General features: G+C 49.9%; 3 protein-coding genes across 3 annotated transcripts in view; 2 read left to right on the top strand and 1 right to left on the bottom strand.

The window, feature by feature from the left end:
• The first annotated feature begins 2,188 nt into the window (after window positions 1-2,188).
• Window positions 2,189-10,166, top strand: LOC134564016 (G-protein coupled receptor 83-like). Its single transcript, XM_063422593.1, has 4 exons — window positions 2,189-3,081; window positions 4,696-4,821; window positions 6,441-6,574; window positions 7,071-10,166. Exons 1-4 carry the CDS (start codon window positions 2,704-2,706, stop codon window positions 7,693-7,695), a joined length of 1,263 nt encoding a protein of 420 aa, XP_063278663.1. The 5' UTR covers window positions 2,189-2,703; the 3' UTR covers window positions 7,696-10,166.
• A 24,325-nt stretch (window positions 10,167-34,491) lies between these two features.
• Window positions 34,492-43,041, top strand: LOC134563918 (G-protein coupled receptor 83-like). The gene is made up of 6 exons (XM_063422347.1): window positions 34,492-34,836; window positions 35,008-35,645; window positions 36,442-36,567; window positions 37,232-37,365; window positions 40,575-41,631; window positions 42,276-43,041. The coding sequence occupies exons 2-5, from the start codon at window positions 35,262-35,264 to the stop codon at window positions 41,167-41,169; spliced, it is 1,239 nt and encodes a 412-aa protein (XP_063278417.1). The 5' UTR covers window positions 34,492-34,836; window positions 35,008-35,261; the 3' UTR covers window positions 41,170-41,631; window positions 42,276-43,041.
• Window positions 43,042-50,431: 7,390 nt separating this feature from the next.
• Window positions 50,432-60,948, bottom strand: part of EDA2R (ectodysplasin A2 receptor) — a 13,584-nt gene continuing 3,067 nt past the window's right edge. The window contains exons 2-9 of the mRNA XM_063421950.1: window positions 58,725-58,834; window positions 57,909-58,087; window positions 57,057-57,142; window positions 56,727-56,891; window positions 56,113-56,259; window positions 55,491-55,969; window positions 55,208-55,256; window positions 50,432-54,806 (exon numbers count right to left, since the gene is read on the bottom strand). Coding sequence (XP_063278020.1) covers window positions 54,511-54,806; window positions 55,208-55,256; window positions 55,491-55,969; window positions 56,113-56,259; window positions 56,727-56,891; window positions 57,057-57,142; window positions 57,909-58,087; window positions 58,725-58,811 — 1,488 coding nt within the window. The 5' untranslated portion in view covers window positions 58,812-58,834 and the 3' untranslated portion in view covers window positions 50,432-54,510. The remainder of the gene's footprint in view (window positions 54,807-55,207; window positions 55,257-55,490; window positions 55,970-56,112; window positions 56,260-56,726; window positions 56,892-57,056; window positions 57,143-57,908; window positions 58,088-58,724; window positions 58,835-60,948) is intronic.

Genomic DNA, 60,948 nt, shown 5'->3' with positions numbered 1-60,948 from the left:
TGAATGGCAGAAAGCTATTCTTCTCAATAGCTTTCTACTGACCCTTTCTTTTTCAATCCAGAAATCTCATTCTTGCACCAGCAGACCTTGGTATAGGCTTTGTGAGGATCCGTGTGCTCTCTGCTTCCTGTGGCACAGTTCCTAGCTGGTAGGAGAGGGGATTCTTTCGGAGGCTGGACACTTTCTTGCTAATTGCTCTGAGCATCAACTCTCTGTGTCCTGAGTGCAGATCTGAAGTGGACTTTATCTCCAGCAGCTCTCATCTCCTTTCCTGAGGACATGGGAAGCCTGCACTCAGCATCAGGAGTGGAGTGCAGGGAAGGACGGATGGAGAAGACCAAGACAAGAAGCCAAAAAATGCACAGTTGGAGCATGATAGGAATATCTGCATTAGGAGAAGTTTTAACAGAGTGGTCTTGGGTTCACAGGATTTCTTGTCTGCCCTCATATGAAGTCTTTACATATCTCATAAATATGAAATATAACAATCTGCAGGGACCTGTGGGGACAATTTAATTCAGTTTTTGAGCTCAGTACTCCAGTCATGAAAGCATTTTCTGTACATCTTTTTGTGAGCTGACAGGGACAAGCATTTGAATGCATGTACCCACTGAGCTTATAGTAACAGCCTGGGGAGAAAATCTCCATTGCTATTATGATTTGCCTCATTAAATTCTGTCCAGTAATGGAGATGAATCATGTCTTTAGAACTCATTTCCTTAAAATTAGCTTAAATTCAGGTGTAAGTGCAAGCTGCCTTGACCCTGGATGCTTTTACATGCTGTACAATGAGCGTGAATGTTGAATTATCCCACTTCTCTCTGTCAGGCAGGAAGAAGTCCCTGGAGGGAAGTACAGGGAAGATTCTGTGAACCCATTGAGCTCAGGGACTTGTTCCCAACAGCCCCCTTGACCTCCATGAGCAAAGTTGATGAACTCTGGCAATGACCTGTGAAAATGCTTGAAATCTGATGCTGTAGTGTTTCCAAGAATCTGAATTTTTATAGTATAGCTCTGCTTTTTCTGGCCCTCATCAACATTGATCTGTTGATGAGATTATGTTAGATCACAGTAGATCTGTTCAGAAGATGGATATGCATCTCAACTGACATTTCAGCAATCTGACAAAAGAGCACCAACAGGGAAAATGCTAACTAAACTCACAAAAATGAAAATTTACAAAAATTTGTCTCTCAGGTAGTGTCAACATGTGAAAGCCAAAAATCTTCTACAGAAACAAAGGGTGGCAGAATTCATCTGGATGGGTTGGCAGAAGTACATTTGTCCCTTGCTTTGTCTGTCTGAGAGGAGCTAGCACCAATGCATGATGAACCCCAAAGCCTGCTTTGAGCAGCTCAAAATATTTGCAAGTGACTAATAAGTGCAGCAAATCAGCATGTGATTGCTGAAGCGTTTGTACCTGCGACAGAATAAAACTGTTTTGCAGCAATATGGGATGAGAGTCACTCACTTCTGGCACCCAGGATATCTCACTGCTGTTGGGTTCATGTGTGTACAGCCAGTGCTGCTCTGCACCCTCACCCTCCTGATGCACAGCAGGGAATGTGGCAAAGGGGCCTGTCAGGGCCATACAGCAAAGGAGCCCAGGGATGGAGCCCTGTGTGTTCCTGCAGCCTCTGCCAGGCTGCTGCAGAGATACCGGCGGGTGCCTGAATGCCCTGGGGCTCAGCACAGGCACCAGCCCAGCCGGGATGCAGAGTGCAGCCAGCCATCCTGGGTGTCCCCCAGCATGCTGGGCTGCTGCTCTTATTGTCAGATTATGTTTCACTTTTCACTCTATCCTCTGCATCACATGAGAGCAGGAAGGGGCTGGGGCCAAGCACACGACCCTCAGATGTTCTCTGCTAAAAATCTGGGATGAAGAGAAAGGGAGATGCCACAAAGTAGTGAAGATGCTTCACCCCCACATAGCTGTTGTGCTTGGTGCCCAGAGAAGAGCAGAGAGCACGAGAGGGAGATCATAGCACATCCACCCTCCATCTGTGTTTTGCTGCTCTCTGGATCTGCACATATCAGGCTGTGTTGCTGCCGCCGACGTGTGGGTTGTGATACACCTCAGGAAAAAGTGGGAAGAGATCTGCCATTGGCTCCTTCCTGTGCAGTGTGTCATCTGGCAGCTGTGTATATCACAGGGAACACAGGGACCACTCTGCTGCTGAGCAAAGCTGCTTCACTGAGTAGTCAGAGATACTTGGAGAGGGAAAAGCAAAGCAAAAGGCAGCCCTTGCTTTTTTGTTTCTGCCAAGCTCTGAAAACTCTTGGGAAACAGAAACCTGATGGATTAAGGACTGTGTGGAGAACCAGTAAAGCAGATTTCCAAGGATAAGTTGCAGATTGAAGAAGAACAGTGCCCAAAAGGAAATATTCACTAAGATTTCTTCCTTGGTGCAGAGAAAGTGTTTGGGGATCTCTGATATTTCAACCTCTGAACCAGCTTCTCTGTAGGGGACATATGGGACTTAAGAAGGGCAGCCGACAGGGAGCCTCTGAGGTGAAGCAGGCGTGTCCTGGGCACAGGCAGAAGGACCCGTTTATCAACTCTTTTCTCTAGTTTGCAATCATGGTGAAGATTTTTAAAATGCAAGTGTGTGTGTTCCCTCCTGCAACCATTGGCTTTAGCAGCTGAACTGGCAGAAGGCACTGACGAGTGTGTGGCTGGACCAGGGCTCTGTTGCCCCAGCCATGAGACAGCACACCTGGTTCCCCTTGCAGTACATTCCCAAGCCCTTCTGGAGAGCGGAGAACCACAACACGACCAACTTCTTCTCTGCACTGTATGGCTTCCCTAACCAGTCCTTCTTCCACAGTGACTTGAACCTGGAGGACCTGGGGGACTTTGATAGTGGAGCAAAGTATGAGGGTGAGTCCCAGAGCAGGACGGTGAAGGCGCTGCTGATTGTCGCCTACTCTGTGATCATCTGCATCTCTCTCTTCGGCAACATCCTGGTGTGCCACGTGGTCGTCAAGAACAAGAGGATGCACTCTGCCACCAACCTCTTCATCGTAAATCTGGCCGTTGCTGACGTGATGATCACCACCCTGAACACCCCCTTCACCCTGGTGAGCCCCGTCCAGCCGTGCCTGCTGGTGTCTGTGTGTGCCTGTCAGCTGTGTGCACTAGGGTTGAACGGGCTGGGACCAGGCTGGTATCCAGACTTATTTTTGCCCCCCTTCTCCTTTTGCCTTCTGGAGAGGGTGCAGTCATGACCCCCATCCCAAACACCCTCTGAGCAAGTGGAGGTGGGAGCTCATGCCCCCACCCCGCAGTCCATTGCACGAGTCACTCTGCTTCAGCTTTCCAGCTTGCCTCTGGGCAAGGCACAGATCTGGGAACCCTTTTTGCCTGTAGATGGGGAAGGAAGTGGGGACAAGTTTGACATGAGACAATCCAACTAATGGTTCGTTTCCTATGGAAACAACATGAACCAGGTCAGTCTCTGTGCAATATCTCAGGGAAGTGCTCGGGCTGTACTGAACAGCGTCGGTGGCATGTCCCTCCCAGACAGTGCTTCCTGGAGCTAATCATCCTTTTTTTTATTTTCAGTGACTAAAAAATACATGATATAAAATAACATTAAATGAATGAGATGGGAAAAATTAAAGATTAATTTCTTGCCCCACTGTCACACAGAATATAAATGCCATGTAAACCGGACTCTGCTCCTGGATTTGACCCAGCATTCCTGTTCAAAATCCTCCTGCTTCATCCCTGCCCCGAGTGCATTTCTGCCTTCTAGAAGTAGATGTCGAATCAGCTATTTGAATTCATCCTTTCTTAAACTGATGCTGTTTCTGTGGTGGGATTTCCCTGCCTTGCTCTGATGGGATTTGCATCCTATAATTTGTTCAGGGAGAGCCTGGTGCCCACTTGTGTGTTTGCGTACCAATAGTCACACACACTAGGCACGTGTAATTAAATTCCTATCAGCTCTCGCAGGAGCGAGCTTTACATCAGCTTCAGAGAATCCAGCACACTGCTCCGGTTCAGGGACAGTCAGTGCTGCAAGAGTCGCCCCTGTAGGGAAATTAATTAGATAAACTGAAAACAGATTAGCTAGTGTTGACTAATTGTCTGTGGACAGATGCTTTGTAATAAATATACTTTACTTCAAATTAGCTTAATCTGCAGCAAAATGAGTGACATTAATTTGTAATTAATATTACACAGTCAGGAATAACAAGGGAATGAGGCAATTTGGCACACTCTCCTCTGCAGAGAAGCCATCATCAGTAACACCTCTCTGGGAACAGGTGAGATGGATTCCATGGATTTCTCTCACTAAGTCTGGAGACCATGCAGCTTTCAGCAGCCACATGTCCAAAATCAAAATGTTTTCTGGGAGTCACCTACTGTGCCCTGCAGAGCCTCGTTGAGCAGAGCTAAGATTTCTTTACATGTTCCAAAAGGGCAATGGTAAATGTATGAATGTACACATGTACACAACATACACAGAGCACTGCTCAAGCCACTGGTTTGCCCAGTGCAGTAAATCTCAACCTCAGTTTGAGATCCTCTTGCACAGTCACTGTTTCCCAAGGAAAAACTGAGGATATAGCACCTCCAAAGCCTCAGGAAACTGTACTAAAGCACTTCTTCTGTACTGTGCACCGGGGAAGCCAATTTGCTTCTCTTCAGTTACTGCTCCTCTTAATCTGATGTTGTCTGTTCTTCAGGTGAGGTTTGTGAGCAGCACCTGGCTTTTTGGAAAGCTGATGTGTCATATCAGCCGGTTTGTTCAGTACTGCTCTGTCCACGTGTCTGTGCTGACCCTTGCTGCCATTGCACTGGACCGGCACCAGGTATGTTGAAGACACTGCCCCTATGTTTGCTAGAAAATAATGTGCAAAATACATAGTTGTTTCCTCCTCAAATCCCAGTACCTGGAAACCTGCACTGTCTTGAGACTCAGGGAACAGAGGGGAGAACTCTAGCTTTCATAGCAGTGGACAAAATACCCATGATTTTTACACTGAGGGTGATGAAATACTGCAAGAGGCTGCCCAGAGAGGTTGTGGTTAGCGGGAGTGCTCTGTCCTTGGAGATACTGAAAACCTCAGGAAGCCAGTGCTAGACAGCCTGGTCCACCCCTGCTCTGCCTGGGCCACTGGGCTCATGGACTCCCTGCTCTCCCCAGCCCTGCCTCAGAGCACAGCCCCACCAGCAGGGTGGGGATAAGTGCGGAATTCAAACATCAGCCAGCCCACACGTTCTCTCCACACAGATTCATGAGTCTGTCAGTTCTGACACTTGTCCATTCCTTGCCTAAGACTAGGAACTAGTAAGAACTATGTTAACTCATCCAGTCTAAGGCAAGAAATTCTCTCCTCCTCCAGCCCTGATACTTACCAGCCAGGAAAACCTTTCAGGTCAAGCAATGAGTACAGGCTGAAGGGTTTCCTTAAGAGAGTTTGTAATTTGTTCTTTAGCTGATGAGTGCTGGGAGGCCAAATCCAGCAAAGTGAGCTCTCAGGCAGGCTGGATTTCTTGCAGTGCTGGAGTCACTGTAACAGTTGCTACTGAAAAGCAGCTTCACGTGATAAATGATGTGGCTGGATGAAATTCAAAACAAGAACTAGCTCCACCTGGTGTCAGAGAATCACAGGGACTGCCAGAGCACAGATCAGCCACTTCTGTCTTTTTTTTTTTGCCACAAAGAGTTTGACAGTCTGCCTATTTCATGTGCAATACTACAGCTCCTGAAATCAAAGAACTTCGACAGTGATTAATTTTAATCAGTAGATTATGGGTTGATTGAAAGGCATGGCCAGGTATCAAGAAGTGTTTTTTTTTCGTTAAGGGCAAAACATACATGCCCTCAAATTCAGTGGAGTGGGTTCCTCTGGGCTGGGATGAACTAATATGGCCCAAGGAGACAAAGACAGAAGTGAGGAGATGTCCTGGACAAAAGAGAAACCAACACTCGCCTCTAAAAATATTGTTAATCCTGAGAAGTATCACAGCAGAGATATACTCTGGGGCAGTTGTACAACTTGATTAAGTAGGTATTTATAATGGGACTAGAAACAACATGCATAAAATACCAAAGACTTCATCAGCCAAATGATCATCTGGATGACATGATAGATCTATTTTTAATTATTGTTTCATTGCCTAATGTAATCCTCCATGGTGCATGCAGCTCAGCTGAGATCTCACCACTGTGGTCTCTGGAGTCCTGCTGATGGGTCACATCGAATGTGTGCTCTTTCTCTGCCCAGGCTCTGGGCCAGCAGTAACACCCAATATGTGCACAGCTCCATGCACTTTCCAGCTCTTGTGCTCCCTGAAGTCCTGTAAAGTGAGTCTCTGCCTTTTAACACTGAGGAGATGTGGAGTTGCTGCTGCATGTCACATGCAACATAGGGCTCAAAGAGTGACCAAGATGCTGTAGATCCTCAAGAGTCATTGTTCTCTGCAGGTGATCATGCACCCTCTCAAGCCACGCATGTCCACAGTGAAAGGAGGGATTTGCATCCTCATCATCTGGGTTATGGCCAGCTGCTTCTCACTGCCTCACGCCATTTATCAGACTCTGACGAGGTTTTATATTGGGTAAGACATTTACATATTTTTTGTTGTATGACGTTTGAAAAGCCCCAGAGAAGTCAAGGCCACACCCCTCCATCCATGTCATTAGAGCAGAAAGGGTGGTGAAACAGAGAAGTTCCCTTCCCATGGGTGCTGTGTCTGTCACAAAGGCACAATGAGCATTGGTGGAATTGCTTTCAGGTTGTTTCATTACTTGTTTTGGACTCAGAGATTCAACCATGTAATTTGGTGCAGGTACAGGGGAGAGGGTCTCCTCATCACCAGATGTCAATATGGATGAGTTCTTTCTTTTCCTGGGCATATGTTTAAGATAACCTTAATTGGAGCCAAAGGTCAAACCTAGAGTAAAATTTTCCATTGAGGGTGGCACCTGGCCATGACACCAATTGAGTTCTGCTACCTGTACCTGTACTGAAACTTGTCTGAATGTCTGAGGTATTTGTCCTCAAACGTGTGCAGCTAGTAGTGGAATTGAGAGCTCTTTCTCTTTGACCTTCAGAAACAGAACCATCCGGATGGTCTGCCTCCCCAGCTTCCCTCCTCCTGCTGATCTTTTTTGGAAGTATTTGGACCTGACTACATTTGTTCTCTTGTATGTCCTGCCCTTGCTTGTGATCTCCATCACATACACCATAGTGGCCAAAAAGCTCTGGCTGAGGAATGCCATTGGGGACCTCACCATGGAGCAGTACTACGCCCATCAGCGGAAGAAGAAGATGACGCTGAAGATGCTGATGGTGGTGGTGGTTGTGTTTGCCGTGTGCTGGTTTCCCCTGAACTGCTACGTGGTGCTCATCTCCTGCAGGGCCATCCACAGCAGCAACGCTCTGTACTTCGCTTTTCACTGGTTCGCCATGAGCAGCACCTGCTACAACCCCTTCATCTACTGCTGGCTGAACGAGAGCTTCCGCACGGAGCTCCGGTCCCTGCTGTGCGTGTGCCGGCGCAGGAGCATGGCTCAGGGGCACGCTCTGCAGCCCATCTCCCCGCTGTTCCAGCACACCAAGGCTGAAAACTGCCAGTACAAAAGAAGCAGCACATGCCAGAAGGCACAGACACCCTCCAAGAGGCACTCCACAAAGACAGACATAACCAGCGTGCAGCCGATTGTGGCAGAAAGCTGAACCCTTCATCTGACAGCTGGGCAGCACCCCATAGGGGATCAAAATCATGGGGATCAGCAAAATCATGGGGAAAACGGGTTGGGAAAGGGCTCTGGAGACCATTAAGTCAACCTTCTGCCCAAACCATTTGACTGGGTCATTCTGGACCTTATTCTCTCAGGTATCAAAATTCTCTAGGGATGAATTGCCCACTTGTGCACTCCAGAATGAGGGGTATTGAGTGAATTTTTCATTGGAACAGCCAGCAAAAATGAAAGTAATTATTTAACAGCACACGAAGCCTTTCATGGTCTAAGCAAACATGAGGAAGGTGCACTGGTTATACACACACTAGCTACCCACTGTGGCTTGGTGTAAAGCTGTTAGGGCTTCAGCTTTGTGAATTGACATTTCTGTGGCACAAAATCTAAATTATTTTCACTTTCAATAGTATTTTATTTTTCACCAGTCCTCAAGAAGTGTGTCCTTTGTGGCTTCCCTGCCAGCCTGGCAGCCCTTCCCCATTGAGTCAGCCTGTCTCCCTGTCCTGTAGTTATCCTGTGGGCAGCAGCAACCTTTCAGCAGTTACGGAACTGGGGGTTCTGCCTTTGTCTGAGGTGGAACCAGCATTGTGTTGGTTCTGTCACAACGCAATAAACCAGGTTTTCAACCCAAAATGCAGGAGATGGAAGAAGTTTAACCTGTAACGTGTAAATGGTCATGTGTTCCCTGCTCAGTTAAACTGAGCATCTGACAATGTGCCACAGCACTCATCTCAAGCAGAGATCCTTGTGTTCCAGCTACATCGCTGATGGCAGGGTGCACTAGCAGTGCTGCTCCTAGCCCAAACAGTGCCTCTGGAATGCAAGAGATAGCTGGGATTCCTGGGGATGTGGGTGCCTGACAGCTGGCAGCAGCAGCTGCTGCTCTGGGGGCTCACAGTGGAGCCAGCCACTGTGTTACAGGGCTGGGTTTCGGTCACTAGGGAGAGATACCCAGTGGGAGCACATGGCCAACTTCAGCCTATGGCTATGAAAAGCCACCAAAGTTGTGTTTCCCTCTTTCTCAGAAAGAATAATCAGTTTCTTCATGTCCATTCTGCCTTTGTGATGGTAAAGGCCTGAGCTTCAAAAGACAGTGAAAATGAAATGAGCTTCAGTCTTCCCTTGCAAGGTACTCTAAATTACACCACAGTAGCTGAGCATTTCTACCCAGACTGGTAGCATGTCACAGCTGCAAACCTGTGTGAAAGGCTGCTTAAATCTGGAAATCAAGATGCTTTGATGGGTACAAAAATATGTGACCTGAGAATGTATTTGTATTTCAAAAAGAAGTGGTGAAGGGGATGAAAGAGTAAGAGCAACACTAATCTTGCTTTTTCCTAAGTTATTGTGGGAAGGAGGAGGACAACAGCAGCTGGGACAGGGACAGGGATGTGGCATTGCTTGGGACACTGCAAGTCCAGCTGGCAATGACAGTGCTAAGGCTTCAGGTCTGTGCCCCCATCTGAGGCACAGTGATCTCTTTTCCTTCACATCTGCAGGAATTACTCTGCAGAGGATGTGCTATGGGGAGGAAACGGAATTAGAAACATCTCTTCAGAGAGCAAATACCCAAGGCTCAGGTATTGGCTCCGACTAGGTGAGCCTTCAATTTGGTCCAACTGGAGTGGAGTCCTGCCTGGAGCTGGCACCACAGAGGCAGTACTAAAACCTTTAATTCTGTGTTACAAGTAAATTACTGCATAAACCAGACATTAGTCCTAAGCTGGGTGTTTTACTGTCTGGAAAACTGGGAATCCATGACACTGGAAATGGTATTTTCCTAAAATTACTGTCTGGAGGTTTCTATAAACAAGATGTCTCTTTTTAAAAAACCAATCCAATCAAAAATGCAAATAAACATTGTTACTGTAACTTAATAAAACTTATTCAAGTGCTCTTCTCTTCACGTTGGAAAAAATAATTGAGCTTAAATAATGCAGTTTACGTGTATATCCCAGCCCTCTCCCAGAGAACTGTCAAACTCCTTACTCTGGACTAAATCAATCAGATTCTGTTCTTGCCCCTCATTCTTCAGCATGCCGGCTCAGCATCCCTCAGCCTTGTGTGAATGGATGGGTGGTGCAGGCCTAGGTCAAACCCACAGGCTGCCCGTCTGACCATGGCAGTAGGCAGACATCTCTCACCTGGCAACAGCTCTCCAAGGGACCGTATGCTCCCAGATAAAAAGCTGACATTGTTTCCTCATAGCACATCCCATGCTGACCCTTGTGCAGCAGCGCTTTCCTCAGTAGGAGTCTGCAGTCTGGCAACGTTGAGCTACCTTAAAAAACAGTGATTGTTTCTGTAAAAGTCTGGCAAACTTCCCCCTGATTATGCACAACCTCCCACCGGATGCTCATGCTTTAATACATGCTCTGTTAAAATATCTGTGTCGTTGTAATACACAAGATTTGATCCACCAATGTTCTTTGGGGGCTAACAGTCAAATAAAATACTGGTCCAGCACCCTCTCTCTCCTCTGGGTTTTGTGTAACTTTTGAGTTATGAAAAGGAGATGATATTCCCTCTTACAAGAGGATTAGCAAGAAAGCATAGACTGCTGTTGTTGGCAGACATAAATCCATGACCAAAACTTTTGTCTCCGTGAGTTTTGACTTCTTTCAGTATGAAAAGCCCTTTGCACAAAGAAGCACTGTGGTTACCCAGGTGAGGAGTCAGCCATGGATGTGCCCTGACTGCAAATGCTGTTTCATTACCATGTGCTTCCCTGCAGCTCATGCAGTCAATGGCTGGTTGCAGCAGCACTTTTTGCCTGGCACCTCGGTCTAGGCAGGAGCATGGGACACTTTGAGGTCCCCTTGAATTTAATTGTTATTCTCCAATAAACACTCCCATGAAGAGAAGATCGATTCCATGTGCCTTTCTCCCCAGTGCTCCTGCTGGGGTGCTCAGCCATCCCCTGGCTCCCTTCCCCTTGCTGGGGAACTCACGCTCTCCCTCACCTGACTGCAAGCAAACAGGGCAGGAACCATACACAGCAAGCCTGCTACAGCTGTGCCACATGTGAAAACTGGCCATTGAAGTCAGATTTGTTTGGAAGGGCTGCTCGGTAACAACATGTGCACTGTGATTGTGCCAGACCTGGGCTCGTTGGGCAAAGCTACAAGTAGGGCAGCAAGAGCTCCAGTAGGTAACTGGTCACCAAAGATTCTACATCAGTTTCCAGCTACACATCCACTGAAAACCAGCAATATGGCAAATACAGAACCCTGCAGCTACATTAAAAGAACCCTTTAGCGTCCAAAGTGTTAAAATCAGGTGACTACACCAAAAGAAGAGACTATTTTATTGCCCTCTCTGACGAGCTGTTTCTTATATCTCCTTTTGAAGAAAGTTTCCAAGCAGAATAATTAACCTGCAGCTGTGGATCACTTAACAATCCCCGATGAGCTTTGTGTAGCCCCACAGAGGGCTCACAGGCTTTTTGAGTCACTTCTAAATGATTAAAATGGAAGCTGTCAACCTGGGTTCACTTCAACATCGCCCAAAGCACTGTGGCACCCTCCGAATGTCTTCAATTTGAAAAATGGGGAGATGTAGGAATAGGAATGTGTAAGTCAAAGGAATGAGAAAGACATCCCTCCATGGAGGGTTCCTCTCACTTTGGCTTTAACTGTGGTGAGAAGACACCTAAGGGTTTGCTAATAGGGTGCTTTGCCCTCCAACACACAGTGTTGAATACGCCAGAGAGGTCACCCGAACTGATACTCAGTTTGGGATTGTTGCTACTGCCAAAGAGTCCAGTGCTCACTGTGCAGGAGGTAAGCTTGACAGTGAAGTAATTATTAGCTAGCTGAATAACTATTAAGCTGGTAAAACCAAGTTACTTGGTCTGACAGTATACTGCTGCTGTGGACTTTGGCCATTTTTAAAAATTTTGATCCCTGACTCAGGTGCAGGAATTGCGTCTTTTTAATGGTTTTTCCTTACAAGAGAAGTGTTAACTCACACAGTGTTATTGTTTGCACAGAGCTTGGTACAGCAGGTGAAGAAGAATGGGCCTCGTCTCCTACACACCAAAATGAGAAGCCATCCTTTTTTTTCCCAGAAGGACAGAATTCAGCTTTCTCAGGTGGAAAATCCTCCTCTGTGGCATCTGCACTGACCTCTAAATGATCCTGAATTCATTTTTATTTTTAATATTCTTCTGTCACTATGTGGACAAGAGTAAGTGGGCTTTGTATTGACACTCACCTCACGGAGACCTGGTGAGAAGCATCTCTACAGGATGAGTGTGGGCAAGGGGCTGGGTGTGGGCACTGCCACAAAGGGACAGGAGAGAGACTTCAAGCACAGGGACACTGCAGGAGCAGAATGGAGCCCGGAGGGGACTGAGCTGCTGGCGGCTTTTGGGAATGCTGAGGACCTGGAGGGTGGCGTGTGACACAGGCTGCATCCCATCCCATCTCTCACCCACTGTAAATCCAAAGGCTGGGAAGAGCGGCGTCTATTTTTTCAGCTGAAATGTGTGACGCTGAAGGTCTTGTGATTCTTTATAAGAACTACATGGCAAATAGGACTTTATACACATACTTTATACACCTGTGCTGGCTCAGGTGTGTTTCACCTGAGTTTGTCTGTGAAATGCAGGGATCGATGTCTCCAGTGGTTTCTTAATTCCTGGAGGTTTGCTTTGCAATTTTCCAGACCGTGAGGTGTTGAACCGACTTCTCACATGAGAAAGTGCCTCGACCTCTGCCCACTCAAACACGCCATAACCGGGATTCATCCTGTGGGGTTTGCCCTGCAAATTCCAGCTCACTCGGCTGCTCCTGTGCCAGAGGAAGTTTTGAGTTCAATAAGCAGGAAAACACACACGGGTCTCATTGCCACAAGCCGGCCCGGGGAGCCCAGAGCTGAGGTGCCGAATATCTGATGACCGGTGCCGACCGAGAGCCACCGGGAAGCGCCACAACAGCGCCGTTAATTGAAGAAAGTGACAGGAGAGGGCACGGGGGGAGCGGAAACGGCGGCGGGAGCAGGGAGTGGGCACCGGGAGAGCGGGAACGGCGGCGGGAGCAGGGAGTGGGCACCGGGAGAGCGGGAACGGCGGCGGGAGCAGGGAGTGGGCACCGGGAGAGCGGGAACGGCGGCGGAGCCGGGAGTGGGCACCGGGAGACCGGGAACGGCGGAAGCCGCCAGGGGGCGCTGTGGCACCGCCCCGCCGTCAGGGAGGCCCCACAGCCCCACAGCGCCCCCTGGCGGCCCGCCGTTCCCGCCCTGCCCGGACGAGGCGCCCTGAGGGGCCCGAGGGGGAAAAGGCCCCGGGACTGCCGGGACCGGAGCGGGCAGGGCCCGCCAGGGGTCCTCCTGAGCCGGGGAGGGGCCGCCGGGTTCGTCCCCAACCTCTCACCCTGGCGACGGCACCCAGCCCTCACCGGCTGCCGAGCTCGGCAGAGCTCCGAGGGAACGGGGGGTTTCTCAGAGAATTTGAAAAATCGTATCAAAATGGGATTCAGGGTTTGGGAAACACCGTACAGACCTGGGCACCGATCTGAGCCTCACAATCACCTGTTACAGGTGAGAAGAACGTGATATGTGGTAGAACGTGTGTGCATATTCCTGCCTGTCCGTGGGAGTTCACCTGCTGTTCCAGAGGCCCCAGGTGACGATAAACCAGGCACATTTGGGAGGTGGCACAGTGACACTGCAGTGTGGGGCACAGTGACACTGCTCGTGCCGATGCCGGTGCTGGTGGTCTGGAGCTGCGCTGGTGCCTTGGCAGGGACATCTTAGGCCTTGGACACAACGATGGCCAAGGAGTTTGGAGTCTCAGTTGAGAGAATGCAGTCAAAGAAACGAGATAAAGCAGCCTGAGCTCAGGCTCCAGCCACTGCCCCGAGCCCTGGGCTCTCAAGAGTGGCAGCACAGGCCGGCCAGGGAAGGGCAGCGATTGTGTCCCCAACACCTCCCTGACAAACCCTTTCTGGCAGGGGGCTGGGGGGCTGCAGGGGGACTGTGCCAGGGCTGTGGCACTCGCAGCCACACAAAAATAAGTAGAAGGTGGAACTGCCCGGACGCTGGCTGAACCACAAGTATGCACAGACACGCCCCATGCCCCCAGCTGGAACCACTGCCACAGGGAGGCTGTGGGCAGAGGAGATGTAACTCACAGCACACACTGGGATGGAGAGCTCTGAGTAAATGAACAAATAAAACACTTGCAAACAAGCCTCTTTGGGTGCCACTGCCACATTCCTACTGAGACTCAGGGCATTTCAGGATCCACTCCAAAATCCTTCGTTATTCATGTGTCTAAAAATAGGTCTTGACGACTCGCAGTGGTCAGCCAGAACAGACTAGCCAAATACCACTGATACACTGAACTTAAATCTCCAGACTCTTCCAAAAAAGACCAGGGAGGTGACAGATTTCCGGTGAAGCTGAACCAGATGTTGGGGGTGTCAGTTTTCATCCTCTGACATAATGCCTCCCCTTTCCACCTTATGATTTGGGAGTAACAGTGTTGCACCTAATATACATGAAAGCCCACAACTGAATAACACTTGCCCTGGGAAACCTAAAACAAACAGATGAATCCCCCTGATACTTCTCCCAGTCATTAATGTCTGCCAGAATATCATCACTGCTCTGAAGGCTGGTTTGACCAACGTGTCATCTTTTTTCTCCTTTTCTGCTCGTGAGTCAGCATCCTATCTTTCCTTCACTCTTCTCCTGAGTCTCCTGCAGTAGCAGAATCAGACTGTCAATAAAGCATTACTTGTTTCTGTGGCTTTCAGGGAGGCAATAAAGCCTTTCCTTGGCTGTGTAACTAAGTTCATCGAGCCAGTGGTACTGCAGCCGAGCGCAGGTTTTCTCAAGATGCCCCAGAGCCTCAGACAGCAGGTCAGCCTGGTGGGATCATGCACCTGAGGAGCCAGACAGACCAGCAGATGCCACTCAGTCTGAGGCAGTTTTAACCTAATCCTGTAGAGCATCATGCGCTGAGTACCCGTGGCCGTGAGCTAAAGGTTATTTATTGACTGCGTTACTGCCTACAGCATGTTACCCCGACACTGCAAAGTGTCAGTCTGGGTACAACTGGCTAAGTGAAATTCAAGGACCATTTGCCTTTCCCCATGTCCTCAAGAACTGGGCCTGGCCATATTCTGGGAGCCTCTTCCTGGGATTAGGGACATACTTTGGTGTTTTGCTCCCAGCTGAGGAGAGCTGGCTGCCATCCCAGGGCCCACTGCTGGGGCTGGAACGTAACATGATAATTTTGCTTCAATTGTCAAATTGTTGTGCTTCTTTTGAGCAGAATCCCCCTTCAGTCTCGCCCCAGGATTTGTTTGTTATTTCCTGGGAGTTATTTTCAGCCTGTTTTAGCCTATGCTGTTCGAGTCCTGGCTGTGCCCTCAGTCACCCTTATGCTGAAACACAACTTTTCTTTAGTGGACCTATTGGGCAGAAATGCCCAAAGCCAGGTACCCAGAACATGCAGTTTGTGATATCTTCAGCGTAGGGAACTCCTCCGATGTGTTCATGTTCCTGGTAATTAGTGTGTATGTATAAATGTCAGCTCAATTTTCTTGGTGATCTAGGTGTTTTAGATGAACTAAATTACCTCATTCTTTCCTGTGATAACAAATGTCTATCTGTCTGTTAAAACGTTTTTTGCCCTCTTTTCCTTGGCAATTTTCACCCTGAACTGCTGGAGACTTCAAAAGTCTGGCATTCAAAATGCAGAGAGCTCTGGTTTTTGTTCCCTGTATGACAATTTTTTTATAAGGCTGAAAAGAAGGGAAATTAGAACTTGGCAGGTGTGTTTAAAGAAAGCAAAAATCCCTTCAAATCTGAAACGAAGAATTACTCTTTTTCTGAAAACAGGCAGTTTTCTTTAGCACCTCTTTCTGCTATTTCTGGAAATATTAAGTGGAACACATAAACTTTTGCCTCTGGATAAAGAAAGATTCTAACTATAAACTTTTTGTGAATTTTTTACCTGCCTGAAACCTGAGCAAACACACAACAGAGAAGAGCCCCCAGAGGCACTGGTTGAAAAGGAGAACCTGTTCTCTTCAGCAGGCTGTTATTTCAGATTGTCTTCTGGAGATGATCATGATCTAAAACCACTGCGTGGGGTGAAGGAAGGGATCCCAGGGGTTCTGCTGCTCCTCTGCTACGAGATTTTAACCAGTTTCCCAAAATCCCTGAGATCATTTAGACAAAAGGAGGGAGATGACAGGGTTGAAAGAAGAGAGTCTGTGATGCCAGTGTGACAGCTGTCAGTCACACAAGACTTCCAGAGTGTTTTATGGAAAAGGCTAGTTTCACAGGAGATCCAGCCAGCAAAAGGATTTGCCAACTGCCATGGGAAAATAAAAATGTTTTAGCTTAAAGTACAAGCTAGCAATATCAATCTGAAATTGGAAAAATCTTGGATGAAAATATTTTAGCAAATTAAGAAGTATACCTTTTGCAATATTTTCTTATTGGAGACAACTTTCTGTTTGCATGCTTTTGTATGGAAATCGGCTGTGGTTGGCACAGGGCTGGCTGGTGTATTTCTGTCACTGGGACATGGACATCAAAGCAAGGGAACAATAATGGAACAGTATTTTCTTTCTTGTTTCCATTCCAGCTGTGTGTGCTCAGGCTGCTGCCCATGGCTATGTGGTTTGGAACCACCTGCAGACTCACATCACCAACCCCACTTTAAACCTTGGTTTAAAGGTTTGCTCATTAAGCTGATGAGTTCCTGAAGAAAGACCCTTCTCCTTGCCTGGTACTGATCAGGTTGTGTTCCTGCTTAGCAGAGCTGTCTCCTGGGAAGCTGCTTCCCCCTGGGCTACCTGAGCACCCTGGCTGAGGCTTGCCCCATCATCTTCCCATAGCCTGGACAGTGTTAAAGGTGTTGAATGTAGCACAACGAGGATTAGCAGTTTTAAGACTTTCAAACTTGGTTTTAATGCCTTCACTAATGAGCCTGACAGTCTGTAAGAATATGGGCAAGTCTCCTTTTAATTCCTCAGGGACCACTTGGTATTACAGTGTAAGCCACAGAAAGGTCTGGAATGTGAAATATAGACACTATGGGAAGAAAGAATTGTAAAACTAATGGTGATATTTTGCTAGGCCTGTAAGTTCAATGGGAGGTCCCCATGGCCTTTTACTACCAAGTTCTATGTTTTATGGTTTTAAAGTCTATTGGAGCAAATTGAAATCAGCTCTGGGCTGATCAGGGCTTGCAGGTACCACCCTTTCATGGGGCTTTGCAAAGAAGAGTAAATATTCATGAACTGATGCTTCTTGGCATTTTTCCCTGCCCAGTCATACCCAGAGGCTCTTCTCTGGTGTCACTAACTTTGTGTTAAGAATAATTACAGATTCTCTCCGTTTCTAGAAACTGAGATGTGAAGTCCAAGCCATATGAAGGAAGGAAGGAAGTTGTTCCTCGGCAGCTTTGTTCCTCGGCAGCTTTGTCTATGGTCATGATCTGTTTAACTGGTGCTCAGTCTGGGTAAATCACAGCTGGTGGAGAACAGCACAGCAGAGGCACTGAAGTGAGGCACTTGCTGCAGCACTGCAGGGGTTAGGTGCTGGTGAGACAGCAGTGGTCATAGCGATAAGCACAGCTCATTGGAAACTGGGAGGGTGTGTGGCAGCCAGGGAGATCTGTCAGATGAGGTTACGGCAGCCTGTTCTGGCCCCAGCTCTGAACTGCTCATGTCTTGGCACAGGACTTTTTTTTTTTTTTTTCTTTTTTTTTTTTTTTTTTTTTTCTTTTTTTTTTTTCTTTTTTTTTTTCTTTTTTTCTGAAGCAAGCAACGGTTTAGTTGTTTTCTAATACTTTTTGGTCTGGAAGTCTTGTAAGTACTTGCATGCTGCTTCCCATCTATCCCATCCCTTGAAGTGACTTTCCTGTAGTGGCACCTACTTCCCCACGTCTTTGGTGGGACCAAATCTTCTTCAGCTCCTCTCCCTCTGTCTTCTTTTCTGATGATTCTGAACTAGTCATCCTGGGCATAAAGCCATTGGGGGAGGAGGTCACAATGTTCCTGTGCAGTGATTAATGGGAAGTGTTCTTGGAGCAAAGAAGTGAGCTGACTCTTTAAAATAACATGCATCAAAGGAAAGAGCTTGCTGGTTGCTAATTTTTGAGGGATAGGCAGTATCCTCCCTCTGTGGGCTGATAATCCGGAATTGACTCACTGGCTAAAGTTGTATAAACCATCATATTTCTAAAGTGTTGCATTTCAGACCAGGGCTTAAAGGGCCAGGAGCACGTCTGGCTGACACCCTTAGGTGTATGTCACCATCCAGCTTGAGGGAACATTACAACATTACAACATTACAACGTTATAACAGGAGCAATCTCTAAAAGCTCCAGCCATCAAAAGCTGCCTCCCCAATTGCCCCCAATAATCCCCTCTGTTTTCCTATAAAAGCCATGTGCTTTGGAAAGAGGCAGTGTGCTTGGGAAGCCAGTAACTGGATAGGACACAGAAAAGAGATTCTCCTACCAGCGTGCTTGAAGGACTTGGTCAGGCAGACTCTCAGAGGGATGACAGTCACAGAATTGGAATGATCCTCACAGCTATGCGTAACCATGCAATTAAATCCTTGCCCAGCAAGTGGAAGGCTTCCTCCTTGGTGGGAAAAGCTCCTCCTGAGCTGAGGGGCTTTGGTCAGTGTACCTCCCTACTCTAAGGATACCCTTGCCTCCAGCAGTCACCTACATGGAAAGACTGTTTGAAGCCCCAGCCCTTCCTGTGGAAACTGTTCTACTTCAATGGTGTGTGTAAGTTAAAAATCATATAAAACAATAATTAGTTCCTCTGCAGTAAAGTAGGGAACTGCTCAGCTCTCTTCACCACCATCACCAAAGTCAGGGAAGATGCATCAGCTGCAAGTGGGGCTGAGCAGGCACTCACAACCCCATGAACATCCCCACAGGAGGCACTGAGGGACGGACACAGGAAGCACTGAGAAATGCAGTTTTTCACTGGAATGTACATGGTACCACAGGTCTGAGACACTGGCAAGGATCAACACTTGCTTTTCTAAGCCCACCTCCAGAGTTCCTCTCCTGCTTGTCCCAGCTTCATGGACACTTATCCACTAAGAGCGACATCTGGCAAGTTTGGCAGGGATAACCATTTGCGTTTGGTAAAATGGAAGCCTGGACTCTGCCCTGCATCCAGTGTTCAGCCTTTGCTATCTCCAGGCAGAGCCACCTGCAGGGAAAACAGATGGAGGAGCAGGGTTCCCATGCAGGGCAACACTCTTCAGTCTGTGCTGGCACCCTGTGTCCCCTCACTGTGCTCCAGCCAGGTGTCCCCAGGACCACCAACAGCCTGAGTGCTGCTGTGTGCTGCTCTTCAAACATGGAAAAACCATAAAGCAATTGAAAAATGATCAGGAAAGCCTGTCTTTCTTGGAGTCTTACCCAGTCTTCTGCAAATTACGCAACATGAATTAAAATGTTTTAAAATGATCCCAAAACTGCTATGAATTATATGTTTGGGTTTCTTGGTAGCCTGGGAATGGAAGGCTGCTGCAACCCCATTCTTCTATTGTTAATGCTATTTTAACTTTCACCTCTTAGGTGGAAAAAGCATTTTATGTCTTGAGTACTTCCTCTTGCACTGGTCATGCAGGAGTTGTGAATATTGGCGGTCTCATTAATTGTGCTTAGCCTTCAGCAACCAGACAGGCAGCTGACATGGGCTTTTGGCAGAGGAGTTTTGGGTGATAAAGTCATACTTTGGGCTACAGACAAAATAATTCTTTTAATGGACACATTTATTGGAAAATTCAACACATATCCAGAAGACAAGGAAAACTGCAATAGAGAAATAGTCTTCTCCAAAATAAAAATCTCTAACCATCAAAGGTACCTCTTTGGTGGCTTCTGATAATGCCAGTTTTCTGTTCTTCCATAAAACCCACATGCATTTTGCAGGGGAGAGAGAGAAAAGGAAAATGCAGTGTCAGTCAGATAACTGTCCCTTCTCCCAAGCCTCGATAAATATCTGAGGCATTAGTATCAGGAAAGCTTGTCCCCTGAATGCATGCTCTGTGTTATATCTTGGTTCTATTTGGGGAGTGCCGGATCCTGTGTGCACAGCAAAAAATTATCTTCTTCACAAAGAGCTTTTCGTAGTAATTGCACTTCACTGACTGAACTTGTCTAGAACTTAAAAAATATCTTTCCTGACACCTCTCCATGCCGAGATGGAGTGCTGGGCAGTCTGGGCTTCTGCTAGTCAAGATAGGAGTTTCCAGTACACGTACCACTGAAAAGGGGAAAGGCTGTTTTGTGCCAGTGTCAAGTGCTATTGGCACGTTTGATGCAGCTCAGCCGTGCAACAGCTGGGGCTAGGTCACCCCTCTGTGAGTCAGACGTGTTACTTAGTAAAAATAAAACCAGCTGAGAAAGCCCTGCCTTCAGGGAACAGCAAGGTCTGTTCCCATGTCACAGCCAGGATGCTGTCAGGGGCAGTGTCAGTGCTTCACCCTGGTGTGACATGCAGGGTTTGTGCCAGTGTGTTCCCACAGAGGTGGGGGAGTCCCTGTGATGCCCATGGAGCGTGCAGCAGTGCTCATGGCACACAGCAGTGGCATCCACGGCGTGTGTGGCAGTGCCTGTGGTGACTGCAATAAATGTGTTGGTGTCCAGGCTGTCAAATCTGCCCCAGCTACCCCTGCAATGGCAGCCAGTGTGAGGACAAAGCCTAGTGACTGGCCTCAGGTGAGGGCCAGGGGGTGTTCTCCCTCTGCAGGGTCTTGGTGTCATCTACAGGCTGAGGAAAAGGGGCACTGAGTGCAGGGACTCTGAAGTGATGCTGCTGCATGGCAGGCAAGGGACGGAAGGCAGGGTGGCCTCCCTTGCTGTTCTAGTGCCTGAGCAAGTCCTGAACAGGCTGCTTGGAATGAAACAGAAGAGCAAATGTGAGCCAAGTGCCATGTACGTCTCTGCTGGCCACGCAAAAAAGAATGCCTGGCACTGCTCTGCTGGGGAAAGGGGTGGCTCAGAGACAGAGCCATGTTAATACTGATTTCCCCTCTGCCTTCAGCAAAATAATTTCTCTTCTCTTTCCTTTCCATAAAGTGAGGTTAATGACAGCAATTTTTCTGCTTCACAAGAGGACTGAGTATGAACAAATATTTGTCAAATATGAGACATTAAAAACAATATTTATGTGGAATAAAATTTCTACAGAAATTTTAATCCACATAAATGCAGTTTTGAAATTCTTGGGATTTCAGGAATGTAACAGTTGGACATGATGAGTCTAGACTGAGGAACACAAATTAATGTCAGAAAGATTTGGGAGTTCATGTGATCTGGAATGCCTGTGGCTGGCGTGGTGAGAGCACAAGGCTTAGGGAGCAGGGTACTGGTTTTCTGCAGAGCACAGAAAAGAGTTCTGTCACTGGGAGGTGAGGGGAGACCCCAAGGGAACAACAGGGATCCTAGTGACGGGCTTTGTCTCCCTTTTTTCACCAGCATGTTATCATTACACGTCAGGATTCTAACATAAACATTCCCAGCAGCTGACAAACATCTCCCTTCGAAAGCCTGGTCCAACATTTATCCCTGTGCCAGCACCAAAGTGGAAAAGATAAATGAAGAATTCATACTGTTGGACTAGAGTCTGTTCGCCAATAATTCCAAGTAGTTCCTGATTTAGGCTATTACTAATTATCTATTTTCACCATAATTGGGAAGACAAGGGGTTCTGGCAGGCAGCGCATGAGACATGCAGGAGAAAATGATTAAAGCAGAGCCAAAAATACCACCATACTGGAGTCATGAGTCAGATCCTGACCTTTCAAATAGCACCGTGGAGAGCCTGAGCTCATTTGGATGGGATCCCAGGGATCCAGGTGAGAGTGACAGAATGGTTCAGCCTGGCCAGCTTTGGAGAGAGGGAAGAAACTGGGGATATCCTGGAGGGGGGACAGAAAACTAAAGGGCATGAGGAGCTTCAGATAAATCTGCTTCTGTCTCTGGTCTTCCTGAAGAAAAGGGTAATTCCATGCTCTTGAGCTTAACTGTTTTACCTGTCAGCACTCCTGATCACTCCCTGCAAAGAATGTGCATTCTCTGGTTAATGTGATTATCAGCAGTAATTAATTCCAGCTTCCAGTAATGAATTACAGCTTCTTCTTGATCAGCGTTAAAAGCCCTTTAAGCTTGTGTCAAATCTTGTTTGCTCAGAAAGAGGAGTTACCAATCACTCCTATGGAACTTACAATTCCTCGTGGATGGCTGCAACTTCAAGACACTCAACTTGAGACAAAGTGCCCATTGTGAGACTGGCCACAGAGCTCCAAACCTGGCTCTGCAGGGACAGGCACAGATGGACCCTCATCAGGGCTGAGGACACTTCATATCAGGGGCTTTGTAACACTGAGCTGCTGTGCAGAGGCTGAGAGGAAAAGTTTTGTCCTGAGCAGGGTTCTGTGGGATCCTCCATCCCACTCTGTCTGAAGACTCTTTCGGGGAAGCTGCTGCAGGGGGAGAACCTGACTCTGACACCAGGAGGGCACCCAGCCCCACAAAGGAGTGTCCCCTTGGGGCTCCCTCCCAAGGCAGTTCCTCCAGCGGGCACAGGGAGAAAGAGTGTCTGTGCCTTCAGGAGTGAAGCTGTGACCCAGCCGAGGTCTGTCCACCCCCCTGCCCTCCCACTCCCTGGGATGTGACGCTTGCCAAACCACACAGACAGCTGCCAGCAGCAGAGGAATATTTGTCTGCGTGCATTCCTTGTTAATAAAAATAAGTCTTTTTTGGGGTTGTAGGCAGAGGAGTTGTCATGTCACATCCTGTTCTGTGTCTCCACAGCAACTCCGAACTTCCCAAACATAGGGAGCAGAGAAGTGATGGTCTGTCTGCAGTGCATGAACTCTCGGGCTGTGCTGGCTGTGTCACCCACTGGCCGCCTTCCCAGAGTGGGAGCATGCAGAACAGTGTGTGTGGCAAACTGGTGCAGTGCTGCCCCAGTGATGCTCTCTGCTTCACTGCCCTGGAACCAGGGAGATGCTGCCTGTGCACTCCACCCCTCAATGGCAGATGAAAAAATAATATTGCCTCCCAATATTTGGCTCCCAAGTCCAGAGTCAGTCACTTTCCCTTGGATATACGCGTGTTTGATCATGGATATTTCACAGGATCATGGGCACTATTTTCTCTCTCCTAAGAAAAAATTACTCAGCCAGATAAAACAAGCAAAAAATGCTGGTTGTGCTGATTCATAAGGAAACCATTTCCCTTCTATTTTAGCACTGTACAGCAGGAAATTGCAGAATGATTTGCTGGAGGAGCAAGAAAATTAGGATAGGACAGATTGTACAGCATTTTCTGAGGGTCAGATGATTCTTCACAGCCTTAGATTCTGTGAGCAGGTTTGTGCAGCATGATGTGGTGTAGATTAGAGATTCATCCCCATGTTCAGTAAGCTCCAGCTTCAGGAGGAGCATAAATGAAGATGTTTGGAGCTCAATGGGTCTTATTTATACCATTGGGAAAGGATGTCTGAGTGACAGCGAATCCCTGTGTGCTCCTGGCTGCACTGGCTGTGCTTTGGTTTGTGCATGAACTCTTGGGTATTTAATAAACCTGAGAATTGCTCTTGGAGTGGTGGTTTTGGCACCCAAGTCCAGGACGTTTGTAAAGGGCTGAGACCCAGGAGGTCTGGGAGGATCCCAGCTCTGTGAGTGGAGGGGTCTGGTGGATCTGCATCCAGAACTGATTCCTCTGGACTGTGAGGAGCTGGGGGGCACAGAGGGGTTGGTTGTGTCTGCTCTGTGTTTCCAGCCTTCTCAAGCTTCGTACCCACACTGGGCAGGGGCTCTGCTCCTCACAGGGATGTGGCTGAAGTTCCAGTTCCCACATCTTGAAGTACTTAGGGATTTCAGGAGAAGTTTAGGCTTCACTTTGCACCTAAAAGCCTAATTTGCTGCTATAGCAGTGTAATTGCCTGTTCTTGTCTGCTTGTCAGAGTTGTGGAGTGATTTCTCCCTCCAGGGAATCCTTCTATACCTCTCTTTCCTCTGCTGCTGGTCAGGCTGTTTCACAGCTCTCACTTCCCTGAGTGTCACTGTAGTTTGTGAGGGTTCAATGGTATCAGATTATTCTGCCTTATTTGCCTCTCATAGTACAAATTACCCACAATTCAGGAAAGAATATTTTGTGATGCTTGGAAATGTTGGTTTAGAACTCCTGAAAATTCAGAACCTCAAGGTTCCCCCCCCCGCCCCCTCCAGTCCTTTTGCACTTTGAACAGCACCTTCATCTTCAAGGTGAAGTAATAGCTCAGCTGCAGTTACCTTCACTTTTTGTTTCTGAGATTATGGTCATCCCTATCTGTGTGCAGTTTTTCATGATAAGGGAGTGTGCTGGTTTGAAAGCAAAACCAGTGAGAGACTCCAAGTCAGAAATGCAATTTAATAGGAGAGAGAAAAAAAATAGTAAAAAAAACCCCAAAAAACCAAAAAACCCACCCAGAATAAAAGCAATAACACAAAAAAAACACTGACAGAGTCAGAATAGAACCTGACACCCTGTTAGTTAGGGTGGTGGTAGCAGTCCAGATGGAGCGGTCTTGTTGAAGCAGTGATGCTGTAGAAAGGTCTGGTAGCTCTTGTCCTCTGGGAACCCAGGAATTCTCCTGTGCTGTCCCCAGTCCCAGATGATATCCAGGTGGGAATGCTCACAGCCTCTCACAGTGGGCTGACACCATTCTATGGGTCCTGCAGTGGGTCCTTGAGTGCCCATTAAACAGAGATGGCTCCCAGAGGGAGTTACCTGTGAGTCACTGGATGAGGCCTTGATGGCCCATTAACAGCAGATAGTCCAGAGGGAGGGGGCAAGGGAAACTGCCCCACCTGGTTCCAACAGCTCCTGAAGATGTGATAGAATACACACTCTGGGCACACCTTACATTGTAACCTAGGACAGGGAGCAATAAGCAAAACATGTGCTCAGATATGTAAAAACAAATGGAGGCCTGGGGATGTTAAACATCACAAAGACAGTGAGGCTGGGCTGGGCAGAGGGGATGGAAGGAGCAGCACAGCTGTACCCAGAGAGGTGCTTCCTCCCTCCCTGTGTCCCTCTGCTCAGGAGGCTGGCACCAAGAACTGTCCCCTCTGGCCATCCTTGCAAACTTCTGCGTCTTCATAAATTTCTCAAGAAAAGTTTTCTCTGTCTTTCCTGGTTGGGGAAGAAACCCAGTGAAAAGGGGCATAGGATTGGGGATGCTGTTTTCCTAGCATCTTAATGAAGCAAATCCTACAAGCTATCTGAAGAGGTTTTAAGAAATCTCTGTCCTTATCCAGGGATAAACTGTCTGAGTATCCAGGAGGAGTTTTCTTGCAGTAACTCTAAAGGCAGGTTCCCAGCCTTGTCTTCTGGTTTCCCTTGCGTTGTTATTGCCAGAGATTACTGCTAATTGCTGAGCCCTGTGGAAAGGGAGTACTTAGATGGTTTGGAGTGCCTGCAGAAGGAGTGTCACATATTTCAAAGTGTTTGATAAACAGGGGAGCAAAGGCAGATAACAGCATCAAAGCCTACGTTGTTCTCTCCTGGTGTAATGGGTAGCTTTTGAAGAGGGAGCAGATTGCTGAAGGCCATCATATTACTGGAGAACATGAACCCACTTGACTGGTGACTCCTGGCAGCCCCAGCAGGTGAGGGACAGTACACAGGGAGGCACTAGGAAGACAGTCACATTTCACATCTTTTCCTTTAATGCACAGACCCCTAGAAAGGAGATGTGAGCAAATGTGAAGAAAACCCCATTGTTTTATCTAGATTTAGAGTTCTGAATGTTCATTGTTTATCTCCAGACCACTCCAGTGTTTCATATATGAGAGCTGCAGGGTGATTCAAAGCTTTTATTGGAGAATTAGATTCATTTGAATCAAAATGTGTATGTAAGAAGTTTGAGTATCATCCAGCAGAAAGTGTCTGTCATGTCCTGGCAGCTCATGTTCAGAATGTAGCTGCATATTGATGAAGTGCTCATTGAATAAGAATTATTCAGTTCTGAAGAAGAAACAGAAGTCCTGAAGGAGAACTGTAAAAGCAGACTGACATCAAACAGATATGTGATCAGTCAGGGTTCATGTTGCTTAAGAGATCTTCATTCTGGTCATATTGGTTAGTGCTGCTCTGGCTCTGAGCCTTGGTGAGGGCTCTGCTGAGGCACCTGCCCATGGCTGCAATTGCAGGGAAGCCTGGAACAATCCTGAGCTGGGAGAGGATGCTCTGAACAATGTGGTACCTGTCTGCTGTCCTGCAGGAGTCTGAGCTGCCCCTGCTCCTGGCAACACCTACAGCTGGAAGCCCCTGGACCTAGGGCATGGTTTATGTTACAGGGCACTATTATTTTGCTGTTCCTATTTCCCCACACTTACACACAACAGAGTCTTCCATTTTAGGCCTTTCTTTAAGCTGTTGGTGTGTTTGAACCCATACTAAGGAGGGAAGAGAGAAGATTGCTCACTTAGCAGCCTGGCAAAGAACCTCACTGCTGAAGGTCCCTCCTTGTCACAGCAACAAAGGCACTTGGGCCCTCCAGTTCTCCGTGTCGGTGATGATTGACTGGTGGTCAGGAGACGTAGGGGTGTAGCTGCCTCCAAAGCCACACTGAGTTTTAGCACATCAATGAGCTTCTGGTCTATGGGGAATCTGTCATTTTATTATCACCTGAGCTGCAAGCAAAGCAGAATTGTACCAGCTCATCATTGTTCACAGCTGCCACAGAACTGCAACATTAACTTCTATACCTTCCCTCTTCCCAGAGAATTCAGGATTTTCTCCTGAATCAGAATGGGAGGACTTAGACTGCCAAAACTGGTAGCCAGCACAAGACCTGTGGTGTACCTCTGCTCTCAAATGAGGTCTTTAGTGCTGACAACAGGCTGTTTCCTTCACAGCAGTATTTTAGGGCTCAGGTCCACAAATCAGTTTAGGCTGGTCTGAACTCCATCTCAGCAAGTCACATCAGGGCCACTGACCTGGACTCACTTGTTTCACTTAGATTATAACCCTGTTGATTAGCACAAATGACCTGAATAGAAAATGGAAAATGAGTCTTTGAGCCCAGCACTTGGCATTGAATTCTCTATACAAAAAGGAAATGCCTGTCTCTTCAGTTTCTTTTCAGTTTTTTGTTCACAAATTCTTAAGTGAACAAAGAGAGTCTCCTGGTTCTCCTTCTTTGCAGCCATTCATGTGCCTCTGGGAAAGGTTTAACTTCTGTGCTTGCCAGGCTAATCAAGGAAACAGAAAACACAGACATTAGTGCATTTAAATCCCAGGCACTCTAAAGTCTCAAAATAATAGAAAAAATGTTTAGCAGATACATCCACCTGATGCCCACAGCCTCAAGGGCCTTGGTTGGGAAAAATCTGACAGGAAGATCTTCTTTGAGGTGAAGTTTCCTGAATTAATTATCAGCTAGGACAGGAAATAAATGGAATAAAAAAGAAGAGGACCTGAGCCCCAGATTGGATAAGCCCCAAATACAGAAATTAATCCATCACCCAGTGTAATTAAGCATTGTGGACAGAAGAAATAGATTTCCAGGGAGGATCTGGGCAGGCTTGCCGGCAGTCCCAGTGCCAAGGAGGATGGCATTGAACCAACCAAAGGCTTTGAAATCCTTTTCTGTGTTTCCTTCTGGGAAAAGCCTCAGCAGCAGTAGCAGCAGCAGCAGCAGCAGCATTTCTCTTGGTCTCCACACCTTGCCCAGGCAGGAGCCCCCTGCCACGTGTGGGTCTCTTTATGCTACCAAAGGCTCTGCAGCATCATGGTTAGGGTTTCAGAGTTTCAGTGTTTTGGAGACGTGCTGGGCACTATGCAGATGCTGGAGAGGGCAGGCAGTAAGCGTGGGTAGGCCCTGCCAGCATTCCCTCCCCTCCCTGCTCCTTCCAGCCCTGGCTCAATGGTCCCTGCCCCAGCAGCAGCCCCAAGGAATTTGTGCCCCTATCCTTGCTGAACGCCTCAAAAGCAATAAGAGGCTTCATAATTTTTTCTCTTACACCTGGAAAGGGAGGAACCCCACAAGACTGTGATTTAGATCAGTCCCTGGAGCAAGAAAGCTGAGCAGAAGGAATAAATCAGCATTCCTGAAACCTCTTCTGGTACCTGAGGTACCTTAGCTCTGGAGCAGAGGAACAGCCCCTCCTCTGTTCTGACAGGTACTGAACTCTGAGCAGAGCTCCCTGAATCCAGGAGAAACCCAGGAATTTCAAAATACAACCATTTTGGCAAGGACAGTAATTCCCACTATGGCTAAGAAGGGCCCAGCCCCTGCAGAACCCAAACCCAAAGGACTGTAGCTGGGCTGCAGCAAGCAGCACCTGCCCAGCACCAGCTAGGGGGCTGAGATGTGACATTCCTGCCAGTGTGACAGCTTGGGAGGCTTTAATAGCTGAGCTCTCTAAAAGTAGGTTAGTTGGTTTTGTGTTTGTTTGTTTGTTTGTGGTTTATTTTTGTGAAAACTTGATCTTCTGGTTTAATAAAATGGCATGTTTTTCCCTCGAGCTGGGTTGACTCCCTGCAGATGCCCACCCGTCGCTGCTTGCCTGGTCTCTTTGTTGCAGGAGAGGTTCCAGTGGCCAAGGGCCAAGTGATGCTGGGGGCTGGAGACCAAGGGAACTGACAAGAGGAAGACACCTTCAGGTATGTCCTTTACAGTTTTGCTGATTCCTGAACTTGTTCCACAATCCCAGTTCCAAAGGATTTAAGTACAAAAGTTTTTGATAGAAATAATGTATTACTATTGTGAAGAGGAAAAAACTTGCCCCAAATTGCCAGCAGTGAAATGCACATTGATGGGCCTTGACTTCACCCTGTGGGCCTGTTTCCATTTAAGTTGCTCAAAATTCTGCAGAGAAACCAGCCAAAGCTGGCACAGGTAATGTGTTTTGGCAGATGATTGCATCCGGGAGCAGAGGATGCTGGCTGGCAGTGTTCTGCAGCCATATGCTGGCTGTGTGGTTTGTGTGTTGATTTCTTGCCTGGGTTGTTTAGAATTCTGCACCAGTAAGTAAAGAAATGGAAAATTACTGCCTGATCCACAGTTGTTATAGAAATCTAAGTCTCCTGGAAATCTTTGTGCTGCCTGATCCAAGGGCCAGAGTTCACTTCTCAGAGCTCTAGTTTAGCTCCTGACACTGTTTTTGAGGCCCCAGTTTTCTCCAGCGCTAGATTTTGGTGAGTCACCCTAGTGCTGCCTGGTTGCTCCAGGGGCAGAGGGGCAGCATGGGGCTGCATGGGGATGTGCCTGAGCAATTCCAGCACTCTCCAGCTTTGTACAGCAGTGAGAAATGCCCCTTTCATCTTAAACCCATCCAGCCATTCCTCTTTGATGCAGTTTCATGAAGTTATCCCATGGCCATCCATGTGTCCCATGCAGGCAGAGCGACAGCCAGGTCTGTCCATCCTCAAAGCTGCTCCGTGCCCACCATCCCACTCAGGTCAGTCTCTTTAAGAGTTTTTTTAGCGGAAACCAGTGGAAATCCTCCTAGGGATCCAAAGGGGTTGTGTGGAGAGGTCGTCTTTATCCATGGTGCCTTGTTCCAGCAAGGGAATAATGTCTCTGATATGCATCTGCATGCACCAGTAAATCGCATTTCTACAAAGCGTATTAATATTTTTTTTTCAGGCTGCTTGGAAGGGAATTTGGGTGTAAAATAACCAAGATTGCTCCTGGAACCGCTTTCAGAAAGAACACTCCACTGGGCTATTTTTTTGTTCCCTTGGTGGTAAAGTAGTTTAACTTATAATTTAGAAGCACAATAATCAGTACTTTCGTGTTTGAACTCTTTAGACCGCCTGGGAAAGTGTCATTTGAATTATGCTCTTCAGATTTTATTGCTGTAATTTCATAACCTCTTTTGACTGAATGAGCTGAAAATTAAGTTTTAAATGCTTCAGCACAAGTGTCTGTCAGAACTGCCCCTCCTTTCCTGGCTGTTTGTGCTCCTGCTTCCGTGTGTTTGCAAACCCGGAGCGACGGACTTTTGGCACCCTGCTGGGACCTTGCAGCACCTGCCGCAGCTCAGCTATGCAGAAGCTCCTGCCCCCAGTGCAGCCCCTGGTGCCTGTGGTTTTCCTGCTGATCAGGAATCTGGCAGAGTCTCAGCATCCTCTGTCCTCTGGCTGAGCTGCTCCCTTGTCCTGGCTGCCCTGGGCTGTGTGGCAGAGCTGCACCCCTGGCTGGGCACCCATGGCCAGGAGTCACTGCCCTGTGGGGTGACACAGGAAGGCACCTGTCACCGATGCTGCTGGTGGCTGAACCATTCTTACCAAACCCAGAAACTGCGCAAATATATAGATCCTGGGGGATCCTTCCCAGGATCCATGAGGGATACTTCCAGCTGAGGGAGTGAGCTTTCACAGCTGCACAGCTCAGGGGCTTTCTGAGGTGACACATCCCTCAGGGGCTGCACACAGATATTTGACACACAGTGAGGTCCCTGAATGATGGCCCTGGTGGGTCACTTGTCCTCAGATGGAAGTTAGCAGGATGCTACAGTTGCCATCAGACTCTGCATGACTGTCCCTTGATAGCTCAGGCAACTTCACCCTTCTTCACATCTCCTTTGGTCAGAGTTTTGAAGTGAATGTATATTGTACCAAGACTTTTCAAGTCCTATCTTCATTCCTTCCTTCCTTTGGTGTGTGAATCATCCCAACAAACCTGTCATGCCTTAAATTAACTGGACCTTGGAAGGGAACAGAGCTAATGAGCCACTCCAAGACAGCATTTCTTAAAAGCCAGGGAATGTACAGCACAGGGGAGAGTGCAGCCTGAGTCTTCCTCACCTTGTCAAACATATCCACCTCGCTCCTGAGCTTGTGATGGGGTCTGTGCAGTGTCTGTCAGCTGCTGGCCTCCACTCCAGACACCCCCAAGGGAAAGCTTCTCTGACAAAGTCCTGCTTTCAGAGCTGCAGTTGTCTGGCCTCAGACCAGCGATGCGCTCACAGAAGGGCTGAGTTCAGACACTGTGAGAGGTGTACAAGTTTTCAGCTGCTCATCAAAGGTGAGAAGGCTCCTTGTGAGCTCAGTGCAGAGGGTGTGTGTGTGTGGTGTGTGGTCCCTGCTCACTGTTCCTGTCCCTGTGCAGGAGGACTCAAAGAAGCTCTGGCTGTGCCCTGCAGAGTGAGCTGCAGGCAGGGATGAGGGAATTAATATCCCTGATAGCAGCCCCCATGCACACCACACACACAGAGTGACTTACCCCTTCCTCTCTTTGCCAAGACCCTTTCATTAGCAAAGACTTTTCTGTTAAGGAAAATGGGAATTTTGGGGTGTTTGTTTTTTCTGTCTTAACTACCACACAGAGTGGGGAGAATAACCTCCTAAAAAGGAAAAATACGTATGAAGTTTCACACGTTCATACACGTTTAAGACTCAGAGGCTTCGGAAGCTGAGAGTTCACCCCAGCAAAGAACAATGCACATTGATGGGTTGAATTCCCACACACATGGGCTGCACCAAACTGAAGGGCAAACTTTGATAGCCCAAGCCATGGTGAGGCTGGAGCACTTGGAGCTTGTAGGATGGCACAGGCTGGCTGTTACTGTTACCTGCTAGGGTTTCACATCCCATTGAAAATCAGGGGGCCAGCAATCATACAAGAACTGGGTGTGCTATCAGTCATTCTGTATGACTATTTTCCAAGGAGAAAAAAAAAAAAAAAAGAAGTCTGAAGATCCAGCCCCAGTGGGTCACCAGGCAGAGCCCATCAGTATGGGGAGGGGGAACAGTTATAATGGTAGATTGTAATAGATAGATATAATTGTAGTTCTCTTTGTTCTGTCACCCAAACCTTACAGCTGAACCTCAAGGACTATCAAATCCATTACAAAGCTTTTCTTTTCCAATTACCCTGAAGCTGCATTATTACTAGCTATTATGTAATTGCCATTTGTATTTTGAATAATAAAGTCTAAATTGTAACTGATCACAGGGCATCAATTGCAATTGCTATGGCATTGCTGCTCTTTTCTTATTTTTCATTTTGGAACTCATTTTGTACAACATGCCTTTCCATGCACTTGCCTGTGCTGAATCTCAGAGCCAGTCAGAGCATGTGATAATGCCAGGCTCTGGCCTGACATAATGCACATGAAAGCACTGTTCCCATGTCAGTGACAACTAATGCCAGATCATGCTCTGACCCTGGGGAAATTGAGATTTCATTTTTATGGATGACTATGCACTTCCTGGTTCCTGCCCCATGAATTTTAATTTGATTCAAGTTGGAGGATAAATATAAAATTTAGTTGTAGTTTCTGTTTTAGATGTGTAACGTCCATTGTTTAGTAATCTGCTGTTTCCATGCAGCCTGAAAGCCTCTGTGGGGCTGCTGAAATCTTGGGTGGGAGAGAGGTTCCAGAAGCACTCAGAGAGCTGGGCTCAGGTGGAACTGTCTGGTGCCAAAGCTCTTACCCTGCTGCCACCTCAGGCAAACCCAAGCTGGGTTGTAACATGTGTCTGGGCTGTGCACATTAGTAACACATGCAATGTAAAACTTGGTAGTTAATATTTCAGGGGCTCAGCTATACTTTCTGTGCCCTAAAATCTAACAGACACCAATGTCTGAGGGCAAAAGGACGAGTTCTGCAGCTCCTCAGTTTCAAAGCCTCTGATGCCTGTGTATCTGCACTCTTATTAATTCTTCTGTCCAGAGGACAGCCAGCCCTCCAGGAAACAGAAGGACCTTCTGACATTTAAGAGTAAAACACAAGAAGGAAAGACACTGATTACCTTTAATATCTCCAGCATGCAGAATCTCCTCAGAGACAGGCAGGTAACCATTCCTGCTCCTGGAGTGTTTTCTGACAGATAAAAACCAGACAAGCATCAATCAGACACTTGTCTAATGACATGGGACACATGGGACTGGCAGCTCCATCAGGGGTCTGAGGGCAGGAGAGGCTGGTTGGGATTGTTGCTGTGTAAGGGATCAAGTCTTAACTCCTTAGCCAGTGAGGGCCTGACTGTTTCAAGAGGTTCTAGCACATACCTGTAGTTTGATAATTGCACCTGGAGAAAGCTAACATGCCTGTGATTTTGCTGGAAATGTGATTTGACTAAACTCATAGCTCCCCTCTTCTGAGCTTGAAGCTCTAAAGCCAGTGATGATGTATGACAGCAGGAACAGCATAGGAGGATAATGAAACAGCTCTTTGGATGCACAAGAATCTCACAGCCACAGTGAAAATTGGCTTCAGGGGGACTAAAAAATAGCAGAAGCCTCCCAGATCATCTTGCTATAGTGGTAATAAACACCCCGTGAGTCTCTTCTATAGCCCTCAGGCAAGAAATTCCAGAAAGCAAATATAAAGCTCATTTTGCGTCTGCTGAAAGCAACTGGAGTCCTGCCACAGTCAGGAACTGGTGCATCTCTTAGACTTGTGAATCCATAAATACCAAGTTCTGAGCAAATAACTAGTTCCTTGGAAATACACACTAAATATACAATTCTTTCCTCCGGCAGAAGGAATTCCTGTCTTCATATGGACTCTTTCTCTACTTTTTGCCAGGAAGATCTTCATTAATCTCTCCAAGAGCCTATGGCTGACTCAGTACAAACTGGGATGCCCAGTTTGCTCCATGGCAAAAAGCCCTCAAACTAGGAAAAATCCAATGTTTAACCAGCCATTTCACCTGTCATCATGTTTTATATGCCCTGGTAGAGGTTACAAATGCCAGGAACCATGATAGGCATCAGAGCCCTTGTGAACAATGTTTTAAGATATATTATTAATTGGAATTGGGAAAAAATAGATAACTTGGAAAATAGAAGTGTCGTTATCATTGGAACACACAGGATGACTGTAGCTGGTTATTGAACTGGACTGTGCTGCTAAACCTCAGACTGACAGTGAAACTGAATTTTTGGCTCCAATTGTCAGCACAAGAGCTTTTTACTCGGAAGCAGAATTTGGAGTCAGAACAGAATTTGGAGTGTAGGCAAGAGGCACATTCTCTATGTCCCGTGTTCCATGCCCCTCCCATGTGTTCCCCATCGTGGAGCTACTCCCCTGCCTTAGTCCTTGCATGGCCTGGCCATAGCATGGAAATGGACAGGGAGAGCAGAGCCATGAGACAGGAGGAGGAGATCATGCAGGTGACTGGAAATGGACCAGAAAAGAAAACCCTTTACATATATATGCATATATGTGTATATATATGTATATATATCGAGTAAGTGGCATGTATGGAATGCAAAATGAGAAAGATTATAATATCTAGTTTAAAAATATGTTGCCTAAAGTCTTTGAAATCTGTCTTCTGTGTCAGCATCTGTCGAGAGGGACCCAGCCGTGAGAAAAACACTTATCAAAAAACAAGCGCTGAAACTCCACCAGGAGCCTTTCCGCAAAGATTCGGGCCGGGAGAGGTTTGTGAGGATGGTTTTCCCGTTAAGGCACTGCCGGGGACTCTGCAAGCACGGATGCTCCGTGCCCGCTCGCCAGCGTGGTGGGCGCTGCCCTCCGCCCGGCCCCGCAGCGCCACTCAACGAGTCCGCAGGAGCCCCTCTGGGTACCGTGGGTGCAGCCTCGGCACCGGCGGGTGCGTGTGCTCCCAAGGAACCTCGGCACTGATTAAGCGCCGGGAGTGACTCCCTCCCAGTTTTATGAATGGAGCAGCGCCGCCCCCGAGCCCCGGGCCCGCCCCCGGCCCTGCACGTGCGGGGCGAGGGGGCAGAGGGGAAAGCGGGGAGAGGGGAGGGAGGAGGGAGGGGAGGGGGGTGAGAGAGGGGAGAGAGGTGCGCGGGGTGCGCGGGGTGCGCGGTGCAGTGCGGAGAGTGCGCGGAGCCAGAGGGGTGAGAGTTGCGAGGTGCGCGGTGCAGCGCGGGGTGTGCGCGGTGAGAGGGCGTGCAAGGTGCGCGGGGTCCGAGGGCTGTGCGCGGTGCAGGGGTGCGGCGCGGAAGGTGTGCGGGTTGCGGCGGTGAGTGCGGAGTGCGCGGCGCGGTGCGGGCGGCGCGGGGCGTGTTGTGAGCGGGGCGTGTGCGGTGCGCGGTGCGCGGTGCGGGATGTGCAGCCCAGGAGCCGGAGGAGCCGCCGCTGCCCCTTGGGACCGGGCGTCGTGGGGATAAAAACGGCAGGGCAGTGCGAGGTAAGTGAGAGGGGGTAAGGGTGAGGTTAGGGAGAGGGGTAAGAGTGGGGAGTTTGGTTTCTCTTTGTAGTTGGGCTGTGCAGGGAACTGGGGTGTAATCACGCTGTAATGCATGCAGTGTCACATACAGCCCTATCTGATCCAGGAAGTGAAGTGTTGGTTTCTGTTCAGAATTCAGATCATTGCTGGAAAGACGTCTTTGGATTTGTTTAGAGTGGATTTGTTTAGAGTGGAAGGTGATTTCTGCATTGTGAAGAAATTCCTGCGAAAGCAGCACAGGATGTCCAGGCAGCCTGCTTCAGCCCAGAGCTCACCTGAGAAGTTCTTGCTCTTCTTGCTATGTGAGAGTGTGTGGTCCCAAACCAGGCTCTTCTGACACACCATTGGAACTGCTCCCCAACGGGGAAGTCTGGGGTTGGCCTACCATGCCTCGCTCACTGCTTCAGCCGTACAGGTCACAGGTGACGGGGTTTCTTGAGGAGTTTGACCATTACTCCTCCCTGGCCAAACTCATGTCCATCTACCACGCAACTAACAGGACCATCTTCAACTGGACAGAGAGCCGCATCATTGAGTGGGAGAAATTTGCCAAGCTGGCTAAATATGAGCCAGAATCCCAGAAACCAACAGTGAAAGCGCTCTTAATTGTGGCATATTCCATCATTATCATCATGTCTCTCTTTGGGAACATGCTGGTGTGCCACGTGGTGCTGAAGAACAAGAGGATGCACTCAGCCACCAGCCTCTTCATTGTCAACCTGGCAGTGTCAGACATCATGATCACACTGCTCAACACACCTTTCACTTTGGTGAGTAGCTGTTCTTGCTGTCCCTTCAACCAGGACAGGAGTCTCACACCCACCAGAACTCTTCCTGGTGGTCACAGGCTTTCTGTGCACTCTCTCCTAGGGCTGGGTGGGAACCCAACACCACCGAGTCTAACTGATAACTCTGCCAAGCAAGTAAAGCTTGCACTGTTCAGTGACCTGTGGGCTCTCTGTTTCTCTGTTAGACTCCGTAACTCCTAGAAACTCCAAGGTCTACCTCAATGTATGCTACCAAACCTCAGCAAGAGCTTCCTGGGGAATGAGAATAAGTTCCAGTGTTTTTAATGTTCACGCAGGAGAGCGCTAGAGAGTCCTTTGGAGGGTCAGAACAGTCTGAATGCCAGTCATACTGCCTGACTGGAAGAAAGTAGTCAAGCTTTTCAGAGATGCCAGTTGGATAAAGGCTTCATTGGATAAAGGCTTTCCAGATCTGACAGTGGAGTTGATATAAAACCTTGGTCCACTTTTTCGACATGTAGTTGTTAGTGTAATAAAAAGTTCTTGCCACTGCTCACAAACAATGTCTGTAGAACAGACCAGGAGGGCTGCGACATCACCACTTCATAATCAGTGGAGTTTGACCCTATAAACTCTTCTGTAAAGGTGGTCCAGAGACCAGGACAGCTGATCTTTCTATAAGTTTCAGGTGAAGCTGCTCAACTAGCTAGAACCCCTGGAACTCAGGTTCCAGCCAAGGGACTTGTTGGAAAACAAGACAAACCCCCATGGATTTATTTTCACCACATTTTCTGGCTGACAAGCTGTTGTTTCCCATCAGGTCCGGTTTGTTAACAGCACATGGATTTTTGGAAAGGCCATGTGCCACATCAGCCGCTTTGTGCAGTACTGCTCCCTCCATGTCTCCACACTGACCCTGACGGCCATCGCCCTCGACAGGCACCAGGTGACACTGCCCACCCCTCTTCCTTCCAAGGCTCTGGGAGGGGACCTGAGCTGTGAGACAGACCCCTATCTGTCTGTGGCCATGACAAATGCTGGCTGTATGTCCAGTGCAGGGCAGCAAGGACAGCCTAGGCCACGTGCTTGAGCCTAGCAATCACTCCCCTTTCCTGTGCTATTGTCAAATAGAAAGTTCCAGACTATCAGATTTTATCAGCTTAAAGATCTAACAAAGACGATTTAGTGAAAGGTGAATTTCTGCCTCAGCAGAAGGGAGACAAGCTCAGCTTCAGGGGCCCAGCTGGAACAAGAGACATTTCTTATATAGTTCATATAGAATAAAAAAAATACCCTTGAGTGAAGACACTTGTGTAGATTTTTTTTTTTTTTTTTACCTAATGTAACTGCCAGTTTAAGGAAAATGGTTCTCACATAACAAGATTGAGGATAAAGTTTGAAAGCTCTTCTGAGCAGACTGAGAAGTTCAACGTTTCCCATTTTCCAGTTCACCCTAATGAACAGGACATTTTCCTAACCATGGCTGTCATTTTCCTATCATTAGCTGTGTTAGGTTATGTCACAAACCACCCACTCCCCTTGTGGGCTTGTGGGCTGTGAGGGCCTTTGCTTCCCAAGGGAGAAGAGTCACGACAGAGTCTCTGTTGCAGGTCATCCTGAACCCGCTGAAGCAGAGGATGTCCCTGGCAAAGGGAGCTCTGAGCATCTCTGTTATCTGGCTGATGGCAACCTGTTTCTCCCTCCCCCATGCCGTCTATCAAAAGCTTTTCCAGTATAATTACAGGTGAGTGATCTCCCCTTCCCATTGAGTGTGTGGAGGTCTGGCAGCCTTTGTGCAGTGCCACTCGCTCAGCAGGGGGGGCACCGGAGTGTCCAGGCATGGGGATGGGCAGTGTGGGATGAGAGGGAGTTGGTGTATGGGTGACATCCACTTCCCACAGCTGTCTGGGGTTTGCTCTCACCACCCCCTGCCCAGAGGAGGGTCTGGGTCCCACTCCCAGACACATGCTACTGCAGTCCCAGGCACAGCCTGCTGGCAACACACACTTCCTCCAGTGCCACAGCCTTGCCAGGAGAGGCTCTGCCCCATGGAGGTAATTTTCTCCTGAGGGACTTTCCTCTTCCCTTCTTTTGCCTCCTCAGCTCCTCCATCCAGCAAGACCAAGCCCATCCAACTTGCTCAGGCAGGAAAGAGAGAGAGTCAAACAGCAGTTTCAAAAAGAAAGACAATAAACTTCCTGTTGGGAATACCTGTGCTGACATCACCAAGGCTCTGCAGGGAGCAGGGTACCACCCTGGTTTGTCAGCAGGGCTACTGATTCCTCTTTTCCAGGATTTCATACATTGAGTCTCAGGTTGTGACTTCCCTGTATTTAATCCATGTGGATTTATGAAGCAGAACCAACTTTCCCTGAAGCTTGAGGTTCCTCTGCCCAATGTTACACTAACAAGAAAAACAAAGAGAAACTCCCACTCCCTTCTTCATGAAGCAGGACTGTGGGGAACCAGTGTGAAGGGAGTGACCCAGTGAGGGACCTGCTTTAGCAGGAACTGGAGCTGTCCTGGTGTGCCATGGTGCCTCTCCTCAGGAAAGGGAACTCTTGCTTGGATGAACACAACGACAGCAAATTAAGTGGAATTTCACATGAGGACTGCTGAAATATCAGAGAAGGTTCTGATGGAGAGGGAAAGAAAAAAATAATTAAAAGCAGAAGCTTTTCTCCCCACAAAAGGCCCAGCAATGGGGCTTGTCTCTGCTGTCACCCTTTGCCACAGAGAAATACAGAACCCAGACTTTGGGGCTGCTTTGCCCTTGCAGTCCTTTCCTCTGTGGTACCCAACCTGTTCTGTCCCTCCTGTCCCCACCAGCCTGTGGCATTGCTGTGACCTCTCCTGTCTAGAAACAGTCCGTAACAGTACCCAAGTGGGATTTTTGTGGCGGGTGTCACGCTGCTGGTGCTGCCCTTCACAGGAATGCCAGCCTCGAGGCCAAGGGGATAATCTTACCATGACCTGTGTTTTCAGGCTGAGATCAGCATCCCAGGGAGTGGGGCAAGGAGACACTGACAGGCAGCAGGAATGAGATTTCTATTGTAGATATTGACCTTCTGTATAAAGGACGAATCTAATTTCCTGCAGCCCAGCCAGGTCCCTCCTGTTGATGAGGCAGGAGAACGTGTGTGCTTGCTTAGGCTGTCACTGCTTTTGGTGTACGAGGGGCTGCACCAGCTGGAAGTGTGATGGGGGCTTTGCAGCCTTCCCCTGCCTGTGCTTGTGCCTGATGTGCCTGAGATAGCCAGGGAATATCATACCTCCAACTGTCCAGACTGTAAACACAGGGCAGGGTTACTCCGTGCTCGCGTTGCTCTGCAGCTGTGCTTGGGGATTAGGGAACAAATTGCTCATGAATGAACGAACGCTACGATCTGTTTCGGGGCACCTGTCTCTGCTCATCCTTTGGCATGGCCAGAGGAAACTGAGCCCTGTGTTGGCACGAGGCAGCACAGCGATATAAGGACTTCCAGGACATGCTATTCCTGTCCCTGCTTTCCATTGAAAAAAAAAATCACAGTTGTAATATTGCTTGTAATAGCTCCTGCAGGTCAGGGCTCCTGAAATTCCTACCAGGGAGTGGTTAGGGTTCTACGATGGGAAACAGGGGCTCCACCAACATCCATCCCTGGCTGCACTACACAGCAGCCATCTGAGTCCCTGATCATATCAGAATTCACCAAAACAATGTCTTGTCAAATCGCCTTTGGCAGGTCTCCTGTGCCAGTGGTGAGATCCCTTAGATCCAGGAGAGGAAACGCGAAGACTGCAGTTCAAAATAGATGATTTTCTCTTCTGCATCAGTTCCCCTCTTGAGTGGCGTCTTTTGGTCCTCTGTACTCGGTGGGCCCATTGTCACTCCTGACCTCATCCTCTGCTCCAGCAATGTTCTCAGCAATGTCCAATTTGTGCCACAAAAGGCAGCTCCAGCAGTAGAAAACAGGATATTAAAGATATTAATCAATACTGCAATGAATAGTACACTTTGATTGGGGCTAAAATCTGCGCTGAATAGAGGAGAACCAAGGACAAGGATGAGGAGAGAAGAGTAAAATGGAATAAGAGAAAGGAAAACAGACGAGAAAGGAGAGAAAAGGAAAAAACATCCACTGGAAATAAATTTCATCACATCCAGTCACCAGTTGCAGGGTGTAGAGGGGACACATTGTGCAGTGGAGGGAGATGGAATGGGAGCCACTGCTGGCCAGGCAGTGGGAACACGCCCAGACCCTAGAGCTGGATGGGATGGGACAGGTGTAAGGGGTTGTTAAAATGAGCTGGTGTGTATGGTTACAGTCAGTTCTTTTGCTAGTTAATTGTCAGTGGTTCAACTGGAGCCAAGTGACTAATCATCACACCAGTTTTAAGAGATAGCAGGAAGGTTGTAGGAGCTGATGGGATGGGATGGGATGGGATGGGATGGGATGGGATGGGATGGGATGGGAAGGGGAAGGGGAAGGGGAAGGGGAAGGGGAAGGGGAAGGGGAAGGGGAAGGGGAAGGGGAAGGGGAAGGGGAAGGGGAAGGGGAAGGGGAAGGGGAAGGGGAAGGGGAAGGGGAAGGGGAAGGGGAAGGGGAAGGGGAAGGGGTTGGTCACGCCTGTGAGGCTTTCTTACAGCCTCCAGTCCTTCCCTCCCCTCCGGAACAGCTTAGACTTAGAGCTGCAGCAGTGGTTCTGGCTGAGGGACCTTGTGCTGGAGGCTATGGTGTCCTGGCTGCTGGGGGACACAGCAGGGTGGGTGCTCCCATGGAGGGCAGGGGCTGCAGGTCCAGCTTGAGAGAGACATGCCAGAACTGTGGCTCTGTGTCCTCCCTTTGTCTGCACTACACCTCTGAGCGGGTGTCTGCGGGCAGTGTGAGACCCCTACTGTGGTTTGCTGAGCCAGCAGCATAAACAGGACAGGAATGGCCACATGCCCTCTCTGTATTTCCTGTTTTCAAGGGAAGCCACTGTCCGGAGTCTGTGCCTCCCTGATTTCCCTGAGCCCGCAGAGTTGGTCTGGAAGTACCTGGACCTGTCTACCTTTCTCCTTCTTTACCTCCTGCCTCTGCTGATCATCACCGTCACCTACATGCGTCTGGCCAAGAAGCTGTGGCTCCGCAATGCCATCGGGGACGTCACCACGCAGCAGTACGTCACCCACCACAGGAACAAGAAGAAGAGCATCAAGATGCTGATGCTGGTGGTGGTGGTCTTTGCAGTTTGCTGGTTCCCCCTGAACTGCTACGTGGTGCTCATCTCCAGTCTGGGCATCAAGACAAAGAACTCGCTGTATTTCGCCCTGCACTGGTTCGCCATGAGCAGCACCTGCTACAACCCCTTCATCTACTGCTGGCTGAACAAGAGCTTCCGCACGGAGCTCCGGTCCCTGCTCTGCATCTGCCAGAAGGTTTCACAGGCTCAGGAGCAGGCACTGCCACCCAGGGCCATGTCCTGCCGCGAGGCGTGGTTGGAGCAGGCCAGGTGCAGGAAGGGATCTGCCTCCCAGGCCAGCTGCTCCCCTGGGAACCTCCCAATGGCCAACTCGGACCTGTGAGCCACAGGGCTAAGGGAAGTTACCTGGTTGTGTGAGGCATCAAAGGGCATCTCCTAGTTTCTCCTCAGGAGCCAGCATTGCTGCTCTGCTGTTTCACTGCTGACTTTTGGCTTGTCTTACTGTAGCCCTTCCTCTGCTTGGCCTGGCGGGCACACAGCCTCTCCAGCACTCTACTGGTAGAGCCCATGCTGCAGCTGGCCCAGGGGGCAGGAATATGTACAGGGGATATGGAGCTTCCCAGACATGGTGATCTGCTTTCACGTTTTCCCATTTATTGCTATCAGAGGGAGTGGATCCAGGTTTCTGTCACTGGCCTGTGACATGTGCCATTATGCGGGGCTCTGGACAGCAGCAGAAACAAATCTGTGAGGACGAGTGTTTGAAGGAAGGACTTGGACATGCAGATGAACTCCATTCACAGGGCGTCTCACCAGTTAGTGTATAGCAAAGCCTCCAGCAGAGGTAAGGATTGTTAACAGCAATTTTGCTCTCCGATTCTGCTGCTCCTCCTGCCCTGTGTCTGTCCCACCCACAGCAGCTGGAAGGCAGCCTCAGACAAGGGGAGCAGGGATGCACCCCAGGAGCCATGGCTGTAGGCTCAGATGGCACGATGACAGATTAATGTAGTCCACTGAAAAGTTCTTTTTATTATAAATATATTAACTCAGTAAAGAGAGCTACACTGGCACTTTACAAAAGGCCACAAAATATTTCATCAGGGCTTCACTCACTGAAGAATGGAATCATTCTGCATTGTTGCTAGTTGCTGTAAAAGTCTCATTTAAACAACAGGGGGGCAAGAAAAGGCTGGAAGGAATGTCCTGTAAGGAGCAACCAAGGACTCTCGGGCTGTCTAGTTGGTGCAAACCAGGTGATGGATTTCAGTAGCCCAAGGGAGTCATGTCTGCTATGGGGCTCCTGGTCTGCCCTGGTGATAACCCAGACAGATCTTCTCCCCAGAGAGGCAGTGGGGGGCCTGGCTGGCTTGAGGGAATAAGGACATACTCCCATCACCTTCCCCGGGGGAGGATAAGCCAGACCAAAGAAGGGAAACTAAGGACTAATTTTTTAATTAATTTTTTTGTTGTTGTTTTCCATTTGTGCAGTGAGAAGGAATGGAGGGGGTCCTTGCTTCAGGTCACTTGAGCCCAGCTGGGCACATTGGGTGTGCACTGCAATGCCTGCACCAGAAGAAAACAGCAGAACATGAGGAGTGGCAGCAGGAAAAGACGAATACTTGGTCCCTGAGGCACTTTGCTTGGAGCTCACAATTACTGAACATGGGAATTTAAAGCTGTCTCTGCTGGGTGCCAGTGTTGTCCTCCCTCAGTGTACAAAAGGGTTTGTTTTCAGACAAAAGACATCATTGTGAGTTTCTCAGAATGTTAAAATCATCTCTAATTAATAAGCATCACCTCATTTAGTTATTAAGAGAAGCTATCATTTGTTTTTTACTGTTCCTTGCTCCTTACTAGCTTTTGGTAAGCAGGTCTCAAACTGCCATATATTGTCTTTAATATTTCTTAGGTTTGTTTTCCTTCCTTTCTTTAAATGGCTGAATACCCTTTTTCTGGAGGAATCCAAGCCCTTACTCCAAAGAAGAGGTCTCTCCAGACTCCCTTGATCTTCTAATCCCTGTTGTTAGCTATCTCTTGCTGTCAGAAATAATCTGGCTGGTTTTCCTTGGATCTGTCAATCGCAGCATCTCCTCATTGCTGAATTTTTCTCCCCTAAATGGGCAGCATGTAAGAGCTGACTGTATCAAATCTCCGTAATGGCTCAGCTATCTGGACTGATAATTATCAATGCCTGAGTGAGATTCAGAGCCTCGCACGCTTCGCCCAGTGCCTCAAGGCTCCTGTATCACTTGAGGATGCCCTGACTCCCAGCAGCTCTCAGGCAAACACAGAATGCACGATATATATATATATATATATATATATATATATATATATATATATAAAGTATAACCTGAGCATCATTTGACCTGGCTATGGGCAGTGCCTGGGGGGCAGGAGGCTGCCTCTCTGCTGGACTCCAAGCCAGGCTCTGGAAAAGGGAATCTGTGAGATTTGGCTTCTGCTGGTTCTGAGTCAACTCAGCATATAAATAGAGACTTAAACATTCCGTATAAACATTCCTTAATCTGTCTGCAGTCCCGCCGCCCACCTGTGGAACTGGCTTCCCAAGCGGCGCCGGGATCCGAGGGAGAGCTTCCAGAGAGGGAACAAGGCTGTGCTCCCTCTCCCAGCCGGACAGTGCTGGTCCGGGGCAGCAGCAGTTTGGTCCCTGCAGACGCGAACGAGGCTGGGACCGGACAGGAGTATGGGGCGGGAGAATCCTCCGGGAAGCCTCTGCCATGAAGAAAGCCCTCCCTTTTCTTATCTGGCGACCGAGCCCTCACTCAGTGCCCTTGGCGGCTGCAGCGCGGCCCCCTCGGCAGGCGAAGCCCCCCGGGAGGCAGAACCCCGAGGGAGAGCTTGGAGGGCAGATTATTGAAACACTGAGTCACCACAAGTCTCCTCCCGGGAAACTATTTGAGCACACACAAATCAGTGTGCAAAGATCCAGCGAGACATGTCTGAGTGATTAACAGCCCGAATTTATTAAGGTTAGCTCATGCCAAATGCAGCAGAGTGCCTTCAGCAGAGTTGCTGATGAAGACGATAACAGGGTACACAGTGCAGGGGATACCTGAATTCCAGAGACAAACCCTCTTATATAGCCCCACCACATAATGAACAAAGAAACCACAACATGCCAACTAGATTAACAAAAAGTTAGCAGAAAAACCCCCACAATGAGTCAGAAAATTAGCTCAGGAAGGAGAAACAGAATACAATTATCATCACTTAGCTCTTCAAGTGGAAAACAGTATGGAGGGGCTGGCCAAAGCACGCTGCAGGAATAAAGGGGAATGTCCTCAGTTAAATCCAGCTTAAGCCCTGGAAGTGGGGGTGTAGGTGGGCCAGTGTCAAACCATCATCTTGCACTGAGAAGTAACTCAGCATCTTAGGTCACTCACAGACCAGGGAAGGAAGAGGGAGGAAGGAGCCTGGTCCGTACCTGGGAGATTGGATGTGAAAGGCACACCCTGAATTCCCGCGTGGGAGAGGATGTGCAGCCGCCCTGTGCCCCAGGCAGCAGCAAAATCTCTCCCTTGAGCAGGGGCACATAGCTCTGCTCTCTCACTGACTGTGGAGACAACCTGCCTGCCCCTCAAAGAACTCACCTGCCCCCACAGAGCCCACCTGCCCCCCCAGAGAACCGTCCTGTCCCCACAGAGCCCCGCCTGCTCTCCCCCGCTGCCTCCTCCCACCACCACTCCTGCACTGCGGTGGGCAAAGGAACGCTTCTGATCTCCCAGACTTTGGATGGAGCCCAGGCAGGAATACCGGCAAGTGAGGGCAGGTTTAGCACCAGGCACGGGTTGCAGTCAGTGCTTGCTGTGAAGACTAATGGCATTTCACAAGCTGCCCTGTCCCACCGGTGCTCAGCAGTGATCCCCACCCCAGTTCCAGGGTCTGTTCCTAAGGTGTTCCCCTGAGGGGATACCAGAGTACTCCCAGTGCTTGGCTCTTCCCAGTCTGTGGTGAGCAGGTATACTGGAGATGTCTCTGCTGCCGATTAGAACATTAGTCCTGCACTGGAGCAGGACTAATGTTCTTTGGGGTCCCTAATGGGATGGACCAGGGGGCCAGCAGCAGGTACCAAACTCTGAGCAGTGTTGGGAGAGCTGGGAGGGACCAGCCAGAGCAGGCAGGGCTGTGGGACGCTGTGCCTGGCAGTGTGCTGGAGCCAGCCCTCCCTCGAGAGGTCACATGGAACCTCCACAGGCAGCAAATCAAAAGCACCTCTTGCCCTGCTCCTCATGCTTGGTATTTTGTTATTTGCCCTTGTAATGTGGCTGAATTAATCCACTTGGTCCTTGATTGATGTTTCACTCCCCCAGCAGCCCACACTGGCTGATGCTGCCCAGCTCAGTCGTGCCAAACTGCAGAAATGGAGAGCAGCTGTCACTTAACCAGACATGAGAGGGAAAAAATAGTAATAAACCCCCCCAAAAGCCACAGGCTGAGCTCTGCGGGAACCAGGTCTGGTTGTACAACACAATAGTTTGTCACTTGAAGAGACTCCTCCATGACAGGCCCATAAAAGTCTCCTTGGCAGATGAGAACAGACTAATTGCTGTATAAAATCAGATGAATGGACCATCTAATGCATCTGCTGGAGACAAACCCAATTGCTTTGTGGGACACTGTAAGGGGCAAGTACAGGGAGTGTCTCCATTAATGGAATTCTTGCTTATTACATCACAATTAATGAGGCTTCAGAGCATAAAGGTTTATATCCTCTGTATCATTCCCACATGCTTTCATCGCATATGTCTGTATCTGATCCGTACTGTGTCCTGCAGGCTGTGGGACCTTGGTGGTCTCCTGTCTCCAGGATTTCTACTCTGCAGGGACTTACAGTTGGTGTTTGTAGCTGACAGCAGCAACAGGGATTTTCAAAGCCTTGTTTTGACTATTTCTTGCTGTTTGTACAGCACTGCAGAAGGAATTTCCATTTCAAACGCACACTTGGAGCCAAGCTGAACACCACAATCAGTGTGATTCTGGGGTGCCCAGACTGTGGGTGATGTTTGGAGATAATTTATGATACCTAACAAAAATGATGGCAACAAGTTTCAGAGCAGCAGATTTTGTTCCTATTTTTGAGACAGACAATGTTTTCTTGCAGCCACATCCTGGCTGAGGCAGTTTTCCACAGGAATTAAGTGATCAATTAATCAATGGCCTTAACCTTTTGCTTCCTTCTCCTTCCACAGCTTATTTTGACCTTTTACTGGTGATACATGCCAAACATGGCAGAATTCAGAACACAAGGAATGTCTGGATCACTCCCATGATGGATTTACCACAGTTCCATCAGTGGGGAGTTGCAGTAGTCTGGCTGGCTCTAGGCTATTTTGGACAGTTAAATTTGCTTCTGAACTGTGATACACTGCTTGGACCTTTCACATTCAGGTTAATAAACCAAGTCTCTCCTAAAGTTTGGAAAGGAATCGAGTTTTAGTTTTTACCATTACAGTTTTTCTTTCACAATACGTTGTCATTCCTGAGCTCCTCCTCACAGTTCAGTTATTTTCCTGTTTGTCTCCATCTCCCACCCTGCTTTGGAACTAAACGCACCAATTGCTCGTGCTGATGAATAGTGACTGATGCCGACTATTCCCTCATGGAAATGGCAATGGCTACACTCCAAATAAAGCCTTTAATGCAGTGTCCCTTTCCTCTTTATGCTCATGTTTCTATGGCAAGACATAAATTCCCCCCCATTATTAAATTTGACACACACTGTGTTCTGTTTAACAGAATTGCACTAACTTGCCTTACTTTCCCTCCCATTCAGGAGAATATCAGTATTTTGCTGTCTTGCTGTCCTGCAGGGCAAGATGCAGGGATATTCATTCTCCAGGGGAATTGTTATGATTAACAGAGCTAATAAAGAACATGAATATTCAGCAATATATTCAGGCATCCCAGCTATAAATGGGAACATCATCACCACTTGACTAATTCTTAGCTTCTTTGTGAAGCCAAGTTGTCAAATTAATTGTTTTGCCTTTGTTTCTCCTAGTGCCTGTGAAGGAAAGAGGGATTGAGGGGGAAGGTAGGACAAGTGTTCTATTTTCCTATCTGCAGTGCTGAGCACTGTTAACAATTTCTCTGCTCCCCCTCCCCTACAAAGTGGGGACAGGAGGCTTTCCCCCATTTCATTTCTGTCTGTATTGATGTGCTTGTGTCAACACACACACACACACACACACACACACACACACACACACACACACACACACACACACACACACACACACACACTCTGGAGGCCAAGCTGCTGTTTCTAATGCCTTTCCGTGGCACAGGTGCTGCAGGGAGGAGCACAACCCTGTTGGTGCCCAGGGCAGAGGGTGTGGGGCACGTGCTTTGGGAAGCCCCTCAGGACAGGGCCAGGATAAGGCTGTGGTGTGGAGCAGAGCAGCTCACAGCCCACCTGCTCTCGATGGAGATGCCAGGGCAGGATGGGAGCCCCAGCCTGGGGTCATGTCTGACTTGTCTGACTTTGGAGGTGGCCAGGGCACAGACCTGGGGCATGGCGTGCTCCTTGCTCTGACATGTTAATATTAACTGTAGGAGGTAAGAAATGATGAACATTGTTCATCTGTTATTGTACTTGATTGGGGTATTAATTTGTAATCCTGTAATTTCTTCAAGCTGGCTCAGAGGAGAATGAGGGGGAGTGTGAAGATGTATTTAATGGGTTGTAAAAACACTTTATTCTTTTGCTAAAATTCCATCCCTAGTGCTCTTGCACTGGAAGGCAAACCAGCCCAGTACCCAGGCCATCAACTCCCATCAATTGTCGTAGAGAAACTGGCTGGCCAGGCTCATTTACCACCAGGGCTCAAGGCAGGAATATAGAAAATTCATTTGGGATAATAATGTGTTTTTGAAGGATAGCAATAATTATTGGCATCAGGTTGACCCCAAAGACAGTGGTTTTTTGCCTCCAGCACAGCTCTGGGGTTGGAGCTGGATTTGTTTCCCCTTAAAAATGAACATCTGCTGCTAATAAAAAGCATTAGGTTTTTTTTTTGTTTGTTTGGGTTTTTTTTTTTTTTTTTTTTTTTTTTGTGTGTGTCTGTGTGTCTCTGTGTGTGTGTGTCTGTGTGGTGGATGTTGCTTACAGTTTGGTCCTAGATGAGATGGTTTGCTCTTATTAATGTTCCCTCAGGCATTCTGCCCTGTTCTTCAGAGTCTGGTGGCTATTTTGCCCACCGAGGCTGTGGGTGACAGTGGCACTCCCTGCACAGGCACCCAGCAGCCTTGGACTCTGCCCCAAGCATGCACTGTGGAGATTTTCAGCTGCTCTTTGTGAGTGAGCTGACAGGTTGGGAAGGTGAGAGTGGAAAACAGAAGAACAATAGATTTTTGCCTCCTGGCAAACACATCCAATTCAATAATGTGCTGCGAAACATGTGTTTTCCTTTGCTTGTGATTGCCCTCATGTTCTGCAGAGACAGAGAGGTGAGAACTGAGTGTGCAGGGGAAGCCTGGGGGAAAATACAGAATGAGAAAATCAGAGAAGAAACAGTAAAAACACCACCTGTGGGGAAGGAAAGTGGAGAAAGAAAGGAACTTGGGTATAGAAATTCATGTCTCTCTAACTGATTTCAGCCTTCAATTTTAGCAATGGAAATTTATCTACTGGTCCCCCCGGCCCCTGTGCAGGGGCCAGGGGCACATGGAAGGGAGGTGTTTAAGGTTTCTTTACTGGTGAGCCTCCTGGTTACAGTTAGGCAAGGAAATGGAGTGTGAAACCAGGGAAGCTGTTTGCCAAGGCACTCCAGAGCTGTCAGTGTCATTCCTAAAAGAGCTGGAGCTCAGACTCCCCTGAGGACTCTGTGCTTACCCTCTCCTGCATGCAGCCATTCCCTCTCTGTAACTACAGAATTTTAGTCAGTGTTTTAAAAAAACAGTTCAGGAGAAGGCCCAGTGTGTGTGCTCCTGTGGGCCAAACAGCATTCCCTGGCATTCCCTCTGTAGCTGGAGGCTCGCCAAGCTGTGAGTGCCTGTGCACAGCTCTGCATCCCAGCTGGAGATGTTCCTGCTGGAGGCAGCTGAGGTAAGGACCGGGTATCTCAGCACCCTGGCCTGCTGCCAGCCTCTCTGTGAAGAGTGGCTGCGGCGGCACCAGGACTGGGGGCGGGAGGCAGCCTTGCTCTAACCACCAAGGAGTGGGTCCTCACCCACACACTTGTCTGCTCTCAAGCAGCGTGGAGCACGTGCGTTTCCCTGCCAGCTCTGCTTCACAGGACCTACCTCTTATCCCAGCATGGAGTATGAGAATCCCAAGTACTTTGAGGGGAATGCAACTGATTTATCCTTGCTCCTTGGGCTTCAGCCAAAAACAAGGCAAGACCAGACAACACAAGTGGTCTGAGGTGAGGAGCAGAGGGTGTGTAAACCCCTTGATCACTGGGAGTTCTTGCCTTGGGTGGGAGCATCTGCTCTGCATGGGAGGGGCACCCTTGTTCCTTCAGAAGAACAAACCTGAGGTGTGACCAAACCCACCCCCATTTTTGCCTACTGCAGTGTGTCCCGTCACCTGAGACTGCAGAGTCTGGATGGTTACAATCCCAGAGCCAGGAATCACTCAAAGGTGAGGCACGGCATTCATTGAATTCCCATCCCAAAAGTGTGCAGGAAGCTGCTGTGCCAACAGACACTTCTGGCCTTCTCCTCCTGCAGTGACAGTGGCCTCAGCCAAGTGACAGGCACAGGCAGAGCTTTGGGCTCAGGTCACCCATGGGAGGGCCACAGCACCCTGTCCACACCTTCAGCCTTGGGCTGGTGCAGGCAGGGACACTGGAATCATCACCCCTTGCAGACTGTGGTGAGATTGGTCGCTCTTGGAACACCTGGGCTGCCCCACGTACAGCATCTGAGACAACAGGCTCCAGGCACCCAGATAGCTCCACAGAAAAGGCTTCTCTGGAAACTGTGGACTCCAGAGGCTGTGCTGTCCATAGCTGTTGCCCTGTGGTGTGACAGAGGCAGCCAGGGCTGCAGACACAGCACTGCATGGGAATCCTCACATGCAGGATGAGCTGCAGTGCTCATGTCAGAGTTTGGACAAGTATCAGAGCTTTAATCAGAACAGAAAGCATGCTTCATGCTAATAATTATTTTAAACATATGAGTATAAGGGCATGAATAGGCTTAACGAGCCCTGTCTGTAGTTACTGAGCTTGAACAGCAACTGTTCCTCAGTGAAGCTTCAGGAATGGGAGATCCTCAGCCATCGATTAGAGACCTCTGCCTTCCCCTGTCCCCAGGCCAGTGCAGGCTCGGTGCAATGAACCACACTGTGACTTGGCCACTCTGGGGAATGTTAAACTCATGTAAAAACTAAAGCTGATACATGTGGTGGGGGCAGGCACCCCGAGGGGACAGGCCCAGGCCCACGGTCACCCCATCCAGCACCACCCGCTCCAGCCCCTCTTGCCCGTTCCCACACCAGGGGATGAGGCTGGTGACCTCAGCTGCTGCAGCATCTCTCTGAGAAGTGCCGCCTGCCCTTCCAGACAGGGCCTTCCAGCCCCCACTGGCCCCTGCAGCATCAGCCCCCACCAGCAGGCAGGCAGGGGGCCCACAGCAATGGGGAGAGGAATCAAAACTCACCAAACGCCACCATGTCTGGCTCCAAAATTTATTGAACTACAAACACACATCACTCAAGAGCACCAGGTCTGGAGGAATGTGAGGGACCAACCCCCTTCCATTAACAGGGGGCAGGAGCTTCAGCTTCTGCTTGATTTAAACACAGACAACACCCCAAACCCAACAGAAACAATGCTACAGCAGAATTACAACGGTAATGGCACAGAAATTACAAAAATATAAATAACCTATTCATAACCCTAAAGAAAAATAACATCTACCATAAAAAACAACATGTATTCCCTTGGGTAAACCATGGCTACAGAAATGTAGTGTTATTTTTTTTTTTAAAAGCACCAGAGTCTGAAGTATTAAATAATGCAACACAAAGAGGGTATCTCCCCTCAGTACTTGCAGACTCTTCCAAGAAGTGTGCCTAGATCAGTAACACCAAGGTTTCTTCAGTATTGCCTATTTCTGGGGAGGGACAGCTCTCGTGAGCCCCCATTCAGGAACAGCACCCAAGGGATGTTTACCTATTGTTCACCAGAATAAACACTTTAACAACAGTGAAGTATGTGCCTATTTTAAGTCTATGCTTAAGAGCTTCCCAGAACAGGGCTGGTTTTAAACTTATCACACAAATTCCTCTGCAAATCAGACTTCCAGGCAAGACTGGTGTGGAAACCAACCACTTGTAAAAAAATAACCCCATTGCACTGGAGTGTTTCCACTGTTCAGTCCTAGGTCAAGTTTGCACAGATGCAGAGTTATTTCATTTCTTTCACCTCTCTGTGAGCCATGCCAGCTTGGCACAAATGGCTTCCTGAGGCTCTGGCATGAGATCCAGCACCTGGAAAATCCAGGAATTTTTCTCCCTTACATTTCACGTATTATGTTGAAAATACTATTAAAAAGCAAAAGTCAAGTATCAAGTCCACTGGTTCTCCACTGAGGCAGTTCCCTGCTCAGGGATCACCGTAGTTCTGATGTCCGAGTCACAGCACTATCCCCGGTTTCAAGGATCTCATGGTTCCCTGAGGGCTCTGGCTGGGCTCAAGGCAGCCTGGCCAAAAGGTCTTAGGCTGGGCTAAAGGCTACCTGTTGAACTTTTGGCCCTTGTAAACACAGCTGGTTTTGTCACCACAGCTGAAGGAAGGTGCCTGCCATCAGCAGAGTGAGAGTGGGGTGCAGCACTTGGCTGGAAGCTGGGGGAGCCTCACTGCTGGAAAGCCACGTCCTGCAAGGCTCTTGTGCAGTGTCCAGCCCTGCTGAGGCACCAACACCACGTGTGAGGCTCTGCGGGGGAACCCAGAACATTCCAACGCACGTAAAACCAGTCCCTGCCAAGCAGCGCTGAGGCAGCACACCCCGTGGCACAGCCAGGACCCGAGGGGCAGCGGCAGTGGGGCAGGAGCTGTGGCATGGCACACACCACCCTGCGCATGGCATGGCCCATCCCCATACACAGCACAGCCCCAGGGCACCGCACCCTCAAGGCAGGGGTGAAGTTTTGACTGTAAGTAGTATTGCTCAGACATCAAACAACTGACAAATAAGTCTGCCTTAAAAGCTACGAAGGAAAAGGGGTTGATTTCTTTATAAAAGTGAGGAAAATCCCCAAAAGAACAAACTAAAGCCTCACTCCATTTGCTTGGCTCAGAGCCAAACCCCAGCACATTATCGGAGCTGCCCAGCATGTGAAGAGATTTGCAGCACACACCTGTGACGTGTCCCTGTTATTCACAGCTCTAATTTAACAGCCCTTCCTGCCCATTTCTTGCTCCTGACACTGCCGTGTGACAGGAGCAGGCTGGCTCTGCCATCCTGCCTGGCTGCCACCACTCTGAGCACTCCAAGTGACCACATACTGGTGGCACTGGTGACAAAGGAACACACAGGACAAGCTGCCCAGTCCAGTCCAGTTCCAACTTCAAAGCCAGGGCCAGCAAGCTGAGCTGCAGGGAGGCTCTTACTCAGATGCAGTGGGTGAAGTTATTTCCCTTCCCACTGGAAGTGACTATGTCCACAGAGGGATTAAATATTTATTGGATTTTGCGAGGTGATTAAACCCAGCACTCTCTTTGCCACAGAAAAGCCTCAAACAGGAAATCCCTGGCCCCAGGCTGTGTGTGCTATAGCAACACTCCCGCCTGCTCCCTAACAGTCTGAGAGTGAAGCAAGAGTCTGACTAATCCTGGCCCCACACGGCACAAGGTTCAACGCTGTGGGTCTTGGGGAGAAGAGAGCAACGAAATGACCTTGACTGTGGAAGAAACAAGCAGTGAGGGAACGTGCCAGGTCCAGCTCAAACTGCCTTTGCTTATCTGAGCACATCCTGGGCGTGTTCAAGCCCCAACATCTTTAAACAGGGAAAGGAAACACAGCAGCTATTACTACCCGGGTGTGGAGGAGGTCTGCCTTCCTAGAAGGGCACTTGCTTCTTTCAAGTACCGTGGTCAGATAAAGGAGGATTCTGCGGGCTTGGCCAGGGGGGCCTGGGTGGGGGCAGCAGGCAGTGGGGTAACACTGCCACTTGCTGGTGACCACCACACCACCGGCGTGGCCCGAGACCCCGGTGAGAGGCAGGACAGCACTCGGCAGACCCAGCCACGGCAGTGGGGGACAAAGCAACAGAGGCAGAGGGAGTGCCACCAGCTCAGCCCCTTTGATGCTGTCTGGGAGTCTCGGGACAGCTAGGGTGATGCTTATCGCATCACAGAACACTCGGAATTGGAAGGGACCACAAAGATCATGGAGTCTGACTCCAAAGTGAATGGCTTATAGAGGGATCGAACCCTCAGCCCTGGTGCTAACAGCACCGTGCTCTGTCACTGCTGCTGGGCGCTGAGCCACCAGCGCAGCCCCGTCGGCAGCTGCTCTGCCTCCGCAGGCCCCGCGTGCCTGGCCGCCCCCGCGCCGCTGTGCCCCGCTCAGGAACGTGCTCCTGGCAGCCCCCGCTCCTGTCCAGGGCCACCAGCAGAGCCCCAGTGGCCAGGGCAGACCAGGAACAGCCCAGCTGCCTGCAGCCCCCAGGCTCAGGCACAACACTGAAATCAGGGTGACCGGTGACAGCAAGACCATGGCAAGTTATGACAAATCCCCCAGGGTGAAATACCAAGCAGAAGGGTGCTCCCCCTTCCCAGTAGCAACTCCCAGGAATGAGAAATCAGGCCATTTTTAGGCAGGAAAAAAAGAAAAATATTATTTTAAAAGAGGAAGGAGGTTCTGGAGGAGCTCTTGCTGTGGCTGGCACAGGAACGTCACTGCTGCCTGTGACCACAGCCACAGCTTCAGCCCTCAGCTGCCACCCGCAGTGCGGTGTCCCCACCCGTGACACGCTGTGCCACCACAGGTGGTTTGCAAAGCCTTGGAGGCGATGGGCAGCGAACAGCCACGGGGCTGGGGTGAGCCAGCACCTGCCCTTGGCCAACAGCCACAGCCCAACGAGGACCTACATCAGCTCCTCCTGGGAATCAGTCCGAAACTCGTGCCAGGATGGTACACTGTACCACAAATGGACACGAGAGGAAGGTGCCAGGGTGGCACAGAGGGACAAAGGCTGGAGCCTGGCACATCGGCCATGGTCAGGTCCTGTGCCAAGGAAATCGCAGCACAGAGAGAGAGAAGCAACCGAAAAGTCAATTGAGAAAGTGGCAACTGGCACCTGGGAAAGCAGAGCATGGGTCAGAAGAAGGATGGGAAAGCTGGAAGGGAGGAGATGGCTGGGCTCATGGGAGGACACCGCCCACAGAGAACAAGGCCGATGGCTTGGGAGGGAGGGACCATGGCAATGGTGGGGCAGGACAGGGCTCACTGCAGAGCCAGAGCACCACAGCACAGCGATTGACAGGCAAGGGTGTCACAGCCAGAGAAAAACAGCCTCTGGAGCGGCCTGAGCAAGCCCTCCCCTAGGAAGCAGGGAAAAGGCACAGCAGTGCTTCCTGGAACCCCTGTGCAGAGACGCCCCTGTTGTGCCCTTCCACTCCATGATGCAAATACCATCTCCATGTTCTCCTGCCATGAACACAGGGCGGTTATGTGACTGCAGGCTGCTGGATCCTCTCTCACACGAGTAACAGTGCACAGAGCTTTCTCCAACCCTCCCTGTCCTCTAGCGCTGGCGGTCCAGCGCGGGGCTGAGCGTGAAGTGGTCGCAGAGCAGGAGCAAGGCGTCGAACCGCTGCAGCCGCTGCAGCGCCTGCGCCAGCAGCGGGACGGTGACGGCGGCACCCACGTAGGTGAAGTGTGCGACCAGCTGCTCGAACCCCGAAATCCGTCCCAGCAGCTGTGGCACCAGCCCCAGCTCCAGCGCCACGTGGCTGAAGTTCTTCACACCGTTCAGGGAAGGGTCCAGCAAGAAGGCAAGCGACTGCACCAAGGAATGGGGCAGCTCTGCTATTGGGAGACCTGGGGGCAGCAACACAGCGGAGCTGGGTTAGTACCCATCCCACCCAAACAGGATAAGGGGAAAGAGAACAGCCAGCCTCAGCCTCAGCTGAGTAGGCCTCTCAGCTGAAAGGCCACCCTGCCAGGGCAGGTATCTCCTCCAACATCACTTTTAGAGCTCAGCAATACGGAGCTGGCTCACTCCTGGGGAAGCTGGTAACTGGTGACAGCTGGGCCACCTGCCCACAGGCCACTTAAGGCAGCATCATAGAAAATATACCCTGTGGACCAGCACCAAGGGCCACAAGTCAGGTAAGTCCCTGGTGAGGACATGGTGGGCTTCTGGAGGAGCTCCCTTCAAAGAACCTGCCTCTGATACGCCCGTATTAGGAGTACAAAGGTGAGACTGGAAGGTCACTTACCTTTGGCTGTGCTACTGATCTGAGTCACCAGGCTCTGGGCATCATCCACCTGGTGAGACAAAGACCCCAAGGTTGGTGGCAGTCTGCTGAGAACAGCAACGCCTGGCTCTGCTCCCAGGACTGTCACAGGGGCTCAGGGAATGCTGCTTCTCCTCCAGCCTTACCACCCCATATTAACATGACTCAGTCCATGCTCCTACCCCTTTGTCAAACCCAGCCCCTGTGCCTGACCCTTGGGCAACTGGCAGCAATTCTGAGTAGCGAGGAGGCTGGAGGAACTTACTGGCTGCTCCCCAGGTGGGATTTCGGCCGTGGGCAAGTGATGAGCCCCCTCCTGCACCACACCACCGCTCCCTGCTGGAATCCTCTTCATGGCCCGGCTTGCTGCCTCCTCCAGCCGCTCACCACCCACAAACTCCGCCTGCGTGGAGAACTTTTGGAGGTCCAGCTCAGTGCACTCCACAGGTGCATGCGGCCACTTGTGCTGCATCTCGGAGGCGCAGGAGGAGAGGGGGGCCAGGGCCTCCACCGTGCCCGGCCGGCCCTGCCTGGGGGTGGGGGGTGGCAAGACCCCGTCCAGGCAGTCACCGTGGCCTGAGGCTCGGATGAGGGGCTGGCTTTCCAGGAGGCTCCTGCCCAGCTGGGCCTTGGAGGCAGTGCTGACTGCAATGGCTGGTGGCAAGTCCACCTCTGGCTGGAGAGAGGGGAGCTGGAGACCCACGGCTTCCCCATCCGAAATGAACTGCACCGCTTCCACAGGGCCTGGAACCAGAAACCAGCATGGATCAGTGAAGCTCACCATCCAGCTCCATCCTTCCTGCCCAAGGGCATCTCATCCTGGGATCAGGTGAGCTGGAGCCCAGCACCACCCTCCCTTCCCCAGGGAAGGCAGCAAAAGCAGGTACCTTCTGTCTGCCTGTAGCAAGGGCTCAAATTCTTCACACCCAGGCAGCAGGGTCCAGACATCTGCTCCTCACACAGGAACCTGCCGGGTGCTGCTGCAGTCGGGAATGTTGCTCGCTGGCCTGAGAAGTTCTGAGTCCTCAGGAAAACTTAAGAGGATAGAGGAGAAACAGCCTGACTAAAGGTTTGGCTTGCTTCCCTCGCATGTCCTCAGCCCTGTGGTATGTCTGCCAGCGAGGAGCTGGGAGCTCAGCAGCTCCCTGGCATGTTGCTGGATGCCATCCTGCCCCAATCCTGGCCACCAAACCTGGAGCCCCTCTTCATTCTGCAGCAAAGAACCACCCAGCCAGAAAAACCTCAGAAGGGAGGACTGACAGTTCTGACTGAAATGGCCTCCTCCTCCTCCTCCCCCTGATGGCCCTCAGGAGGAGGGAGGCACCTCTGTATCATTGAACAGGAAAAGCACATGAGAGGTCCTGCAGGCATGAAGTGTCTATTCTGTATGAGCTGAGGAAGAGTTGGGTCACTGTGCTGAGAAGACAGCAATGCTCTACACAGCAAGAAGGGGCCATGGGCACAAGTGAATGGCACAGCAAGGAGGAGGGCACCAACTCACCTCTCTGGCACTGGCTTTTCCAGAATCGCTTGCAGTAGATGATGGAAAGTGCCAGAAGCACCAGGATGATGATGACCAGGGCGCTGCTGGTCAGTGCAAGAAGGGCTGTGTCCTGTGGTGGCACAGTAGGGACAGCAACCTTCACCAGGTTTGTTCTGGACCGACCTGCAAACATCATCCACAAAGCGTTGGAGCCAACCTCCAAGGCTTGGACCACCCCTTCCCTGCCCATCCCTTGTCACATGCCATGACCGTGCCTCCTCCAGCGGGGCTGCAGCTCTCCTGTCCCCACATCACCTGCCCTGACCCCACCAGCGTGGGGACACCTACACTGCGGCTCGGAGGATGGAGTCTGCTTGGTGCAGGGAATGCACTCCCACTCCAGCTGCCCGCTGATCCGTGCCTTCCGGTAAAACCTGCCAACAGAGCAGAGAGGCTCAGCACAGCCTGCTCCCCCCCAAGCTCCCACCACCCTGGCTGTGCAGCCAGCTGTGCCACGCCCCCAGCGCAGAGGGGCACAGCTGACCCTGCGCCCCTGCCTGGCTGGTAACAGGAGCAACAGGGCTGTCATCGCTGGCTGGAGCTGCACCACACCTACTTGTTCATGTCTAGCCATTTGTCAAGAAGCAACATCTTTCTAACAGCCCTCCCACCCCTCTGTCTGCTGAAGTGGATTTTAATGATTAATAGCTCCCCACTGGGCTGGGAACACCCCAGCCACAGCTCTACCTGAGAAGAGATTCATACATCAGAGCCCTGACTCGCTCCTGTCCCAGGCCCACCGCTGGCCAGTGGTGTCTTCAGCTCCAGGGTTTGGCACGGGCTGGCTGTACACAGACACTTCAATTCCGTAACCCCTTAAAGCCCCTCTTTGGGGACTACCAACCAGAGTAGTCTAGAACCCCTTATCTTCCAGGGCTCAGCCACCCTGCTGTCTACGGAACAACTAGAGTCTGGAAATCCTCTTTCATGGCTCGTTGACAGGAGCTTTCAGGTTCCCTTCTCTGGAGCTGCGATGGGACCCACCAGACAGGTCTGACTGTCACTAGCAGTGCCCTCACAGAGACATCACTGGGTCACCAGGCTTCTCTTAGGTCTGTGAGTGGCCCCAGGTAAAGGCCCCTGTGCCCAGCCCCTCCCTGCCCGCCCCCAGGTGTGGCTGTGCTGTCCGGCCCCGCTCACCCCGGCAGGCACTCCCCGCAGACCGCATCGGCCGTCGCCGTGCAGTTGGACTTCTGGAGGCGGTTGATGAGGGCACAGGACAGGCAGGGCTTGCAGCCGTGATGTCCCCAGCGGTCCTTGAACTTCCTGGGGGGGCAGGCCACACACTGCGCGTCCCCTCCGCTGCCGTCGCCGCAGTCCTGCAAGGCACGAGGTCGGGGGCACGGCTGTGGCCATGGGTTCCGAGTGGCACCCAGGGAAACGGTGTCTCTTCTTTGGGGGCAAAGGGTGACAGGGACACCCTTCATGTGGGGTCCTCAGAATGTAGCTGAGAGCAGCTGCCACCACTGCAGCTCCCAGGAGACACTCGGGGATCCCGCGTGTTGCCCAGCTGGAGCCCACTGGTGTGCTTGGGGTGTGGAAAAGCTCCAGCAGCACCACACCCCAGGAGGCACCACCAGGGGAATCCTGCAGCCTTCCCACCAATCCAAGTCTCCACCACTGAGGCCAGGCTGGGACCCCCTGCAGCAGTGTCTTGCTAGCACCCACCCATGTGCAGCCCAGCCATGCAGTGTGACCTTTTTAGGGCTGCAGAGCAGGGGAAATCTAGACTTTGACCAGCAAAAACGGAAAGCGGGTTGTTCCTTGTGCTGCCTTAAATCCCTCACCACCTCCTGCTTCCATTGTCTCACCCTTCTACCACCATCCCACCCTACTAAGTCTCTGATCTTCCCAATATGCTGGGACCTAAGATCTTTCTGAAGAGACACTGGCAGAGGATTAACCCAGCTGTGCCACCCATGATGGTTTCTGCTCATTACAGAGAAGTCAATTTACCTTGGAAAGCTCCTGCCCGGGCATGCACTTTCTGCAGGGGACACATTTCTTCTGGTCATCCAGGTACTCACTCTCTTGGCAGGCCATTGTGCCGAAGAGGAGAGGGGAGCCTGGGGACGAGGAGAAGGCAGAGGGATCAAAGCCAGCCCTAATACATTTGGGATGAGCAGTATGCCCATCTCTGGGTGGACATCTCCACCTGGTCAGGGCAGCAGTCACCACTGCTGGGCACCATGGGTGGGGCTTGGGCAGGAGGTAATTCTTGGCTCCTTCCACACGGCTCCATCCAGCCACAGGCTTCCCAGCAAGGTGAGGAGCTGCCCCATTCTGTTGCCATCTCACAGCCTCACAATGCAGCAAATGAAATTCTAGTCACAGTACTGAAGTACTGACCGCTAACTGCTCAGCTCAGCAGTGGATTCTGCCAGCCCCAGCTGTGGCTCTGGGTATCAGGGACAATCAGTAGAGAGCTTGGCCCCAGCAAAGGCTCAGCAAAGCCCCAGCTTCAGTATCCAGCAGCCCAGCTCTGGCCAACGAGGCTGCATTGGTGTGACAGCACCAAATGCTGGTGGCTGATGTGTCCCAGGCAGAACAGGACACCCTGCTCCAGAAACCCTGCACCCCCAACAGAAAGGAAAAACACACACACACACACACACCTGTGGCCCTGCTGCTCCACCCTGGAGCTGTGCAGTCGCTCAGGCTCTTGCTCCATGCACACTTCAGCTCTGCACAGCATCACTCACAGGTAACTCAGAGCACCAGCAGAACAAGCTCTCACCTCCCTCTGAAATACCCTCCAGAGCCTTCCCGAGGTGCTTTAATGGCTCAGCAGAAGGTAACAACAGCCCAGGAGCCACAGGGCCACGCTGTCAGTAATGGTGGCTCAAAGGACAGCACAGGACCAGCATCTCAATCAGAGCAAGCAGTTCAGACTGAAGCTGCAAAACTGAGCAATTCATTTGGAATTTTGGGGCTGCCTGATTATTTCTGCAGATTCTAGATGGGTTCTTCCCATGATGAAAGGGAATAAATCCCACTTTCACTAGACCAGTCTCCACTTTGCTTTTCCCATTACCTTGTGCAGAAAATCAGGAGAGAAACTGTTCAACCTGCCTTCGGAGCAAGTTCTCAACACCCATTAGGAAGAGTGAACACTTCTAGGAGGGCACCACCTCAAACAGCCTGAACTGCCTAGGAGAACCCGGTACTTCAACCAGAGCTGTCCTCCGGGAGGGAAGCTTGGCCAGATGTCTGGCCCCTGCAAGGCTCTTGCAGCACAGAGGGATCATCTACAGGACCCCCAGCCCCTCCTGCCACAGCTCCTTCCCCTCCCACAGCAGCATTCCTCTGCAGGCTTTTTCTGCCTGCTCTGCCTAATCCCACCACTCCCTCGCCGGTGCCTTTGGGAAGCGGACACTTGGCTGGGCTCCCCCGGCTCTGGAGGGCCGAGATTCATGGGAGATGAGGTCTGCCCAGACCAGCACAGCGCATGAGTCACCCTCACATAGCTGCTGCTCGAAGCACACGGGCTGATACAAGGAGCAGCAGCCAAGCCCAGGGGACAGGCCAGGAGGAGCTGAAGGGACTAAATCTGTCTTGCAAGCACCTCGGAGGGGCATGGGCACAGCTCACAAGTAGCATAAAGGTTCCTGACACCACTGAACAAAAGGAGATCTGTCACCATCTCATAAAGTGGTGAACCCAGTGTCACTGCCCCAGGAGATGCACAGGGTTGGGTGTCAGGGTTCAGGGTTGAATGCAGGAGGGAAAATAAAAAGCAGAGCCAGGTCCCAGATGAATGACACACAACTCCTTTGGGGGACTGGCACAGTGGGCAGGTGTCACCCAACTGCTCTGAGAGGCCAGCACGCCAGGGCCCTGAGCCCAGCCTCTTGGTGAATTTGGTACCCACAGCCCAGCAGGTGCCTCTGCCTGATGTGTGGGTCAGCACTGCTGATGCTCAAGTCTGGAGTTTAATTCAGGCTTTTGCTCCTAATAACAGCACAAGGAGAATGAAACAGAACTGCAGGCAACAGGAAAGAAGCCCAGATATCAGAGTATGGAGAGCAAGGGGCTGATTTTTACCCACTCTCCAAAGTGCTGTAATACAAGGAAAAAAGCACTGGTGAAAATAACCTCAACAAAACCAAAAATCCCCAAACCAGTTGGGGTTTTCGTGAAACTGTCCTGTGAACACAACTTTACCACTTTTCCTCATATA

This window comes from Prinia subflava, chromosome Z (assembly GCF_021018805.1).
Source record: "Prinia subflava isolate CZ2003 ecotype Zambia chromosome Z, Cam_Psub_1.2, whole genome shotgun sequence".
Taxonomy (NCBI): domain Eukaryota; kingdom Metazoa; phylum Chordata; class Aves; order Passeriformes; family Cisticolidae; genus Prinia; species Prinia subflava.
This window is presented reverse-complemented; position numbering and strand designations above follow the sequence as displayed.

Coding starts and splice junctions, on each gene's coding strand:
- LOC134564016 (XM_063422593.1), top strand. CDS start 2,704: ATGAGACAGCACACCTGGTTCCCCTTGCAGTACATTCCCAAGCCCTTC. Junction 3,082..4,695: donor TGAACACCCCCTTCACCCTG/GTGAGCCCCGTC, acceptor TCTGTTCTTCAG/GTGAGGTTTGTGAGCAGCAC. Junction 4,822..6,440: donor TTGCACTGGACCGGCACCAG/GTATGTTGAAGA, acceptor TGTTCTCTGCAG/GTGATCATGCACCCTCTCAA.
- LOC134563918 (XM_063422347.1), top strand. CDS start 35,262: ATGCCTCGCTCACTGCTTCAGCCGTACAGGTCACAGGTGACGGGGTTT. Junction 36,568..37,231: donor TCGCCCTCGACAGGCACCAG/GTGACACTGCCC, acceptor TCTCTGTTGCAG/GTCATCCTGAACCCGCTGAA. Junction 37,366..40,574: donor CTTTTCCAGTATAATTACAG/GTGAGTGATCTC, acceptor CCTGTTTTCAAG/GGAAGCCACTGTCCGGAGTC.